We start from the raw sequence: 72089 nt of genomic DNA on the forward strand, positions 1-72089 counted from the left end.
TATCTACTTCCAGTGTGTAATCACTTAATAAACATGTGCTAATTGGCAACAAACCCTGCTCTACTTGTGGGAAAATGCTGAGGTAAAATAAACTAGCCTTGTCACCTTGCTTCCTCCCTCACCCCAGGGAAGAGTTGCTAGTGGCTCCTCCCTGTGACTTAAAATAGATGTCTGATTCAAGAAAAGCTGAAGAGGGGCAGACTACAGGCTGTTTTCTGTAAGCATTTACACGGGTGTTTCAGTAAGACTCGAAGGGAGTGTTTGAGCTGCCCATCAGAGAAAGCTCTTGTTACTGACAGAGAAGTCATTGCAGTACAAATCATTCATTTAACACGTGGTTACAGAGAACTTTCTTTCTCAAGATTCTTCCTGCCTTAACAATTAGAAAACTCTACCAGAAGTAGCCAATCTTGTTTTAAAACACCCCAGAGCCATACGGAAAGATCATAGCCAATCATTATCTGTCAGTTTGGTTTCATGATGTGAATGTAAGTTTTGATTTCTCAGTGCAGAATATCCATCATTTTGGAAGAGTCAAGACTGTGACCCACTATGTATATGCTACTTACTCTGGATAGGAAGGTAATGCTTTTCACTTAAAGAAATCTTAAGTCAAAAATGCAGGATACAAACCCACACATAAGGAAGCAAGAAATCTGACCTCTGAGTGATCGGTAAGTACAGGGCCTTCGGAGATTCTGGTCCATGTGTAGCTGTGAATCACAGACTCTTTATTTCAACTCACTGTAGCTTTTATGGCATCCAGAAGAGCTGTTCCAGGGCTGCTAGCTGCCTTCTCTGGACCCCGGCTAATCAACATCATTAATTAAAGAGAGGGGACAGGGAGAATGGAGAGGCATCAGCTGGAGGAGGGGAGAATAGGGCAACTGAAATCTCTGCGCTTGTACAGTTTGAGGAAATGTTTTATGCCAAAGCATGGTTTATGTCAATCAAGTATATAAAAGTTACTGTGGCTGCAAAAGGCCATAAAGATGCACTTTTAAACTCTTAAAAAATAAGGCACTATAATTACAGCTTATAGAACTGTGTGTCCCATGAGTCTCTTTGCTGTTTTTAAGATACCCATGGTGAATGAGGTAAAGAGAGGAGGGGGAGGGGGAAGAGAAGCCCTTGGAGTCTGTGCAGAAAAATGCTTAAGCTGTTCAAATTCACATAGCATCTTTTTTCTCCGTTCTCTTCCTCCATGTTTTGCACACTTCCTTGCTCATACTCTCTCCCTTTCTGATTTATTAACTTTAATCTCTCTCTCTCTCTCTCTCTCTCTCTCTCTCTCTCTCTCTCTCTCTCTCTCTCAACCTTGGGATTGAGAACTGGAGCCACTACAGTGGATGAAGACCTTATCTCCCCATCCCAGACCACATGACCTCTAAAGTCACCTGAGGAAGTAAAGAAACCCAATGGTATGGATCCTGTCGAGGGCTTTCTGTCCCTCAGGAAACCAGGGCTTTCTGTATATGTACAGGGTGATTGAATAGAGAAGATGGCTTTAATCAGCCTATAAACAAAACCACTGAAGCTGTGGCTGTGATCTCGAAGTCACAAGAGAGATTCACAATTCATTGTCACTTGCAGAGTCTGATTTATAAGAAGTAAAAGTTTAAAACTACACTTAAGTTAAAAAACTGAACAAGCTTTTCTGTGGTCTCTACAGATAAAGATTAACTGGAAGGTTACAAGATAATCATGAAGTTACAAGATAAATCAAGTAGGTTTAATTATAAATTCATCAGTAGCCCCACAAAGAATCAAGTAACATTTCAGGGAGTCATATCTATAAAATATGATTGTTTCTTACTGAATTGGACTTTTAATCTTGGTATGGTCTGTAATTAAGTGATAAAAATTTTTATCAAAAACTTATTTACTTTTATATGTATTGTTGTTTGGCCTGCATGTATGCCTATGAAGGTGCCAGATCACTAAAACTGTAGCTATAAACAGTTGAGAACTGCATGTAATAAGTATACATGCTCCACTATGTTCATAGCAGCCTTATTTATAATAATCAGAAGCTGGAAAGAACCCAGATGTCCCTCAACAGAGGAATAGATACAGAAAATGTGGTACATTTACACAGTGGAGTATTACTCAGCTATTAAAAACAATGAATTCATGAAATTCTTAGGCAAATGGCTGGAACTAGAAAATATCATCCTGAGTGGGGTAACCCAATCACAAAAGAACACACATGGTATTCCATCGCTGATAAGAGAATTTTAGCCCAAAAGCTCAGAATATTCAAGATACAGCTCACAGACCACATGAAGCTCAAGATAAAGGAAGACCAAAGTGTGGATACTTTGATCCTTATTGGAAAGTGGATCAAAATACTCCTTATCTTTTCAATATAGTACTTGAGGTACTAGCTCGGGCAATTAGACAACATAAGTAAGTCAAAGGGATACAAATTGGAAAGGAAGAAGTCAAACTATTATTATTTGCAGATGATATGATAGTCTACCTAAGTGACCCAAAAAACTCCACTAGGGAACTCCTACAACTTCAGCAAAGTGGCAGGTTATAAAATCAACTCAAGCAAATCAGTAGCCTTCCTATACTCAAAGGATAAGCAGGCTGAGAAAGAAATTAGGGAAATGACCTCCTTCACAATAGCCACAAACAGTATAAAGTACCTTGGGGTGACTCTTACCAAACAGGTGAAAGATGTGTATGACAAGAACTTCAAGACTCTGAAAAAGAAATGGAAAAAGACCTCAAAAAATGGAAAAACCTCCCATGCTCATGGATCGACAGGATTAATATAGTTAAAATGGCCATTTTGCCAAAAGCAATATACAGATTCAATGCACTACCCATCAAAATCCCAACTCAATTCTTCACAGAGTTAGAAAGAGCAATCCTCAAATTCATCTGGAATAACAAAAAACCCAGGATAGCTAAAACTATTCTCAACAATAAAAAAAATTCTGGGGGTATCAGTATCCCTGACCTCCTGCAATACTACAGAGGAATAGAGTTAAAAACTGCATGGTATTGGTACAGTGACAGGCAGGCAGATCAATGGAACAGGACTGAAGATCCAGAAATGAACCCACACACCTATGGCCACTTGATCCTCGACAAAGAGGCTGAAAACATCCAATGGAAAAAAGATATCCTTTTCAACAAATGGTGCTGGTTCAACTGGAGGTCAGCATGCAGAAGAATGGGAATTGATCCATCTTTGTCTCCTTGTACTAAGCTCAACTCCAAATGGATCAAGGACCTCCACATAAAGCCAGATACACCAAAGCTAATAGAAAAGAAACTGGGGAAGACCCTTGAGGACATCGGTACAGGGGGAAAGTTCCTGAACAGAACACCAATAGCTTATGCTCTAAGATCAAGAACTGACAAATGGGATCTCATAAATTACAAAGTTTCTGTAAGGCAAAGGACACCATCAAATGGGTAAATTGGCAACCAACAAATTGGGAAAAGATCTCCACCAACCCTACATCAGATAGAGGGCTAATATCCAATATATATAAAGAACTCAAGAAGTTAGACTCCAGAAAACTAAATAACCCTATTAAAAAAATGGAGTACAGAGTTAAAAAAAGAATTTTCACCTGAAGAACTTCGGATGGCAGAGAAGCATCTTAAAAAATGCTCAACTTCATTATTCATTAGGGAAATGCAAATCAAAACAACCTGAGATTTCACCAGTTAGAATGGCTAAGATTAAAAATTCAGGAGATAGCAGATGTTGGCGAGGGTGTGGAGAAAGAGGAACACTCCTCCACTGCTGGTGGAGTTGCAAATTGGTACAACCACTCTGGAAATCAGTCTGTCGGTTCCTCCAAAAACTAGGCACCTCACTTCCAGAAGATCCTGCTATACCACTCCTGGGCATATACCCAGAGGATTCCCCAGCATGTGATAAGGATACATGTTCCACTATGTTCATAGCAGCCCTATTTATAATTGCCAGAAGCTGGAAAGTACCCAGGTATCCCTCAACAGAAGAATGGATGCAGAAAATGTGGTATATCTACACAATGGAGTACTATTCAGCCATTAGAAACAATGAATTCATGAAATTCGTAGGCAAATGGATGGAGCTGGAGAACATCATACTAAGTGAGGTAAGCCAGACTCAAAAGATGAATCATGGTATGCACTAATAAGTGGATATTAACCTAGAAAACTGGAATACCCAAAACATAATCCACACATCAAATGAGGTACAAGAAGAACGGAGGAGTGACCCCTTGTTCTGGAAAGACTCAGTGAAGCAGTATAGGGCAAAACCAGAACAGGGAAGTGGGAAGGGTTGGGTGGCAAAACAGGGGGAGAGAAGGGGGTTGATGGGACTTTCGGGGAGTGGGGGTTTAGAAAAGGGGAAATCATTTGAAATGTAAATAAAAAAATATATCGAATTAAAAAAAAGTTAAAAAAAATAAACAAAATACTCATGGCTCACAGCCAACCAATAGAATGAGAATAGGGTCCCAATGGCACAGCTAGAGAAAGGACCCAAGGAGCTGGAGAGGTTTGCAGCTCCACAGGAGGAACAATAATATGTACCAACCAGTTCCCCAGAGCTCCCAGGAACTAAACCACCAACCAAAGAGTACACATGGAGGGACCCATGTCTCTAGCTACATATGTAGCAGAAATGACCATTTCAGACATCAGTGAGAGGAGAGACCAAGTGTCCCATGAAAGCTCGATTCCCCCAGAATAGGGGAATGGAATTCAGGATACTGGAGGAGAGTGAGCAGGGCGAGGGAAAGTGGGATGGGGGTTTTCGGTGGGGTAGCATGAAAAGGGGTTAACATTTGAAATGTAAACAATACAAATACCTAATAAAAAGTAAAAAAATAAAAAACAGTTGAGAGCTGCCATGTGGGTACTAAGGAATTGAACCTGGGTCCTCTGGAAGATCTGCCAGTGCTCTTAACCAGTGAGCCATCCTCCCAGCCCACATTATAAAAATGCCTAAAGCAACCAAATCTACATTCATGATCTTCCATTCAAGAGTATGTACAGATCCATAATTATATGGAAGATAATTTAAATATGAAACAGGTCAGTTTTCAATTTAGTTTGAATACTTGAGTAATTGTTATAAATTTGTAAATTTAGGTTGCAATCTTACTAGAGTTACATATGGTGGGGATAATGGGAGAAGTTTTCTTCACATTCATACATTTAAATTATAATACATATAAGAGTCATGCCCATGTGTAGGAAAGTTTTGTTTGTAAAGTCAATTTATTAAGCACTCCCTAGAAAATAAGCAGAGTAAGTGTACACGCACCGCCTAATATGCTGAATAATTTCCTTAACCAAGTTTTTAGTGGGAATTAGACTTTTAAAGTCTCTTAAGAGTGACTGACGAACATTTTTATAAATATTTCAAAATAAACATAAAATCATAAGAAAAAGTTATAGATTTGCAATTTAAATGACTCAAATGGTAACGTTAAAGCTAAAGAAAGCTTCACAAAGATGTTTTGAGTTTATACTTTTTTCAGAGCAAAAATTACTCCTTAATAAAACTATTATGAACACTTACTGATTAATACAGAACATTAGTTGTCTTAAAATCAAAGGCAGAGTAGTTTCCTTTTCCTCTTAAAAAGCATGAATATTGGGGCTGGAGAGATGGGTCAGCAGTTAGGAGCATACACTGTTCTTCCGGAGGACCCAAGTTCAATTCCTAGCACACATATAAGCTCACAATCACCCCTAACTCTAATTCCACATGATCCAACACTTTGCCTTTGTGTGCACCTGATTCACACACACACACACACACACACACACACACACACACACAGGCATACACACATAGAGAGATTGAAACAGAGACACAGAGACACAGAGACAGAGAGGCACACACACAGAGGGGTAGGGAGCATGATTTTAAAGAGATGATTTTAAAAGTAGGAGTTTCTGTGACTCTCTGCCATGCATCCTACTTTTCCATCTTAAAGCACCACCTTCCTCTTTCCCAGTGGAGGGCAGGCGGTGACACCACAGTGACACCACATGAAGAAGAAATTGCTGTTGATACCCAGTCTCCTTCCACACTTCTGTTGCTGAAACAAGTTTCCTGTCTCACTGACATAGCAAAGAGTTGTCTGGAGCTGGAGAGAAGAGTAAAGGTAGAGGAAAGAAACTTAACTACAGAGGAAAGAAACTGGATTTGCCTTCTGGCTAAGCGTCCTGGGTCATACCAACCCGAGAAGATGGCTGCTAGATCACCTTCTAGCAGCACAGTCCTCCAGCTCTAGTCCACTGGCCAGGGCTGTCTCTGTGATTAGAAAGTGAGCTACCCTGCGTGTTCAAGAGGAGAAAGTGGTTTGGTGTGGCTGTCTCGCCATCTCTACAAGACTTCGAAATTAATTTGCTGTCTCAAAGTCAATCCATGACACAGATATGTCATTTTCCTAGAAAAGGTGATAGATTTAATAGGAAGAGCAAGCTGCTAAAAAAAAAAAAAAAAAACTGACAAAAGAACAAGACGACAAAATGACTTTCACCCTTCTACCCAAAGGCTGTAAAGTTTTTGAAATGTTTCTTTTTTCCTGTTAACAAAACAAAACATGAACAGGGACAGTACGGGAAGGTGTGTGTGTGTGTGTGTGTGTGTGTGTGTGTCCAGGAGCTTGGCCATGATGTGGTTAATGCACATGGACTTAAAGAATGCCTGGCCGAACTGGATATTTGGGTTTTGACTTCCTAAAAAGTCCTCTTTATTATTCTGTATGTCTTAAACGGATAATTATTACATTGTCTCTGGTCCATTAATCCAATGAATTTAGACTTAATCACAGGCTAGAGAAAGTAAAGAATTTTCCTACATGCTCATATATGTTCAGAAATATTTTTTCTGGTAGATCCTTTGGGATTGACTCAAGTATTTCACTCCAAAAGAGACTATACCTTAGGAGATGAAAACTGAAAAACAGAAAAACAAAGGAAATTATTTAGTTTCACGTACAAAATTACCCAAGAAGTCATTGTTATACAGTTGTTACTAAGAAATAATAGTGTGCAGGTCAAAGAAATGGCTCAGTGGTTATGAGTACCTAGTGCTCTCGAAGATGTGAGTTTGGTTCCCAGCTACCACCATAACTGGCTCACAGTCACCTGCAACTCCAGCTCTAGTGAGATCCTGTCGCTCTGGCCTCCACAAGCGCAGCATTCTCCTGTGGTGGAATGAGTGGGACTGGCTCTCATTGGCTTACATATTTGGATGCTTGGCCTACGGTTGGAGGAACTCTTTTGGAAGGATAAGGAAGTGTGGCCTTGTTGGAGGTGTGTCACTGGGGTCAAGCTTTGAGGTTTCAAAAGTCCATGCCAGTCCCCTATTCTCTCTCTCTCTCTCTCTCTCTTGCATACAGTGTGCACACGTGTATGTGTGTGTGTGTGTGTGTGTGTACCTATTTCCTGTGCAAACACATTGTGCTCAGCTACTGCTCCAGCGCCTTGCCAGCCTGCCAACTGCTGTAGACAATGGTAAATTCACAGATGTGGGAATCTTAATATTTATCACTTTTTGGAATATATATGTTTTCCCAATTTTTCCAGGATACTTGCTAATTCTCAGTCACTAGGTTCAATCAGCATAATTTCATCAATGTAAGGGAGCAGCACGCAGCATGCTTACACCATGGAGATGGAAGGGTCATGACAGAACTCAAGGAGCTGCCCTGGCTGTTACATAAACCTGCAGAGGGTGCAGCTATGTCTACTGGTTGGAAGCAATGGCTCTGACAGGGTTAACAGTCAAGCGAAAACATCTCCTCTCTCAATCATTGGTCTAAACAAAGCATGGCGACACGTGTTGCTCAGACTCATTAGAGATTAGGAACAAGACTTATAATTGGAATGACATCTTGTCAAAGATTTTGGTACCCCACTGTCATGCTCCAAGATCTTTCTGTGTTCTGCATGGACCAAATGGGATAGCCTATTGATAGCAAAATAGGAATTACCAACTCTGCCATCTTTGAAAGCGTCAGTGGTTCACTGATTTCATTGAGGAGGTAATGGCATTTATAATTTTCTATCATTTTGAGTTGGGGAAGCAGTTATAGAGGCTTCTATTAGCATATCCTACTAGAATATCCAGTTGTTTTCTAGGACCTTACATGCATATTTTTCAGGGAGTTAGGGATGTAGGGATGCTTTCAGGCAATGAGAAACACTCTTGGGGAGAGTCTCAGGACTCTATGGACAGACTCAGGCTTCAAATCCATTTGTGATCTAAAGTCCTTGAGAATAAGGCACAGTACAATTGTAAATTCATTCAGTGTTGCGATTTGGTCACCTCTGGTATAAGATTTTAGTTAGAAATCTTAGTCATATGACTAAAGGAATAGAGATTACATTAAATGGCTTCAAAAATTTGTACAAAAAGTATATAGATTATCAAATGACCGGTCTGATGAGTTTTCACAAAATAAGCACACTTTCCTTATGAACAACCCAGGTCAAGAAACAATATACTTTGTGGTAATTTGAATAGGCACGCCCCCCCCCCCCCAGATACATGTGCTTGAATGCTTGGCCACAGGAAGTAGCATTATTAGGAGGTGTGGCCTTGTTGGAGGAAGTATGTCACTATGGAAATAGGCTTTGTGGTTTTATATGCTCAAGTTAATTCTAATGTGGAACATAGTCTTCTTCTGTTGCTCATGGATAACGATGCAGAAGTCTTAGCTCTTTCTCTAGTGCCATACCTGCCTGCATGCTGCCATGTTTCCCACCATGACAAATGGACTAAACCTGTGAAGCTGTAAACCAGGTTCAATGAAATGTTCTCTTTATAAGAGCTGCCATGGCCATGGTGTCTCTTTCTAGCACTAAACCCCAAACTAAGACACATTTTCTCACTAGACACTTTTTTCCTGTTTTAGTCAAGAAAACCCCCAAGGATGAAAACTGCCTGATTTTCAAGTCTAAAACTTAAGTCTGCCTATTGTAGTTATGTATAAAGTATGCTAATTCTAAAATGGCATTTATGTTTCTAGAGCAAGGACTACTCTGATCCATTAGTTTTTTTGAATGTCCTTGCACATATATGCATGAGAAAGATTGGCTCCTATTTTGTCATATTTTATTAGCCTTCTACTATGTTTTAACCAAGTTTACACTGAACTTATACAGCGAGTCTGGAGCTGGAGAAATGGTACAGTGGGTATAGTCTTTGTCTTCTGGATACAACGTGGGTGTTGAGCCCATGGACTCAGGACTGCTATGGTTAACTGTACAAGACCTGCAGAAGACTAGGCCTATCAGTATTTCATCATCAATGGGATAAGGAGCTCAAGACAGTGGTTGCTGGGGGAAAAGAAGCAGATTCCTAGTGGTATAGCCACTGGTAAGTTGCCCTTCTGATAATATTTTTATTAGCAGATCTGATGTAAAAGTAACAAATGTAATAGATTCTCATGGGTACCACTACAAACCACCACAAAGGTATTGATTTTAAGCAAAAGAAATTTATTTTCGTATAGTTTTGGAGACTAAAAAGTCCAAAGGTATGTTAACGGTGGTCATTCTTTCTGTGATCTCCAAGGCCAACCTTCTTTACTTTTCTTGGGCTTTAGGGTTCATTGAAATCATGCACAGTGCCATCTCAAAACCCTCAATTTAACTATTAATCTAGAAATAGTTTCCCTGATCAGATCATTATCACATGTCGTGCCAGATTGGTGTTATCTTTTTAAAAAGGGCAGCAATTAAGACTGTCACATGAAACTAATCCAATTTTAAATGTATACTTTAAAATGTACAGGCTTGCCTTTTTATACTCTGCATTGTATTAAAGAAAGTTATGTGCTTTTTATTTGTAAATATCCTTGTGTGTGCATGCTCATGTGTGTTTGTGTATGTGTATGTGTGTGTGTATAAAACATATGTCAATTTTTGCTATTATGTGTGTGTATGTATGTATATATGTATGTTTGTGTGCATTCTTATCTGTGCTTGAATGTGTAAGATTAATCTTTGGTATCGTCTACAGGAAAGCCATCTGTGTCATTTGAAATGGGGTTTCCTATTAACCTTAAACTCACCTATTAAGCTAAATTGACAGGCCCAGTAAGCTCTTCTGGTTTCTCAGTTCAAAAGACACACACCGAGTCAAGTTGATAGTGCTTCTCAATAAGTATGGCATCCAGTGTGTTCTGCTCCTAGTGCTGAGGCACGTCCACAATTGCTTTCACCAGTGGTCAACCTGTTAAATGCTTCTATTGGTGCCAACAGAGGGTGCTGTAAATCAGAGAAGTGAATGGTATCTGTCTAGAGCAGGTAAAGATAGTGGACTTGCCCGCTCTTTATGCTTTGCACCAGCTTCCGAATAGCTTCTTGTTCCTGCCAATGGCACCCCAAACTCATGTCTTGACAACAACCACAAAAATGCATTCACTCATAGTAGTTAAATGTAGTTTGCAATTTTCCCAACCCTTGAGAGAGCAGAACCTCCTTGGATCCTGTCAGAGTCCCCAGGACAAATCCCTTTCTCAAAAGCTAGAACTACAGTCCCAAGAAAATTGTCTTTGAACGCATCCATGCTAGCAATAGCAGACAGTTCTCAGAAGTTAGGATTTCAGTGCTCTAGACACTTCCCAGGTTTTGTTGTTTACTAAATGTGTTTTTATTCCTCCAAGTCTAGGCCAGGAGGCTGATTGTTCTATCTACTATATATTACTGTGCAGATTTTGCCTTTCTGGGTTTTTAATATTCTCACACTCATTCATATTCTACACACACACACACACACACACACACACACACACACACACACACACACGTCTCTCTTTTCCAACCTTCTATTTTTAGCCTCAAACTTACCTGTTAAGCTAGACTGGAAACTTAGCATGACCACGGGATACCAGATCAAAATGCAAAACCATTTTCAGCTTGGATTCTGGAAACATGATTAAGGTTGATATGGGAATGAAGAAATGACAGACACAGAAAAGCTGGGGTTGGATTGTGTGGTTTCTCTGATGGAGAAGTCACAGCACCCAAGAAGTTCAGGTTGCTTATTACATGCAGTTGAACAGGAAGGTAAAGATTTTGCAAAAAAAAAAAAAATCTTAACAAGGAGGTGGAGTTTCTACATACAGAAACAAATGGAGTCAGAGTTATCATGTACAGCTGTGCAAGGAAGTGTGTTTATCTAGTATCTGTAGAGTAGACCCTGTTGAAGATATTCATGCTGCAAACATATGGGACTGGGAAGAAAAAGCTATGGTAGGCATTTTCTGTATACATTATCAACATCCTCACATAGATCCTGTCTTATTCAGGGTTTCTATTTTTGTGTAAACATAATGACCAAGAAGTAAGTTGGGGAAAAAAGGGCTTATTTAACTTATATTTTTATATTGTCGTTTAGCACTAAAGGATATCAGGACTGAAACTCAAGCAGGTCAGGAAGCAGGAGCTGATGTAGAGGCCATGGAGGGATGTTTCTTATTGGCTTGCTTCTCCTGGCTTGCTCAGCTTGTTTTCTTATAGAACCCATGAATACCAGCTCAGGATGGCACCAGCCATGGTGGGTCCTCCCTCCTTGATCACTAATTGAGAAAATGTCTTATAGCTGGATCTCATGGAGGCATTTCCTCAACTGAAGCTCCTTTCTCTGTGATAACTCTAGCCTGTGACAAGTTGACACATAAAACCAGCCTGTATAATTGATCCCTTGTCAACTTGACACACAAACACATCACTATTAAGCCTTAACCCTCACTTTTTTATTTACCCCTAGGATCTAAATAACTTTAAAAGTCTCATGTCTTTGTAAATTTTACATATTAAAATTTTAATCTCTTACAAATATCTCTTTTTAAAATCTAAAGTCTTTTTACAATTAAAAGTTTCTGGGTAAGACTTAGCATTGAGGTACTTGATATCCCCATTCCCATGTCAAACAATACACATTCACTCAGGACTTTACTCACTACTTACACCCCTCCCCACAAGACTCAAGGAATGTGGTATAAAAGTAAGAATGCAGCAGCTGGAAGATGTGGGGTGCTGTCAATTGCTGTCCTCTAGTCCCATGAATTCACAGCAAGTATGTTACCTGCACAAGCCATGCACAAAATCAAGGCAGTTAAATATTCAAGCATAGATGGGGAGGAGTTTCTAAGACCCACCAAAACCCAAAGGGGTATCAGAAACCGATGTTAGCTTGGGAAGAGAGGAGCACTTTTCTTTGTGAGGTGGCTACTGATAGGCTACCCTTATCCCAGTGGTTAGCTCCTTACCCATATATATATACCCACATATATGTGTGTGTGTGTGTGTGTGTGTGTCTGTGTATGTGTAGGAAGAACTAACTGGACTCTGCAAGTTATGGGTTTTTGTTTGTTTGTTTTAGCACGTGAAAAATAACAAAATGATCAAGATATATTATCTGAAATTTTTGATTAAAAATTTTAAAATGCAAAATAAAGAAAATTTTAATAAAGAGGATATAAAGTTGATAGGAAAAATGTGTTGGGGTGGAGACCAGAGAGAGTCTGAAGTGAAGGGGTGGTGGTAGATATGATGTAGACACATTGTATTCATGTAAGAATATTTTTAACTAGAAATGAGCCTTAGCATTTCACACCAAGTAGTAATGAGTCACATATAAATGTGAGATTTGATAAAATTAAGAAGTTTGCATTAGGAAATATAGGAGAAAGGTTTTTAATTTTTAAAAAATTTTTTAAGAAACATGCCTCCATGGCCTCTACATCAGCTTCTGTTCCTGACCTGCCTGAGTTTCAGTCCTGATTTCCTTTAGTGCTAAACAGCAATGTAAAAATATAAGCTAATAAACCCCAAATTTTTAAAAAATTAAAGATAATATATCTTTAAGCAAATGATCCTGCTATTCTTCATCTAGATATTTTCCTCACAGAAATATAGATGCCTCCACATAAAGTTAGCATCAACTTTATTAAGAATAGACTAAGCAAAACAAACCAAGGTTCTTAAATATTTCAGCCAAGTTGCAACATAAAAGCAGCCAATAAAGAAATGTGATGGAGTCTACTGTGTTTATGGATTAAAGTAATAAGATAAAGATATTGATTTTACTAAAGTTGATCTTTAGAATCAGCAAAATTGCAATAACTCAAAAATAGTGTGAATTTTGTGATCTGAAGTTCAGATGAATGGTCATGTTTCATATTGCATTTTAAAAGGTGGTTTGTAACAATGCTAGTGGTTATTAAGGGATGGATCTTCCTACTGAACAAGAGATCAGAGCTGTGAAAATAGCTGTACCTTGCTACTCAGCTGAATTCATATAAGCTAATTCAACAGTTTCATCAAGAATTATAAATAAACTGCTTGTGTGATAGATCATGTAAATTGGGAAAACAAATTCTGTCCAGGATAAAATTAATTTCAAAAAATATCTGGAGCCTAAGTGGTTTCACTCGCTCACCTTTTAGCTGATTCTATTGGGAGTTTGTGACAAAAAGGATAAAGAGCTTCAGATGTCGTTGATGGAGACCTCTTAACCAAGTATAATTTTATGAAGTCAAAACATATGATCGAACTTTATGAATATTATGATAATTATTGAAATACATTGCAACGTTCCTTATTTCATCACAATTCACATTAACTGTATTAATAATATCATGCAGCCCCACCACTCCTACAACATCTAGATTCAGAAAATGAAAGACCTCCCCTACATTCATAGATTCCTTTCTCTTCCTTTTTCTCAGGAATTCTTTCTCATGCCTTTCCTTGAGTCTTTTCCTCCCCTTGTTTTGACCCCTCTAACAGCATCTTCTCTCTAAAGCTTTATTCTTTTTCTGCTACTCATGTCCTTTCTTCCTTATCAGTCGAGCTTCCTCAAGGGGGAGGTGGGGAGATCATCTTGCCTTCTTACTTCTTAAACAGTCCTCAATATTTCTTGGTACCTTGTTACTACTTGCTACTTCTGATTGTCCTAGATAATGGAGTGCATTTACTTCTTACTTGATATCTCATCACTCTTCAACATCAGTTTCATCTCTCCTTCACCTTTGAAATCCTTTCTCCCCTCTGTGTTCCTTCTCGCACTTTGATTTCCATTTCATGTTTCTTTCTTTACCCATCATAGAAATGAGTGGATTCATTAGAATTCAGTTTCCTTCTTTGGTCTACAGCTCAACACATCCATTCTCTTGTAATTTCCTTTTATCTATCTATCAGTTTCCCAAACTGTGTCTCTCACATAGATCTTGACTGATAAATGTAATTCCTTACTGAAGATGTCCCACCTAACTATCCCAGCAGTCACCAGTGGAAGTTGTCCTAAACAACTTCTCTTCTTATTACCTCAGCCAGTTTCCTGCAACTTTCCTATTATTCAGCATCCACTCAATTTCCTGTGTCTGAAATTCAAAGAATTTTCCTTTTTTTTTATTACATATTTTCTTTACATTTCGAATGTTATCCCCTTTCCTCATTTCCCCTCTGAAAACCCCCTATCCCATCTCCCTCCCCCTGCTCACTAACCCATCCATTTCTGCTTCCCTCTCCTGGCATTCCCCTACACTGGGGCAATGAACCTTCACGGGATTAGGGACAAGGCCATCCTCTGCTACATATGTGGTTGGAGCCATGGGTCCCTCCATGTGTACTCTTTGGTTGGTGGTTTAGTCCCTGGGAGCTCTTGGGCTGCTGGTTGGTTCATATTGTTGTTCCTTATATAGGGCTGCAGGCTCCTTCAGCTCCTTGGGTCCCTCCTCTGGGTCCTTCATTGGGAACCCTGTTTTATGCTCCTAAGGATAACCAATCATGCATCCTGTCCTTCACAACTGACTTTTAAAGTCGATCTTTCATAGTTACTGTCTTAGTGTTGCCATGAACTTTGTTATAAATCCCCAAATTCTTATCTCCAGTTTTTCTCTCTTTAGTTTATAGTTGTTTGTTTATCTGCTTATTTGGTTTTGGTTTTGGTTTGGTTGTTTGGGGTTTTTGATTGCTTTCTGGTTTTGTTTTGCTTTGCAGTTTGGTCCTCCAGATGAATTGCATTATTATTGTAAATCTGATGCTTCTTTGCCCTGAGCTCATCATATCCATGGGAGGCTCCTCGTTGTCCTGTCCCCTGAATCAATCTACAGGAATGAACTGCCTTTTCCAAAGCAGAGCTTGCTATGTTTCTCTGTGTGTGTGTGTCTTTCTGTCTCTGTGTCTGTCTCTCTCTGTCTCTGTCTCTCTGTGTGTGTCTCTCTCTTTCTCCCTCTCCCTCTCCTTCTCGCTCTCCTTCTCCCTCTCCCTCTCCCTCTCTCACATGTCACTTCTCCTTCCTATGATTTCTCAATCGGAAAGAGTCCTCTCCAAAGCTCTCCAAAGTTGAAAACTGCTTCTAGGGACCCACCCCCATCCCCAACCTAGCTCCAGACAGCCGATCAGGATTTGCTTTGTTTTTCTCTTTTACCACCTCTATACTCCTGGTATTAATTATTTCTATCATTTCTTAGATATTAGGCTACACATTCCTTGAGGACAAGTGTGATATGTATTTTCTAGTATTTTCTGAAGCACCTAACACATACTGGGACTCAAAAACGATGTACTCAGTTGACTTCATCTTATGTAAAAACTCTAGCAAGTACATGGTGCTTTGCAAATGAATAGTAGATTAAATTGGCTAATAAATTCCATAAACAGCAACTGCTGGCTTCTGAGCAAAGCAAATGGAGGTTCAGTCCTTGCCCTCCTGGAGCCTAGTACCCAGGATCTGACAGGGTCCCCGGCACCTTCCTGAGATGGTGGCTTCCCTGCTCTCCAGGTCGTCCTGCTTTCTCTCCTGCCTGCTCCTTCTGGTTTGTTTGAATTCTGCACTAATCTAAATTCCTCACGAACACCTTCCATCACCTGCTCGATGATCCATGACCCGTTCTTTCGACTGAATTGCATTTTAAAGGTCCCGGGCTTGACTTCAGTGGTCCTCATGCTGACTGCCGCGAAATGACCTCTGTCCCATGTGACTATCCTTCATGTTTTCCCTCAAAAATACAATGTACCTACAGTGTTAACGCAAATAAGCCCCATGCCATGTTATCGAATATGGTAAATTCAAGCTCAGTAGACCAGAAATGTCCTGTGTCTTGTTATCTTATGCGGTCATGTGCACCACAGTGGAATATTTCTTTCCTCAAAGGTGGGAACTGAGTCAGAGGCCATCTGTGTGGCCCTGGCTCACCAGTCCTGAGCGGCCAATAATTAATTTAGGCTGAATGTAATTACTCCCTTGTTAACAGTGGTTTTTCTGCACTTTCCTCAGCTGGCTCTGGAGACACACCGTTGAGTGTGATGTATGACTTCTTGCCCAGAATGAAACCTGAGCCAGGGAAAGACAGGGAGAAGCTGCCCAAGAGCCTCTTTAATGAATGTGAGGGCTCAGTCTGCTGCTTACTGAAGTAACGCTGTGAGATGTTCTTAGAGCTGCACCTCACCTTTCAGGGAAACCTCCAGTGGGGGTTTGACTTTGAATCCCTATTACCTTGGTTCGCATTCACAATATGTTCACTGTACAGTTATGTTCACTGTACAATCATTATTGTACACTGTACAAGTCACACCGTATTCACCCTACATTCACAATTCACACTGGGTTCACTGTGCACGCACAATTTGCAATGATAGAACTAAGGAAAAGGGGATCAGTGATAACCAAAGAAATATAAAAGCCCAAGAGAAGGTCTGAGTGAACATATTCTTGTCTTTATCAGAAATTTTAAAATCAAACCAACTGAAAATGTAACATAAAATTTTCCTTTAAAGTACAAAATTTCATGGTCAGAGAAGTCAATACATTTTCTCCCAAAGAAGGATGGAAGTAGACTGTGCCGGGACTGACTACCTTTCTCCTGTAGTAGTCATTATGTCTACAGAAATCCCTACAGGTATTTAAGTGACTAAGCACTGTTAATACCCAATTTCCCCTTATAAGGAGCTTTAAGAAACATAAATTTTCATTATGTATCTTGAATTTATGAGAACATCTCATCCTAACATAAGAGCTAGATTTTCTCTCCACAACTGTACAATTTATGACTGTAGAATTATCGTGAAGAAAGTTATCTTCTATCTATGATGAAGCTGTTTGACATGCATTTGGAAGCTCAGGACTTTCAATGTCAACACTCTCAGGTCATGACCTCAGATGCCCCAGCAATGGGATATAATGAGTTTATTGACTCACTGGAGTAAGGGAGACCACCCTGGTATAGTGGACACCTCAGCAGAGATGCTGGAAGTCACCAGGACTTACACTTGCATTTGGCTAGGTGGTCTGGGAGAGAAATTGTAAGAGAACAGCTACTCTCAGTAGGATGCACAGAGCCAGGCACTTAGAGCAATAACTATCTTAAGAAGCTATATGCAATATGTGGGAAGCATTGTGAAGGCAAGACACAGGAAGCGTCCAGACAGCACAGCTGGAGAGTGAGATCATTTCTATGATTTAGAAAGTCCACATCAAGACAAAACTTGTTTGTTTAGGTCCAGTTCAGACATACAGTGCCTTGCATGTCACTGGCATTGCTATAGGTGTTTGTGTTTAGCAGGAGTAAGGTCAGATGTAGACAATGGAAGGTCAATACAGAACTCAGAATCTCCCTTTTCTTCTTAATTTGAAAGCCAGAAATTACTGACATAAAAATGAAAGGATAGAGTTGTGGTTTATTAGGTAGAATTTCAAATTGACTTTTTATATTTTACAAAGGAAAATATGTAAAACTTAGTTTAAAAGATCCATTTTGAATCCTGTCTTGAAAAAGAAAAAAAAGAAGATCCATTTTGTCAAGAAGTTTGGTGAAAAGGTTATTATTTAGATGAACTGCCTCAGTGTGGCTTACAAAGTTTTGTAGGTGCAGCTCCTCCATATCTCTCAAATATCATGATACTTAGCTTTCTAACTTTTGTGTATTTAGCTTACTTTAATTAAGTTGAATGAAATGCCACTTCGTAAAGTTACACACAGTAAATTGTCAGCAGTTTCTTATGTCATTCAACTTAGGAGTAATGGAATGAGAAGAGCTGAGCTCTTTTCCTTCCGCAAGATACCCCCCCCCCAAGAATACACATCTTCTGTTTCTTCTTTCTACCACATCGTCTCCCACTCATCTTTAAGATCTTAGCCAAATGTAGTGTTCTCAGAAAAACGTTTGAGTTCTACTCACCAAGAACAAATCCTCCTGGTGGTGTGCATTATACCATATCCTCTCATTTGTGGGTGCATGTCTGTGTGTATGCCTGTATGTATGTGTGTCTGTATGTCTGTATGTATATGTTCACTTGTCTCTGTCAAGAAACCAAGGGCTATTTTCTGCTTTACATATTGCTTCAACTCTAGAATTCAATTCAGTCGTAATACACAGAACAGGGTCTTAAGTAAGTGCTTAGTTCATTCACTCAGACCCGATGCAAAAATAATATGAAGATAGCTTACAGACCTCCAACCTAGTTCCATATGAGTTCATCAAGGGATTCAAGGAGTTGCTTCTATAGCTATGATCTTTTTGTACAGGGCTCTCCTGACCAACTTAATTAATATGCATTATGAGAAATTAATCAAAAACTAAATATGTTCTCTGTTACAGGGTGCTTTGTTACTGATGAAACTCTACAGGGACTCTCATCTCTTTTTTGACAGACAGGCAATTGAGTTCTTGTAATTGAATGTAATTTCTTACAAGTTAAGAAATTTGTAGAATACTGTAGTAGGTATTTTAGCTCAGTTCTTTTACTGCCCAACCTGGGTTTTTGCCATTACCAGTGATGTCTTATATCTCTTCCGTCCTCAGTCCTGCTCTACAGCACAGAGGATGCAGCAACATTGTACCAATGCTGGCAGCACCGCCATCTGCTTTTAGTTCAACCTAGGTTCTTCCATATTGCAAAATAATAGAATCAAAGGTCTCTCAAGTATGGCACCATTTATAGCCATTCTAGTGGGTGTTACATTGTTCATATGATCCTTTCTATTTGTCATTTTGTCATTATTGGTTGACTTTTCATACTCATGGGTTTCACATGTATGGATTAGACCAATTGTGAATTAAAAAAATGAAAAACTAATAATGTACCAAACATGTGTATCTTTCATCATGTCACTATTCCCTGCACAGCAAAGTGCATCAACTGTTTTACATAGAATTTGCATTGAATTTAGGCATTGTAAGTAGTCTAGAGGTATTAAAAGTGTATAGGGAAATGCATAAGCTTATATATTATGTAAATACTTAACTATTTTCCATAAGACTTTGAGCATTCACAGATCTAAAGAAATTTGTAGAACTAATGACATACAGATACTGAAGATTGCCTATTATTATTATTATTATTATTTATTATTATTATTATTATTTTGCAGTATTAACACTGAAGATATATGCTTCTTAGGAAACTAATGCTGATTTTCACTGATCTGTTAATTATGTGACAGTGTACATCACCAATGACCACAGAAGTAAATAGGCAGCATTCCACCACCTATGTCAGAGCATCGTAAGTATTCTGACCATGTAGAATTTGGATAGCATGTTTCCTGAAACTCTCACTATATTCACTCATAGATACATTCCTTACAAGTAAAACACTCTTTCTAACACAGCCGTCAAAATAAGCAGTCTCTTCCCCATTTGACTTACCTGCCAGCACCAGGCACAAAAGCCTCAGTCATAATGAAGAGGTTTTAGGTCTTCAGAAAGCTGAATCGAGAAAGCAACTATGAAATCTCTGAAGCTGACAATGGATGGGTCTCTAATTCATGGGATCTGGCTTAAGAAGAAAGCCACTCAGAAGGACAAATCTGTTGCTCAGTGAATCATGAAAACACTAGAGGGAAAGTACAAGATGTCCCTTCAGTCTATCACATGTCTCCTCCCTTTGAACCACATGATCCAGGAGCTGTGGCTCTTGGCCGTCAAGTCCTCAGGCAAGACTCATCACTGGCTGTTCCGCTCTTCTCTTGAAATTCATATATTTTTAAACTCTAGATTTTTTTGTATGCTCTACCTAGAAGAAATGAGAAGTACCATCCAATGGGCCTGAAGTAATTGCTCAGGAAGAAAATTTAAAATAGCCTCACATGTTTCTAGAATGGTACATGGATTAAAAACTGGGAAGGAAATACTGGAAGCTAAATGAGACTTGATATCACACTGTAAAAATTTGTTTTCACATGGATGTTGTCTAAACCCACAGCTTGATTCTGGCCTTCATGTGATTCTAACTGCTTGGGCTTTCTTCTGTTGTACGCATGCAACTTGTTAAAGTTAATATATCTCAGCACAGAATTAGTTTAATTTCATAAAGGGGCTGTATTTATGGACTGCACAGGCAGCTCGAAGTCTGAATTACTGAAAAAGCCTCCCATCAATTTCATAATCATCTCCATTTAGTATCATGATTATTCATCTTCGCATTTCTTATTCATCATATAAAAAGTAAACTGTTTAAAATTTTGGTGGCTACAGCAATTTAAACAACTAACAACTAACTAGCCAACCTGATCTCACAGTGTTATGGTCCAACATTTTCCGCTGTAGATTCTATCCTCTGCCTACAACCATCTATTTATTGTCTTAATTAATTTGTTCAATATAACTAAGCACTTTTGATGGTTCAAGCACTCTAGGCATTAAGAATTATAGATCTGAACAACATTGATGATATTTATAATCTTAAAGAGTTTATATTGTAAATGGGAGAAACATAGTAAACAAGAAAATATTTTTGTAAGTTTATTTTTATTATATATTATAGAGGATAAGGAGTTAAACGGCATAAAGTGGTTATGAATCCATTCTATTGAACAGAGAATTACATTTCATAACTCATGCAAAAAGTAATGTTGCAATTACATACTCATTTCTAACTCCCTAAATATGTTTACACACACATAAAAAATAAATATTTAAGAGATAGGTGGTAATGGCGTTAAATATTACCTTCAGGTAGTAAAAGCCAGGGAGCTTTTTTATATAGGAGAGTCAGAAAAGTCCCTATTGAAGTGATCTTGAGAAGCAAACAAATTTAAGTGAGATGGCCAGCCATGAGTTGACAAGAGAGACACTTTCCAGGCCCATGGAATGCTACAAACCAGGACCTTGCCCCTGAACATGCTTCGTATAGCCAAGGAGAGCAAGGAAGCCAATGTAAATGGCAGGGGTGAGGAAATAAGGAGGGAAAGGGTGGGTAAGCCAAGGCATCATGGGTGAAGGAGTGGAGCTCGAGTTGGACGTCCTGATAAGGTCTTGGCAAGGCAAGGGTCTAAGCTGCTCTGATGCTGAGTGAGGAATGAGATTTGCTGATGCTTTTTGTTTTGTTTTGCTTTGTTTGTTTGTTTGTTTGGGCTAGGCAGTCTTGGTCTGGGTATTCTCAATATGATGCAGGGAGAAATGAGATAGGTTCATTCTGACCAGCCAAGAAGACCCACCCTCGGGTCTCCCATTTAAGTTCTATAAGAACAACAGGAAAGGATCTATGTTGAGTGGGCTGATTAAGTCTTTAAACAACAACACACAGGGCTTGTTTGTTTGAGTAAGGACAGTGACTTAAATGATTCCTTAAAAACATCAACATTTAGCTTAAACCTATCTAGGCTTATACAGTTTTTTCAATAAAGTTTCTTCTTCTTTTTTTTTCAATCTAATGTTGATGCACTATGGAATTCACACTGTCTTGCAAGTGCTTCACTTCCCTAAAGTTGCAAATGAAGCAAACAGAAAAAAAAAACAGAAATAAAAGCAAAGTTTTCCAGGTGGTTGTCATGTCATGTGAGAAAAATATAAAAAATGTATAATTCCTTACCAATATACCTGCAAAATTAGATGTTAGACAATATTTTCAAAATCTTAAGGCTTCTATAGTTAAAGGGGAATAATTTATTCAATTGTATGACTTTCGCCTCTAGCCAGAATTACAAACTGATTCTAAAGACTATAAAAACAAATATCTTCTATTTAAATTGTTAGCTTGTTTATGGTTTTTCTTAATTTTGTTCATCAGTTTTATTAGAATCTGCTGTTTATTTTCAAAAAATCAGATTTCTTTTAGGGAATGAAAGATTAAATAAAATAGTCAAATTCACAAAGCTCTTTAATTAGTGAAAAGTGCAAACTCGGTTATCTTTTAATTTCCTAGCCTTCCTTACTCTTGTCCACGAGGGCTGCAGACCCTGGCTAAGTCACATTGCTTATGGATAATGTTTTATTTGGGTTTCTTCTTCTTTTTTTTTTTTAATTTAAATAACTCTTTGTTTTAAAAGAACATGTCATCAGTCAAAATAATGCTATCACTTCTGAAAATATTTTCCCTTTCTGACACGCACCGAGGTGCCATAAAGCAGTGTTGACAACTCCATCCTTAGCATTCCACAAATCTTATGGAGATATATCATCAGAAAACCACACGGTCTATATCCGGGCTCTGACAAACCTGAAACATGGCCTGCCAGCCACAGATAAGGCTTTGAAATGTTAGTCATTGAAAAGGCGATAACAGAAACAAGAGCCAAATCGTGTACACCTTCACCTCTGGACGCCTGTGGTTTTGAGCCAAGGCACTTCGGTAAAAAAGATATTGCCATTTGGCTACTTGGCCAAGTCAGTGGATATACAGTGTAATCCAACATGAAAACTCGTGACGGACATGCTTTCAAACATGCTGCAGGGGCAGCAGGCGGAGGGGCTGGAGCTGCGATGCTGAAATGCAGAAACCCGGCATCTCTCGCACATCGGAAGCAGCGTGAGACATCCTCTGCTGATCAAAGCCTCGTGCCATCGTGTGGCTGCCATCAGGGGCACAAATGGAAACTGTGAAGCATGCCGGAACAAGTGGAAACAGCTTTGACATCTTCATCCCCGCCATTGTTAATTCCTAAGTGTTTTGGAATTTCAGGCTGTTCTCGATTTTATATGGAAAAATCTCAAGATAGGAAAGGATAAAATCCTATTATGTCTGGACCTAAATGCGAGATATTAAACCAAAACCAAAGCAGTTGTTTTTCTTAAAGATTCTGTTAAATAAAATAACCAGAGTGACCACAAATACCACCTTTAAGTAGAATTTATAATCATTTACCTCTTAATGGTTCCTCCCTCAGCCATCCATGTTTAAACAGAGTGGGGTTTATGGTCATCATCTGTGATTACATTCTCATGTATTTGCAGTATTTCTACTATAATGATTTATTTAAAAGGGCTTCGCCATGATAGCTCTCCAACTTTGTTCCTTCCTGTATATCACTGTTCAGGGTCAAAAGCTGGGGAAAGGGCTGGTCCCTAAGGCCCAACATATTTCACCAGTGGAGACTCTGGCTTTTCACTTCTCTTTCTCTCCTCATCACTTTATGCTTAAAGAAGAACAGATGTGGAAACGTTTAGAAAAAAAAGACTAATTGAATTTCACATAACACAATTTAGCATTGTTTGAGGAAGTACCTAAATCAACAGCACGTTTTCCAGAATCCCAGCCTCGCCTAATTAGAACACCAAACGTGTGACTAATTGGCCACACTTCCACCAAAGGCTCCGAGGCACATGATGTGCCCCTGTCCCTCTGCCCCAGCTGAGGCCAGCAGTTTGGTTGTGAGGTAAGGTGGTTGCTTTGAAAGAGTGGGGTGAGCACACGGGGAGAAAAAGTCCTCTGAGAAAGCGGAAAAAGCAAACATGGGGGAAATGGAGTAGGTCTGGGAAGTGTGTGCTGTGGCTACAGCCGGAGAATTAGCTGGGGATTATCAGGACATAAGTTAGGAGATACATGGAGAAGTCTCCACTAGACCTGACCTTTAGCACACTGGCAGATAAGCTTTGAGAAATGCACCAGGAGGCTGTCTTGGTCTGTGTGTTTTTCCTAATGGTAAGGAGGAGAATATGTGGGAACGAACAGGCCTAATGAGATTAAAGGTCAAGAACAGGGCAAGACTGGCTTCTCTCACAACCTCCTGAGCATTTTGTTTGAGGCATTTGTCATTCCTGCCTCTTCCTCCTTCTCAGGTCTAACATCCATGGAGCTAGAGGTGACTTAAGAAGTCTCATCTTCTATAGATGAGGGTCCTGGGACCTAGAGAACTCCATTACTTTGCTCACATCTCTTTGGTCACTGATTTGGGACTAGAAATCTCATCCTTGACACCCCACCTCTGATAGCATTTATACATTTTCTGCCATGCTTGAGCTGATGTTAAAGTAGTAATAATATGTGTGAGGGACCAAAATTCCCCAAATATTGGTCTCTGCTGGATAACAGTTCCTTAAAGAGAAAAGGAACCTACTAGAATAAATTTGTTAGTAACTTTTATACAATATCTTTATTTGTTGGTGTAGATTCTGGCTTCTCGTCTGTATTCACTAAAGAACTCCACTTATCAGGACAAAGAACTAAAATTTTGACTCCTCATTTTAATTATATATGGTCATTTTTTCCTTGTTTTATTTCTTCATTTTTTGGGGGGTTTATGCTAAGAAATGATAGTGTATTAGCTCTTCTTTAATGGGAATATTTCTGTAAAAGCCACTAATGCTATAGATTCAAATCAAATATAAAGGGTATTCTGTAGAAATATTAATGAACATAGATATCAAATGCTTTTTCCATTTAAAGGGGAAAAATCTGGTTTTAAAACATAAAAAATATTTAGAAAAAGAAATGTTTCATGGAAATTCAGGGATCATTCCCTTGGGAGAACGTTCAAACCTTTCTACCACTAACAATGGTATCTTCAAATGTCTTTCTTCAACATTGGTTGATAATGTTCAAGAGATATTGATATTATACCTTCACTAGAAAATATGACTATTAAAGAAAAATATATTTTGATACTTAATATTTAAGATGATCATTGCTCCTGTGTTTATCCATGAAGATATATATGTATATGTATACATACATATATATGTATATATATGCAAGAGGAAAGCATTTATATTTGCTTTCCTCATTTTCTCCAACTTCCGCATGCCAATATAAACTAAATTATAGAAATCCCTTTTTATGTTTCAATTAAAAATTTTAGAAAATTGTAAGTGAAGTTAATTTTAAACAATAAGATCAAAGGTCGATGAAGTCTTTCACACATTAATAGTCTTTAGCAGTAATCATAATTCCTATGCTGTTAGTTTAGATTGGACAGAAATGCACTGTTCTAGGAACACTGTTTTTTTTTTTTTTTCTTAATAAGAGTATTGGGAGGTGATCATGACTCCCACAGTTGCCATGAGCCAATCAGATACACACACAAGAGAAATCTGTTAGAGCTTTTTAAAAGTAAAACAGGGTCCAGAGTGGAGCAGTTCAGTCAGTGTGGAACACGGAGAGACAGACAGGGTAGGGAATGTACTGGGCGTGAAGAATCGGCCTTGGGAAAGCCCCCTCACCTCCGTTTGCTTGGACTTGCTAGCACACAGAAACAAATGGACTGTGGCATGACTGTGTCAGCACAGTGGGCCCGGCCATTTCTCTTCTCTCTGGTCGCCACAGCCAAATGGGATGACGGGTGGTCGGATCTGTCAGAAAGATAGATAGCCACTGGGAAAGTGGGCTGTCTGTCTTCCAGGCTACAGGGAAATCCTGGCTTTGTGTGTGGAGGCCTGTTCAGTGGCACCTTATGTAAGATGGTGACAGTACTTGCTTTGGAAAATTAGCTCATTAGGATGGATTTACAACCCCTAAAACTTAGGGTAGTATTTGAGAGTCTTGAATAGAGAGACATGTAACAGTGGGCATATTCATATGGATTCCGCCTCCAAGAATCAGAATTTTCCTTCAATTCCAGTGAAGTGGGTTGGCTTTTAAATGTTTGTAGGCAATAAAGAGGCAAATCCCCTCACTCTTGTCATTTTTAATTTAGAAGCACTAGAGAAAAGAAAAAGTACAAATGTGAAAGATTTTAAGTAAAATGAATCAAATACAGTTTTGTATTCAAATTTTATCAAGATATCTACTTTCTAACTGGATGGTTTTATATTTTTCTTTTATTTTACTCTTTTAGACTATCATGGTGATTTCCACTATTATCCATCATTTTCTTAAGGGTTTGTAAGTATATCTAAAGAGTTTCATTGAATAAAAGTAAAGGTTTCTAAAGCTCAGGCTTGGCACGTCTTCTTTTGAAAAGTCAGACTTTCTTAAAAAGAAATCCCAAATTTATGGGGGGAAAACTAAATGATGTGTACTTTGAGCCACAACTTGGTATCACAAATTATCTCACATGATGATCCTATTTCATGATGTTTTTTAACAGATTTCATAACGAAATAAACAAACAGCATGTGCAGTTGATAAAAGTCTGGATGCAGAAGTAGTGAACTATAGCAATTATTTTGTCCTCTCTTTACAAATATTTTAAAAGGATGCTGGGTTCTAATTCTGGGTCTCTAGTAACCCTTACCCAGCGCTGAGTGAATCATTCAAAATCTCTACATCTTGCTGCTGTGTCTGTAAAATGAGAGCATTAGACGAGATAGTGATGCTTCTTAAATTAAATTGTGTGTTAAGATTGTGTAGAGAGATTGAAAATACTGATGATTCAAATTAATCCAAACAAAACCCCCAGTTAAAAATTCCACCATGTTGACAGACTATTCTCTCTCTCTCTCTCTCTCTCTCTCTCTCTCTCTCTCTGTCTGTCTGTCTGTCTCTCTCCTCTGTGTCTTACACACACACACACACACACACACACACACCACAGTTCTACTGTGCAGGAATGTCAAGGAATGTTAAGATCCTCTATAATGGCCCTTAACACACTAATCTTACCTAAAACCATTTATGGAAAATTTAATAACTTTTTACCGATAAACAATGTTTGACATGGTTTTTATCCTTTGTATTGGGCAAATAATCCAAAGTTACAAAAAAAGAAAGACATCTTCTGGCAAGCCCTCTCAACAAATCCACTCTGACGTATATCTTCTACTCAAATACCATGCTGTGGCCTTGCACACTGTGAATGACTTGACTTATTTGTACAATAAGTTCAAACGATAGTAATGGTCAAAACATACAGATATCATAAAACACTTTTCATTAAAGTGTACACTCACAAGCCACCAAATGGAAACAGTGAGATCACCAAGTTGTTCCTTCCTGCTAAGCAAGCAACACGTGGCTTCTTCTTTTATTTTCCACTTCCTGCCACTATCTCCTCACCGTTACCAATTCAGGTTTGAGACATTTCCTGTCACTCTTAAAAGAATGCCCATGTTTGCTTCATAAAGGGAAGACAACACTCAGCATCACAGTAGTAGAAATACACATCACCCTTGTTTCTCCTAGTCACAAAGTGTGTACACACACACACACACATACAACAATACATTCCGTTTTATATCAAAGTGAATTATTTTTAATTAAAGCTTGGTTTCTTCTGAACTACAGTGAATGGACCAGACCAAGTACTGCCACATTATTTTTCTCCTCATTATCACCTCGTTAAGGTCCCAGAACATGCCTCAGAGGCAGGGGGCTGAGACATGCAGCTTAACAAGGTGATAATGGGGAGAAAATGTCTCCAGCCTATTTGGGGCACAGCCCATGCCAGGTAGGATGATGGCAGATCAGTTTGTGCTGAAGCAGAATTCACTTGAGTCACCAAAACACTATTCTTACCATGGATTAAGCTGTTCCAGTGTAGACCATATTTTATGTTTCCATTGCAATGATGAGCCTAGAGTTTTTGGAAGGAGATGAGTCTCAACATTTGAATTCAAACAGAAAGTGACTTTCCATTTTGCTACCTCCCTAAAGTATCTTAGAGAAAGTTAACTAGTTTTTCTTCATCTAGTTTCTCCTTTTTGATTTGTGGAATGTATGTATGATGCCTGGAGCTTACCTAGTCATCTTATGATATGAAGTTGTGAGATGGAGCTGAAAGGAATATGGACTTTTGTTCCCATGTAGGTTCCACAGCTGTGAGGGCTGCCTTCTTGGTGTTCTTAGACATAAGACTTTAGATGTACACATTGTTAGTGCCAATGATCTATATTGGTGATAATGCTGATTGTGAGCTTAATGTAATAGTACCACAGGTGTTAAAAAGGATTAACTATGCTTTCTCCAATGCATCTAACCCAAATTTTACTTCTTCTTTGCATACTCAGTTCTCGGCCATCACCCAAGCTAGAACACTTGCAAGCACTGATGTGTTCAAAACAGCTCACCTGGTCTGAATTTGTTGTATACATAGCCATTATTAGAAATTTAATTGTTATTGCTAATTGATAACCTGATGAAGTTATGCTAAAAATATGGTAACTACTTAAAACTGAGTTGCCAATAACTACTCTTCCCTGGTTGTACAAGGATGGGACAATTAAGTAAACGGCTGCTTCTGAACATTTCTTCCCAGCATTATTCCCAGTGTGAATAGCTTAAACTCAGCCATGGTGGGAACATTTCTACAGAACTCAGTAAGCACTACACATTGAGGCTTGCTATTCGGGTTGTTAATCTTCTGTCTAAGCATCAGAATGTTATGGGGCAAATCTCAACAATGTTAGTCATATTTAAGGGTGCATCATGCCTTTTTCTGAAACTGGAATAGATTCATTCATGAATACTAATCATGTGTGGGTGGGATATAATTTAACAGTAGGCTACTGTATTTAGTAGAAGTAATTTTACTGAGTAGAGTTAATAGACAATATAGTTTCATCTGTCAAACTACCTTTGAATTGTAGCCACAGATTGGTCCCCATTACAAATGTTGAGCACAAATCAATAAAATAATTCTGGAAGAACCAATTGGTTCTGAAATTTACAACAAGGACCATTTTGTATTTATTGTTGTTTGTAAATAACATGTTATACACACTTTGCATCAGCAAATTTATAATAAGTTAATCCATGTCTGTGTACCTTTGGGAACTTGTTCCTATGGCTTCTCTGCTCTTGTCAGTCAGCAGCTGTCAGTATCCCAAATGATAATGCCTCAGCTGACCCACGTGGTTCAGGCTGCAGCACAGTACTTCAGTCATTCCGAATTTGTAATGGTTAACTTGACTGTTCCAAGGATACGTAGAGGATTAGAAACAAGTCACGTCTAGATGTGAAAGTGAAGGCATTACCGTGTAAGAAGGCACTCCGCATGTGTGAGTGGATGGGAAATATCCTCAGTGAGAACTGGAGTTCTCACTGAACAAATAAGTATTGAGACCAGTTTGGGTTTTCTCTAGTAGAATATTATTCTCCTGCTCTTTCATATGAGCCATTCCCCAAACTGCCCCTTTCATTATCTATCTATTCATCAAAAGACCTTCCTATTATGCATGTATATTTATAAGTAGATATACATGTATGTCTACACACATCTTTCTATTAATTTGACCACTTTGCTATTATAGCTATCTATCTATCTATCTATCTATCTATCTATCTATTAATCTATTTATCTACTATCTATCAATTGTCTATCAGCTACCTACCTATCCTTCCTCTATCTACCTATCTATCTATGGCTTGTGACTCTGGAGAACACTTGCTATTCTATTACTTTATTCTAATATCAAGTGGAGAATTCTTCAAAATTGCTAGCGGGTGAGCAGAACAGAATCTACCAATCATCTAGGCCAACAGCATGTGCAGCAGAAACTGATTCCAGAAGAAAAGATAGCAGCTCCTTCCTTGTGGTTCAGGGGTATCAAGCAGTTGATGAATTTATGGCATGCACACAGACTGCACACCCAGAAGGTCTTTTAAGTAGGTATTTTCACTCAAGGTCAATAGAATACCTTAAAATTAGCCAATCTTAAAAGATTTATTTTGAACATGTAACATTAAAAAATTGATAGAAGTTACAATATGGGGGTGGGAGGGGCAGACACATGAACGATTACGTTACTCTGTGCTGCTGCCAATCTGTCTTTCCTGCATTTTAAACTACACTTTCCCCATAGAAACAGAGCCAGCTTCATGTCTTCAGGTCTGTCCTGCCACCTTTGCCCACACAATTCCATTCCTACCTAGATGCTTACACTGCATGTTTGGAACAAGACCAAAAGGCAGCTTGCTCAGATCAGGAGTGCGTCTGACTGGGAACCAGCTGCCTGCCTTTCAAATGGGAAATCTTTGAACTCTGAGTTTAAACTTTATTGGAAAAACTTTTAGCAGTGCAATGGTTTTCTTTTTCATAGGGTCGACAAGTCTTACACCAAAACGGTTTGGCACAGCACTGTTAGGAGATGTTTAGGAAACCAGGCCCAGGAAAGTAAGTGGCCTCACAGGAAAGCCTTGCTTCCCTGTCTAATCTCTTGTCACAGCTCATTAGTTCTCTGAGAATTAGAGAAAGGTGTTTTTCACTTATCCTAACATAGTAGGATAAGAACGTTGCTGGTGGTGCATGGAAGCAGGGCCTTTACAGCACAACGGTGCAGGAATCCATAGGCACCATCCTAAAGGTGAGGCTCAGTGAGCAGAGCACTGCGGGTATTTGTGGAAGATTGTGGTTCCACTATATTTGCTTGGGTTTAACCTTGCCTGTTATCTATGGCTTCAAGCAACTTCAAGATTCACTTGAACCTGTTAGGGTCCCTATGGTCCCAGAAACTTTTTCTGAAGTGGTTTCATTATCATTTAGTGTGTGTGTGTGTGTGTGTGTGTGTGTTGTTGTTGTTGTTGTTGTTGTGGGAGAGCAGGAGTTGCCTCCTTGAAAGTTTGTGGTCCAAGAATTTTTTTCTGAAGTGTTTTCATTATCATTTAGTGTGTGTGTGTGTGTGTGTGTGTGTGTGTGTGTGTGTGTGTGTGTGTGTGTATGTTGTTGTTGTGGGAGAGCAAGAGTTGCCTCCTTGAAAGTTTGTGGTCCAAGAAATTTTTTTCTGAAGTGTTTTCATTATCATTTAGTGTTTGTGTGTGTGTGTGTGTGTGTGTGTGTGTGTGTTGGGGGAGAGCAGGAGTTACCTCCTTAAAAGTTTGTGCCCGAAACAGGAATCACAGACTGTTAGTGAGCTGCCAAATGGGTGCTGGGAATCAAACCATGGTTCTCTGGAAGAACCACCAGTTCTCTTGCTCTCAGCCGTATCTCCATAACCTGTATGAAGTGTTCTAAGAATGGAGTGCAAGGATACACAACAGGTATCTGACTCATTCACTGTCTGGAGCCAGGGGAATCCAGCTAATGGAAAACCTGCAGGGATTTTCCAAGGCATTGCATTTGATGACAAGGGGCAGCCTTTGCTTTCAACGACTTTGTTACAAGTAGTTTCAGCTTCTGTGGATCTGACCTCTCACAATGCATACAGTTGACCTTGTGGTAAGGCACACCATGGAATGGGAAATACAAAAAAGTTCTAGTTGATACAGATGACATTATTCCTTAGATTGGCCGAAAACATACTCCTACACTAGATTCAACTACTTCACAAAAGATCCCAAAGCAGCAAATGGAAATAACCCAAGCATGCTACATGATTTCTCATGTGGCCAGTGGGTCAGCATCCCAAGGGTCCAAGTATGGGTATTACCCTTCTTCCTTGTCCCAGGAATAGGATCCTGTGAAGATGCTGATAGGGCATAGAAGGCACTGGATTAATGGAGAAATTCACCTTCTTGAGTTTATGAAACTTTCCTCAGTGCTTATAAAGGAATATTTTTAGAGAAGAAGGACATGGTAGTAGAGGCAGGCAGTCAGCTCTCTTGGATATCATGGTGGGCTGTTACTTTGAGATCCTGAAGAAATCAAGATCTCTGGCAAATTACTGTTAACCTCATCTTAAATCTTGGCTCAGATCTTTGTGGCCTATCAGTGGTGACATGAGCTCAGAGTCACATAGTGATCCTAATGACTGTCCTAGTTAAGGTTTCTATTGCTGTGATGAAACACCATGACCAAAAGCAAGTTGGGGAGAAAAGTGTTTATTTGGCACAAATGTTCACACTGTAGTTCATAATGGAAGGACATCAGGACAGAAAATCAAACAGGGCAGGGACCTGAAGGCAGGAGCTGATGCAGAAGAGATGGAGGGGTGCTTGTTCACCTTGTTCCTCACAGCTTGTTCAGTCTGCCTTCTTACAGAACCCAGAACCGCCAGAACCCAGGTGGCATGGCACCACCCACAGTGGGATGGGACTTCTCCCATCAATCACTTATTAGGAAAAAGTCCTATAGGCTTGCCTACAGCCCGATTTTATAGAAGCATTTACTTAATCGAGGTTCCCTCCACTCAAGTATAAGTCATCTTGTGTTGAGTTGACATGAAATTATCCAGCACGATGGCCTACAAGTGATTTTTTATGCTGGAACAGTGATTCAGAAGAAACTCATTGAGTTACTAGGCAACATCAGAATTAGCATTAAATGGCCCCATGTTTATCCAAGAATGTCTAGAAAATGGATAAACTGCAAATTTTAGCCAAATTAAATAAAGTAGAGGTATCTCTGGGATGTGAAAAGCAGTTGTGCTGGCTAGTTCTTACATCAGCTTGATGCAACTTAGAATTATTTGGGAAGAGGGAACCTCACTTGTGAAAATGTCCCCATCAGATTAGCCTGTGAGCAAACCTGTGTTGTGTTTTCTTGGTGAATGATTGATGGGGGTGGGAAGAAGCTCATGTGAGTGCTTGTGGTCCTGGATGCTATAAGAAATCAGGCTGATGGAAAGGATGTGGAGAAAGAGGAACACTCCTCCATTGCTGCTGGGATTGCAAGCTGGTAAAAGCACTCTGGAAATCAGTTTGGCGGTTTCTCAGAAAATTGGACACAATACTACCTGAGGACCCAGCTATACCACTCCTGGGCATATACCCAGAAGATGCTCCAATATGTAATAAGAACACATGTTCCACTATGTTCATAGCAGCCTTATTTATAATAGCCAAAAGCTGGAAAGAACCCAGATGTCCCTCAACAGAGGAATGGATACAGAAAATGTGGTACATTTACAAAATGGAGTACTACTCAGCTATCAAAAACAATGAATTCATGAAATTCTTAGGCAAATGGATGGAGCTAGAAAATATCATCCTGGGTGAGGTAGCCCAATCATAAAAGAACACACATGGTATGCACTCACTAATAAGTGGATATTAGTCCAAAAACTCAGAATACCCAAGATACAATTCACAGACCACATGAAGCTCAAGAAGAAGGAAAGCCAAAGTGTGGATACTTTGGTCCTTCTTAGAAGGGGAATCAAAATACCCGTGGCTCACAGCCAACCAATGGACTGAGCATAGGGTAACCTAATGGAGGAGGTAGAGAAAGGACCCAAGTTGCTGAAGAGGTTTGTAGCCCCACAGGAGGAAAATAATATGTACCAGCCAGCACCCCAGAGCTCCCAGGCACTAAACCACCAACCAAAGAGGGACATGGAGAGACCCATGGCTCCAGCTACATATGTAGCAGAGGATGGCCTTTTCAGACATCAATGAGAGGAGAGGCCATTGGTCCTGTGAAGGCTCAATGCCCCAGTGTAGGGGGATGCCAGGTCAGAAAAGTGGGAGGGGGATTGGTTTGGAGGGGGATTGGTTTGCAGGGGAAGGGGGAATGGGATAGGGGGATTTCAGAGGGGTAATGAGGAAAGGGGATAACATTTGAGATGTAAATAAAGAAAATATCTAATAAAACAGAAAAGCAAGGAAATCACGTGAGAATTGAGTGCAAGGATACACTAGTGAGCAACAGTCTGCTTCAGTTCCTGCATCCAGGCTCTATAGTGTTCACGTGTAGGAAGAAATGAAGCCTTTCTTCTGTGGCTTTGGTCATGGCGTATATCACAACAATAGAAAGCCTAACTAACACGGATGTCTTCTTTCATCTAGATTTCCATAATGGAAGCCAGATTGGACATATCAAAGTGTCTTACTAATCCCTGTGCATATATCACCTCTGGTCTTGGAGATCTTTAGAATAGGAGTAAATTACTCCTTCCTTCTTTCACAACCTCTACAACTTCCTTAGCTCAGAAAGACTACTGATTCTTAGAGAACAAAAAAGACCAGTTAGAGAATGTTTGAGAAACATAAATGAGGCCAAGGTGACCACAGACAGCCACTGTCTAGTGCTAAGACAGTGGCCCCTCCTACTTCTAATCCTCATCTAGCATTCTCACTGTTCTAACTTGAAGACACTAGTTGGTTCTGGCCAAGATAAATAAAATCAGTCCTGCTGTGTAAGCTGGGGAGGAGGATTGGTCTCACCTGGAGTTGCCACATCTCATACTCTCTACATTCAGTCTCAGTGGTGGGCTCTGCACTTTAGCTCCCTAATTATAACATACCTGTGGGTGAGGTGGACTACACTTTCCCTTTCCCAAGGAAGAATGGTGGTTCATTTCCCATTTCCTGCAATACTTGCTTTATCACAAGTGTTGGGCTTACAAATAAACACACACATCACACCTGCCTCCAGATGTTTGTCTTAATTTTTCAATTGTTTTCCTTTCTTCTCTGTATACTTTGTTTTAGTACTAATAGTTCATATGACCCTCTAAAACTCAGATATTTTTCCCCAAACCATATTTATCACAGGATCAATGAGGTTCTTGGGCCAAAAAGTTCTATGAAACAAAACCCATTTAACAAAGTTCTTTATCAGATGGGAGGTACAGTTTGTGTGTGTGTGTGTGTGTGTGTGTGTGTGTGTCTGTGTGTTAGGCAGCTGGGAGGACAACTGTCCATGTGCTCACAGATGCTCTCTTGTGAGGAGTCACTGTGCTATTCTCTGAAAAACATATTCAGACACTCTGTCCACTTTTGTATGGATTGGCTTTTGTTGAGTTGTAAAAATTCTTTACATATCCTAGATATTCACACCTTCTAAAAATACATGAAAATGGTTTCTTCTACTAAAACATATTGCTTTCTCTATAATATTACTATAATATTAAAAACTCAAACTTCTAATTTTAATTACCTACAGTATATAATATTTTGTTCTTTGTTACTTCTTCATGTGGTACCATATTTAAACCCACTACTGTCCCAAACCTGATGATTCTCTTCTATGTCAACCTCGAAGACTTTAGTATTTTTAGGTGTTATATCCATTGTTCATTTCATTTTTTTTATTATGTTTAGTATGAGAAAGAGGCCCAATTTTCTTCTTTAAAGAAATGACATTTTTAATAATTACTTGAGAGTTTTACATATGCACATGATGTATTTTGATCATGTTCACTTCCCATGCCAGCCAGACATAGTGCACACTCTCAGGCCGAGTATGCTGTCTCCCATCCTCCCCTGATTCAATTTGTTCTGCTGATATGCTCACAACTCTAGGGCCACTCACAAGAGCATAGTAGGCCTACTAGGGACCACACCCTTAAAAAGAGGGACACCTCTTCCTACGTAGACAGTTGTCAACTGGCAGTATCTCCCTAGCTGGTGTTGGGGACTCTTCATGCTAGAATGTTGACTGGCTTTGTCTTGTAAGGGTTTCCTGCAGGCAACCGTAGATGATGTCTTGCATGTAGACTTCCCATTTTCTTAACACTGTTTGATAATATTCTCTGCTAGATTGTTTTGAAACTTTCTTAGAAAAATTAAATGACTGTAAATGTAACATTTGTCTTTTATTCCAAATTATCTTCCATTATTCTATCTACTCTGATGTTTTCACCTTCTTTTGATTGCTACAGCATGGTAATACCTTTAGAAAGTCAGAACTCCAATCTGATGTTTTTCAAGATTTTCTTGATCGCTCTAAGCCTCTTGCATTTCTCTAGGACTTTTAAAACCAGCTCATCAATTGATATAAAAATCCACACAAGATTTTGATATTAGTAGTGGGAATCTATAATAAATTTGTGAACTTGGGGTGTCTTATCTATTTATTTAGGCCTTCAATTTTCTTCAACATTAAAAAAAGTAGTTTTCACTGTATAATTCTGACATTTTTTGTTGACTACTGATTTTTATATGAGTGTAACTGGAATTATTTTCTAAAGTTGACTTTTGTGTTGTTCACTGTAGTATGTAGAAGTCAAGTATAAAACAATATAAAACACAATTGTTTTATATTGACATTGCATCTAAAGGAGTCCTAACCTACTATCAGATTCCTTAATGGGTCCTTTAAGATAATATTCTGTATAAAGTATATTTTACTTCTTTTCCAACATAAAAGAATTTTAATTATTTTTCATTATTGTTATTATTATTATTATTATTATTATTATTATTCGATATATTCTTTACTTACATTTCAAATAATTTCCCCTTTCCTGGATTCCCCCTCCCCAAAAGTCCCATAAACCCTCTTCCTTCCTCCTATTCCCCAATCTACCCCTTCCTGCTTCCCTGTCCTGGCATTCTCTTACCCTGCTACACTGAGCCTCTCTAGGACCAGGGGCCTCTCCTGCATTCTTCTTGGGCTTTATTTGATATGTGAATTGTGTCTTGGGTATTCCAAGTTTCTAGACTAATATCCACTTATCAGTGAGTGCATACCATGAGTGTTCTTTTGTGATTGCATTACCTCACTTAGAATGATATTCTCCAGTTCCATCCATTTGTCTAAGAATTTTATGAATTCATTGTTTTTAATGGCTGAATATAATTCTTTTTCATAACAATTTTTTTTCCGCTAGCACTTCTGGTGCAAAGCAGTGAAAATAGACATTCCTGCATTTTGCTTCAACATGTGAGAAGTAATCTTATACCTATAACCTTGATGTAAATGGTATTCTATTATTTTATTTTTATTACAGTAATTCTAATATTTCATTATATAACTTCTATCCATTTGATTGATGTGCTTCTTCACCGAATAGTGTTGTTGTTTTTGACAAAAGTGTTGGATTTTATCAAATGCTTTTTCTTATCTATCGAGATAATTTAGGTCTTGGTGTATAGTGCTCATTTTCTGCCTACCTATCGACATTCTGTCTAGCTGTTCTAGCCGTTGTTAAGAATGTGTATTAGAATCTGTTTCTCTCTGCACCAGTTTTAGTTGTTTCCCATGTGTTTCTGGGCCTTTTGGCATAAACACATCTCTGCATACATGTATATAATGTTATATCTTCCCAATGAGTTGACTTTTTATAATTGTAAAATATTTCTGCATGGCTAACAGATTATTCTCATATCACCATAGTAGCCACTCTAACTCCCTTGCATTTCTAATTGAGTGTTTTCTCACACTTCTGCAATTAACTTGTTTCTATATTTGAGTCTAAAGTATATTTGAACACATACTTGAATAGCTAAATTTTTTTCTTTAGTTCAATCTGTTCTTCCTTTTTACTAATTATGTTGTCTATTTGCTGCTTATATAGGATTGGATTCAAATTTTTTGCATGATTCATTTTTTTTAAATTTCTGTTCTCATTTATTGCTTTCATTTATGTCAGCATATGTTTTCTAGTATAATATTTTATTTATTTTTAAACTGCTTCTTAATCTCTTTAAAAAAAATTTTTTTTTGGTTTTCCAAGACAAGTTTCTCTGTATAGCCCTGGCTGTCCTGGAACTCACTCTGTAGACCAGGATGGCCCTAGAAATCAGAAATCTGCCTGCCTCTGCCTCCCAAGTGCTACAGATTAAAGGCATGCGCCACCACTGCCCAGCCTCTTTTAGATTTATGCTACCTTAATTTCAGAAATACACAAACTTTTCTCCCACTATTATATCTAGTGTTTCACATGTGTTAAATACTCAACAGTACACTGGTGTAAATCTTACTTTATACATTACAACATTCTCTTCAAAACCCAAGAGAACAAAACAGACAAAGGTTTGAGACTTCAAAGATGCTCTTGTTTCTTTCTGGTCATCTGAGTTACCAGTTGATACCATCTCCTTTCTTCCAATGTGGCCTTGTTCTTACCTGTTTCCTTTTCAGATCTGTACATAGTCCAACATACTACATATCTTTAGTACTTATTTGTACTGGAGAATACCAGAACAGGGAAACAAGAAGGGGTCGATATATATATAGTTATTTTTGCTGCACAACAATTTCTCATCTGAATGTGAAGTATGGTCTGGTATCTCTGGGTTGCAGTCTGAAAAATTTGGGTAGACATTTCTTACCCAAATATTCCACTGACAATGAATTGTTTGAAGCTTTTAAAGGAAATCTTGAAATATTTTTACATCACATTCTTCTTGAAAAGATAATATGTGTGGTGCAAGATTCTTATGATATTGCTTATCTTTTGGCACTCAGATGACATCATTCCATTCCTTTCTGGCTGAATTTTTTTTTGTCAAGAAGTCAGATGTGGTACTGGAGAGTTGGCTCCGGGGTTAAGAGCACTGACTACTCTTCCATAGGTCCTGAGTTCAATTCCCAGCAGCCACATGGTGGCTCACAACCATCAGTCTTGAGATCTGATGCCCCCTTCTGAGGTCTGAGGACAACTACAGTGTACTCTTATAAGTAAAATAAATAAATAAATCTTCAAAAGAAAAAGAAGTCAGATCTTCAGTGGGCCTCATTGTGATATTCTTTGGTTATTCAATTCCATCACATGAAATGTATATGCAATATTGCATAATAGTTTGTGGAAATTTTCAGTATTCTGTACAGAACTTCTGTCCCCATTAAATAACCCTATATTTACTTTTACAAGCCCCTGATAACTACCCTTTTAGTTTTTCTCCATAAAATTGCTTATTATAGGTTCATATTTAATAAACAAAATGATTTATTTTAGTTTTAATTATATATCTCTGTCTCCCTTTCTCCCTCCCTTCCTTCCCTCCCCCCTCTCTCTCTCTGTGTGTGTGTGTGTGTGTGTGTGTGTGTGTGTGTAAAGGTGAGGACAGGTGCTCTCAGAGGCCAGTAGACAGCATCAGATCCCCTGGAGCTGAAGTTACAGGCAGTTGTGGATGTTATGATCTGGTCCACAACAAGAACAATACAAGTTCTTACAAACTGAGACTTCCCTCTCTTCCGCCCTGTTCCAGGTCCTGTAATCTACTGTTGCTCTCAACTTGCATATTTATATGAATAGTCTTTTTGTATCACTTTAGATTTTAATATTGCTACAATTTTTATATTGCTAAGATATAACCATATAGAGTTAAGAAAATGTACTTTGTAAGTTGTACTTGGTAATTTCCCATCCTTTTCTGGTTTTTGAAACAATGCATATTGTGTTAAGGTTGGGGTTCAGATCACCCATTCTTCTACGTTCTCTAAATACAGAGTATGCTGTTTTGATTCAGGTATTTTCAAGTATCCTTTTTCCTCTGTTCCAAGATTTTTTTGTTATGGGTTTCTCCTTCTCCTTCTCCTTCTCCTTCTCCTTCTCCTTCTCCTTCTCCTTCTCCTTCTCCTTCTCCTTCTCCTCCTCCTCCTCCTCCTCCTCCTCCTCCTCCTCCTCCTCCTCCTCCTCATCCTCATCCTCCTTCCTCCTCCTCCTCCTCCTCCTTCATGTGCATTTTTTCCTATTATTGGTAAATCAATTTCGTCCCTGCAGGCATGACATTCTTGTCATTCAAATTCAGGAAGTCTTCCGCCATTATTTCTTTAAATATTTCTCATGTATCATTTTCTCTTCCCTCTTTATGATTCTCCCAGCACCTGTACATTTACTTGTCTTGTGTCGCTGACATTTCCCCTGAGGTTCTGCTCACTTCTCTTCACTCATTCGCCTCGTGATTAAGTTTGTCTCAGCTCTAGCAGCTCATCTTCCATTTTGGTGACTCTTCCACCAGCTCAAGTTGACTGCATTTTTTCTTTGTGACTGTAGCACTTCCACATTATTCCTCTGTAAGTTTTGTATTTTCCTTTTTATCTTATGAAATATCCTCAGACCTTTGAAATTACAGATGGTGAAATTTTGACTTTCAACTTTTCTAACTATGTAAACTATATGCTTCTTTTTAAACAAAGACACTATAGTTTCTTTGAAGTTCTTGTCTTCTACATCCACTACATCACTTTGAATAATAGTGTCTCTTGCCTGTTCCTGAGTGTGTCTCATTCTTTCATAGTTATTCACTTTTCTCATATTCATGTTGTCAGTGTTATAGACCTGATGTTCAGATATTCTTTTATGTCAGCGCTGAATGTTAGGTCTCTCTCTAAGCCAGAGTTTTCTAGAGTAATAGAATTTACAGAATGAATCTCTCTCTCTCTCTCTCTCTCTCTCTCTCTCTCTCTCTCTCTCTCTCTCTCTCTCTCTCTCTCTCCTCTCTTTCTCCAAATACATGGACTAATTGTATATTTTATCCTTGACTAATTGTATTTTTTTTTTACTCTTTACTACTATGTATATACATGGTTTTGAGGTGTTTTTGTTTATAGAGTTTTTCCATGTTTATTTCCTACTTATTTCCTTATCTCATATATTTATATTAATATAAATTTATATAAATATATTTTTATGTGAAATAAGGAATATATATATATATATACATATCATATCATATATAAGATTTATTGAATTGACTCACATGCTAGGGTCCACTTAATCCAACAGTGGCAGCTATGAATGAAAAGTCAAAGAATCTAGTAGTTGCTTAGTTCACAGAGCTGGATGTCTCATCTGGCCTTTAATAAATCCTGAAGACAGAAGTTGATACCAGGAATGGCATATTACTGTGATAGTCCTTACCATACCTTTATTTGGAAAAATGTAGATTTTTGGGGACTTTGAATTTGAAAAGCAGTGGAGTACTTTAAGTGAGAATTAATGGGCCATCCTAGAATTAATAAGGAAGACATTGGTAATGATAGTGATTTGAATTCTAAAGGCCTAGATCAAGAGATTTCAGAGGAGAAAAATTTTAGCATGTTGCCAAGAGATCATTCTTCCAATATTTTGGAAGAATGTGGCTGCTTTTTGCCCTTGTCTGAAGACTCTGCCTGGGGCTAAGATAAAAAGATTAAGATTAATTGCATTGGCTGAGAAAGAAATTAGGGAAATGACCCCCTTCACAATAGCCACAAACAGTATAAAGTATCTTGGGGTGACTCTTACCAAACATGTGAAAGATCTGTATGACAAGAACTTCAAGACTCTGAAGAAGGAAATGGAACAAGACCTCAAAAAATGGGAAAACCTCCCATGCTCATGGATCGGTAGAATCAATATAGTTAAAATGGCCATTTTGCCAAAAGCAATATAGAGATTCAATGCAATACCCATCAAAATCCCAACTCAATTCTTCACAGAGTTAGAAAGAGCAATTATCAAATTCATCTGGAACAACAAAAAACCCAGGATAGCTAAAACTATTCTCAGCAACAAAAGAAAGTCTGGGGGAATCAGTATCCCTGACCTCAAGCAATACTACAGAGCAATAGTGTTAAAAACTGCATGGCATTGGTACAGTGACAGGCAGGAGGATCAATGGAACAGGATTGAAGATCCAGAAATGAACCCACACACCTCTGGCCACTTGATCCTCGACAAAGAGGCTGAAAACATCCAATGGAAAAAAGATAGCCTTTTCAACAAATGGTGCTAGTTCAACTGGAGGTCAGCATGCAGAAGAATGTGAATTGATCCATCCTTGTCTCCTTGTACTAAGCTCAAATCCAAATGGATCAAGGACATCCACATAAACCCAGACACTCTGAACCTAATAGAAAAGAAACTGGGGAAAACCCTTGAGGACATCAGTACAGGGAGAAAGTTTATGAACAGAACACCAATAGCGTATGCTCTAAGATTAAGAATTGACAAATGGGACCTCATAAAATTACAAAGTTTCTGTAAGGCAAAGGACACCATCAAGAAGACAAATCAGCAACCAACAAATTGGGAAAAGATCTTCACCAATCCTACATCAGATAGAGGGCTAATATCCAATATATATAAAGAACTCAAGAAGTTAGACTCCAGAAAACCAAGCAACCCTATTAAAAAATGGGGTACAGAGTTAAACAAAGAATTCTCACCTGAAGAACTTCAGATGGCGGAGAAGCATCTTAAAAAATGCTCAACTTCATTAGTCATTAGGGAAATGCAAATCAAAACAACCCTGAGATTTCACCTTACACCAGTCAGAATGGCTAAGATTAAAAATTCAGGAGACAGCAGGTGTTGGAGAGGGTGTGGAGAAAGAGGAACACTCCTCCACTGCTGGTGAGGTTGCAAATTGGTACAACCACTCTGGAAATCAGTCTGGCGGTTCCTCCGAAAACTGGGCACCTCACTTCCAGAAGATCCTGCTATACCACTCCTGGGCATATACCCAGAGGATTCCCCACCATGTAATAAGGATACATGCTCTACTATGTTCATAGCAGCCCTATTTATAATTGCCAGATGCTGGAAAGAACCCAGGTATCCCTCAACAGAAGAGTGGATGCAAAAAATGTGGTATATCTACACAATGGAGTACTATTCAGCCATTAGAAACAATGAATTCATGAAATTCTTAGGCAAATGGATGAAGCTAGAGAACATCATACTAAGTGAGGTAACCCAGACTCAAAAGGTGAATCATGGTATGCACTCACTAATAAGTGGATATTAACCTAGAAAACTGGAATACCCAAAACATAATCCACACATCAAATGATGTGCAAGAAGAAAGGAGGAGTGGCCCCTTGTTCTGGAAAGACTCAGTGAAGCAGTATTCAGCAAAACCAGAACGGGGAAGTGGGAAGGGGTGGGTGGGAGGACAGGGGAAGGGAAAGGGGTTTATGGGACTTTCGAGGAGTCGGGGGCTAGAAAAGGGGAAATCATTTGAAATGTAAATAAAAAATTATATCGAATAAAAAAAGATTAATTGCATTGACAATCAAAGTCTCACATTAACCAAGGTATTACTCTATTTTGTGGTTCATTCTTATGAAGAGTGTTTTGACCAACCATAGCAAGCTTAGAAAGGAAAAATATAAAATATTTGGTTCAATTATTAAAGGGGAACCAGGAAGTAGAATGGAGTGACTTCCTGTGATCAAGGATATTAAATGAAATTAAGGAAGTGGTGACCTAGGGACAAGATTCCACCCAGCTAAATTTATTGTTTATATGTTTGCAGTTGAACAAGGAATAGTTTTATCATGTTAGGTGTTATCATTAACTGGTTATTGTTTCCATTTGGACTTTAATCTAAAATGATCTATAATCCAGAAATAAAGAACACAACTCTGATCCAGATCTTGAGGCTGAAGACACATAATTTTGATCCAGATTTTGAGGTATACTGGCCATGAAGAGCTTAGGTCCCAGCATGATCAAATTAAGTCCAAATAAGCTAAGACATCTGTGTTTAGAGACACTCTCCAGTTGAGGTTCAGTGAAGAAGAGGAAGCACTACTGAGAATAAGAGTCTTCCATTTTATACCAAACTTAGAGAACTTTCTGAACATGGTGAACCTTACCAACAGGCCCCTTCAACATCAACCCTGGGGATGTATACCAGCTTCTGAATTCCCTAGGGTAACTATCATAATTTGAATCTTGGTTCCTAGTGGTTCTCTGTGTCACAGTAAACACCATTTGGCCAGTATGTGTTTTTTCTCCTTTCAAAACCTCTCTGACTTCCTCTACTATGGAGATGAGTTTGTGTGAAGCTTGGGGAATGTTTTCAAATGTATGCAAAACCTTGTTCCAATTAGCACTTTTTGAATGCCATCTAAGGCATGCACCAGCCTTCTAAACCTCCATAGTGTCTTCATAATGTCTTTCTCTGGTCCTCTCCATTAAAATCACAGCTGCTCTGTGGTTTGGTTTTTATCATAGAACTACTATCCTCCCCTTAACCTCTTGGCACCAAATCCCTATTGTTTTTGATAGTACCCTGAAATATGAATCTTTCCATGCTGTTTCAACTAGATTCTATTCCTTTGGACAGAATGCAAAGGTATTTGTCATTTTGCCTTTGTCTTCTCTTCTGCAAACTTCTGTATCACTGCATTGAAACAAGGTTACTAACAGGATCAACTTGTCTCAGCATAATGGTCTCATTGTACATAGGGACACTGGGTAGGTGGGTAGCCCCTTACTTGTCCTCCCTTTGCAAAGTGTTTCTCACCCATTTCTAGCAGAGCCTGGAGTAACTCATGCCCCCAGTACTTTGAGCTCAGTGTACATTGTGCTCAAAGTAAGTGTGCACTGGGTAGGGGAAAGGAAACTTCATATTCCTAGGTAGAATATGAACTGGAAATTTTAGAACATACTCATAAGAAATGTAAGCAGGGTTCTCTTCTCAGATTGAAAGCCAGATGAAGCCATAATGTGAGGTTAAGGAGGGAAGCCTTATAGTTTGTGAAACATCTGTCTAGAGTATTTGGGGTCCAGTTTTAGTAACAAAGATCTGTGGAGGAGCCCAGGGTAGATGCTTGAAGTGGAGGAGTCTGCAGCCTGGAAAGCCAGCCCAGCTCATGACAACCTGCCCCCTGACTGGTTAAGGATATACGGGTGGTGGGGATAATGTCTTTGGCATGAATTACCATTGAGAGCCAGACATCTGTGCTGCAGCCTGAGGCTAAATCAATGTCCACACGCCATGCTGCTGCTGGGGGCCATATTGGCATGGGCTGCCTGCACTGCTACCTGAAACCACAGAGACATCTGGGTTCTTGTTGTCCTTGAGGACCATGTCTGTCTGTGGTCCTACTGATTGATGTCCATGATGTATGCTACTACCGAAGGCCATACTGGGGACTGGGATGATGTCTCTATGGTACACATTTTCACTGAAGGCCACACAGATGTTTCCAGTCTGGGCTGCAACCTAAACCTACTCGATGCCTTTGGGCTGTGCTGCCAATGAAAGCCATGTGGATATGGGTGGCCTCCACTGCCACCGGGTCTGTGCCTGTGGTTGCTGCTGTTGCCAGAAAATGTGTGGAGGCCCCTGTTCCATGCTCCTGCTGACTGTGAAGAGCACAGAGGCTACTTTTGCCATGATAGTGATGACTACAGACACAACTGAGAGGGAGAAACATGGAAGGCTTCTGTTACAATCCTTAATCCCCAGACCCTACAACCCAAGAGTAATAGCCTAGAAAGGAAACCATGGTTGAGAACTCTTAAAAAGCGTGGTAGGAATGCTAACACAGCTTTCCACAACTGATGGCTTTTGGCATGGTGGGGGAGGGGTGGAGGAAGGGGAGGACTCAGTTCTGGTTAAAGGGTAGGCTACTCACTATGATCCAATGAGTACATAGATAACACAAACTGGACTTGGTATTTTTTGTTTCTTTCTTTCTTTTTCATTTCTTACTTTTTTTTTTTTTTTGCAGGGGGTGAGGGTGAGGATCACAGAGGTGGCAGACATGAAAGAACCAAGAAGGGTTGTGAACTTCCCAGAGAAACAGTAAAAATGCTATGTGGAAAAATAAAAACATTCATTAGAAATTATTCATTTTCCTTATTGATAATAAAGTCAAATTTAATGCAAAAATAAATCTGTGTAGGAGAAAAATGAAGATGGCTCAAATGCCACACACTCACCTTCTTCTTACTGAGAGTTAATAGATTTTCTTGAGTGACAGTTTCCCGTTTGCTATATGCCCGTGGAAAATTTTTCACAGTCTTCAAAATACTTATAATATATTTACAAGTTCAGTTATTTCACTGGAAAGAGGATCCCCTGAGCTCCTCATGATGACATTGCTGAAGTCATGTCCAGATCAAGATTTAAAATCATTAAATTTGGAGGTAGAAATATTTACCACACTCTGTCCTAGACAAAGTCAAATAGAATCCAGTTCCACTGCTAATTGAGTGATTCGGGGCAAGTTTTGTAAAGTAACCCAACTTCTGTTTCTCTGTTCGCATAATAAAATAATTCTTACTGTCCATGCTGTGAGGAACAATTGATGTGATATTTGCAAGAAGCTCATTCAAAACTACAACTTTTGATTGATGCCAGTAAGTAAGCATGAGACTGAGGAAAGCTTAGGCTCACGTGGGAAATGCTAAGTTATAGTGTACATTGGCAATTTTACAGATTAATATTGAGAGTAGTATAGAAAATATGTTCAGGTATCCACAGTATCTTCATTAATTTGTAGTAATAAAGCACTTGATATTTAAGGAGGAAGTCAAACACATCTGTTTTCAGGCAGAATAATCTTAAGTAGAAGTAATTTAAGAGATAAAGGTAGGTCAAATGCTTTAAAGGAAAAGGCAAAGAACCTGGATTAATACACATCTGTCTTAGTCAGGGTTGCTATTCCTGCACAAACCTCATGACCAAGAAGCAAGTTGGGGAGGAAAGAGTTTATTGAGCTTACACTTCCACGTTGCAGTTCATCACTAAAGGAAGTCAGGACTGGAACTCAAGCAGGTCAGGAAGCAGGAGCTGATGCAGAGCCCATGGAGGGATGTTTCTTACTGGCTTGCTTCTCCTGGCTTGCTCAGCCTGCTCTCTTATAGAACCCAAGAGCACCATCCCAAAGGTGGTACCACTCACAAGGGGCCCTCCCCCCTGGTCACTAATTGAGAAAATGCCTCACAGTTGAATCTCATGGAGGCACTTCCCCAACTGAAACTCCTTTCTCTGTATAACTCCAGCCTGTGTCAAGTTGACACACAAAACCAGCTAGTACAACATCTATGAACGGAATTCTCTTAAGGTCTCTCCAAAGGTGTGGCTGATTGATTGCTGCCTGTTTCTCCAACTCTTACTACCCAAGCTATCGGTACCCCAGAGCTACTCTCCATATCAAATGTTCTATACATAATTTGATTGCTTGATGGGTTATGGTCTGCGTATGTATCCAATATTGATAAAATGTGTAGATAGCATAAAGGACATTTACCTTGGAACTTTGGTGTAGTGATCTCTCTCTCTCTTTCTCTCTCTCTCTCTCTCTTTCTCTCTCCCTCTCCCTCCCCCCCTCTCTCTTTCTCGCTCTCCCTCTCTCTCCTCTCTCTCTCTCTCTCTCTCTCTCTCTCTCTCTCTCTCTCTCTCTCTCTCTCTCTCTCTCTCTCTCTCTCTCTCTCTCTCTCATGTATTTGTTACCACAACATTCAACATTTAAGTTCTCAGCTACTGCTCCATGCCTGCTGCCAGGCTTCCCACCATCATGGTCATAGACTCACCCTTGGGAACAGTAAATAAGCCCTCAATTAAATGCTTTCTTTTATAAGTTGCCTTGGCCATGGTGCCTCTTAAAAGCAATATAACAGTAAATCAGACACCTGGATAGGTGGGTATTTCTTGGATGAATAAATCCATAGTAGTTGAGTACAAAATTGACTATGCAGTTTGAATAAGTCATCATTAATCACAAATGAGAAGAAATGTCAAAAATGGGGGAAGGGTAAAGCCATAAAAAAGGGAGCTACAGACAGGGAAGGACATGGGATAGAGCAAAGAGGAGCAACAATGAAGTTAAGGTTTGAACAAATGCAGCCACACCGCTTTTAATGCAAAGTGATTTCCTGCCACAGTGAGGATATACGACCGTTGGAGGCACTAACAGCAGGAATTATTCCATTTTCCGTTTATCTACATATCATAGAAGATAATGATTTAGCAGTGTACCAGGCCAGAATACAGTCTAATTCAAGAGTAGTTTTACAATAATTTCATTGGCACATTGATTGTGCAAAGGCACTTAGTTATGATGTTCTGCACATCATATAATGTCCATTGATCATGATCACCCCTTTATTTCTTTCTTATTCTCCTCCCCTCCTCCCCTTCCTATCCACATTACAAATAATTCTTCTTTTAATTTCATGTATTTTACTCTTCAAAATGCTGCAAATGAGGCAAAACATGTACTATTTGTCTCTGTGGGACTTTCAAAAAATGCTAATATTAAGAGAATTTTGTTTTCAAAATCTATACAATTTCGATTGACTTAAAATTTTCTGACAGGAGTAATGGTAAGACAAGCTTTTGTGGATTAAACTTTAGACCCAATGGCTGCATCTCTATTACATCATGAATGCATGAAGAGAACTCATTTGGACCAAACAGTAAACTTCAACAATGACTTATGTAAAGAAAAAGTGAGTCAGAGGGGACTATTAAAGGGTAAAGCTGCTTATATAGGATGAGCTTGGCCATCAGTGGAGGCCTGGGAAAGTATGTAATTAAAATAAGTATCAAACCCTGCATCTCAATGGACTTCATTAGTGTTCATAATGGCCACAGCCAATGAAATAGATGGAAAGTTATTAACTTCTCTATATTTGACAAGAAGACAGAGGAGGATAGGGTTAAGGGACAGGAGGAGATGGAGGAAGAAGGGAAAGAGGAGGAGAAAGAGGGGGGAAGGGGAATGAGGAAGAGGAAGAGGAGGAAGAAGAAGAGGAGGAGGAGGAAGAGGAGGAGGAGGAAGAGGAGGAGGAGGAGGAGGCTGTGATAGCTAACAAGGCAAAATTTGGTACCTGTTGAAGATAAGGTGTTATACAAAGATATTTCCAGTGAATATATCTAAATTCCTGCCTTATAATAAAGATATTTCAGTTCCAGGATTTTCACATCATAGTTCAGGTTGGTGAGTACATTCCTTTAGTCTGTTATTCATTGCTAATATAATTCAAATGTGGTCACTGGGCGGATATTCTATATCTACTGTTTAAATCTGTCAAGGTTTATTTAACAGGCCAGAATAAAGTCTTCCTTGGTGAGTGACCCCAAGTGAGTCTGGCAAGAATATGTGATGCTGGATAAGCAGCCTAGGGATGTCAGTTACATCCAGTTGATTGATAGTGCTATGGAGATCGACTGACTTCATTGATCTTTCTTCCTGCTGGATCAGTCTATCTCCAATATCCATTTCTATCTCTAATAGTGAGTTGGTCTGTTTCTGCTTGTGGTTCTATCAGTATTTGTCTCCTATATTTTGATGCTCATTGAACTTGTGTGAGCCAACATTGATAAGCAATAGTGTACCGGATAAGAGGAAATAGGACAGGATATTACTGTACTCCAGCTTACTCATCCAGAAGTTTGAGTATTAAAATCATAATACAGAGGCTCCTATTGTGATGTTGACTCTTACCAAAATACTTTCTCAGAGTAAGCTACTAAACAGTTTCCTGGAGAAAAGATTATGTGTGTGTTTATGTGTGTGTATGTGTGTGTGCATGTGTGTATACATGTATATACATATATGTATACATACATACACATATGTGAATAATATATTCTATATAATATATAAATATATAAGTTAATATATATTATATAAATATATAATTTATAATATATGCTTATGTGTGTGTGTGTGTGTGTGTGTGTGTGTGTGTGTGTGTGTGTGTGTGTGATTTTCCTAGAAAGCCCACAAAAGCCGAGCTGCTTTACTAGGGAAACTCTAATTTGGTAGATAATGAAAATGATTAAAATTTGATCAAGAGACAAAGTATTTCTCTCAAAAGTCATTGCAAATGTTTGTGTGTAAAGAATCAGCTCCAATATGACTCTTCATAGTTCTGTCCCTGCCTAGCTCACTGGCTCATTCCTCATTGCTGATCATGTGTTTTCTCGTCTCCATGGAGACATGCTCCAGGGTGATGAGTACAATGTCCTTTCTGTCTGGAACATAAACATGACACTGCTTTCATAAATGAGTGTTCTTCTTTATTATGACATCTTCTAGCAATTTATCTCTCATCTATGTATATAAATAACAGCTGGCTCTTTTATGCTGTGGTAGTTGTCTTTATAATACTATAATTATATGTGTCAATTATTCATCTCTCCTATAAAGATTGGGACCTCTTGAATGTGCTACCTACTTTATGTTTCTCCATAATGATAAATAGGCTCTTATTTATTTGCTGTAGAAAGGGATGGTTAGATGGATGCCTGGATAGCATTTTATTTTATTTTTTTTTCATTTTTTTATTGATATGTTTATTTACATTTCAAATGATTTCCCCTTTTCTGGACCCCCCACTCCCCGAAAGTCCCATCAGTCCCCTTCCCTCCCCGTTTTCCCACCCAACCCTTCCCACTTCCCTGTTCTGATTTTGTTCTATACTGCTTCACTGAGTCTTTCCAGAACAAGGGGCCACTCCTCCGTTCTTCTTGTACCTCATTTGATGTGTGGATTATGTTTTGGGTATTCCAGTTTTCTAGGTTAATATCTACTTATTAGTGAGTGCATACCATGATTCATCTTTTGAGACTGGGTTACCTCACTTAGTATGATGTTCTCCAGCTCCATCCATTTGCCTAAGAATTTCATGAATTCATTGTTTCTAATGGCTGAATAGTACTCCATTGTGTAGATATACCACATTTTTTGCATCCACTCTTCTGTTGAGGGATACCTGGGTTCTTTCCAACTTCTGGCAATTATAAATAGGGCTGCTATGAACATAGTGGAACATGTATCCTTACTACATGCTGGGGAATCTTTTGGGTATATGCCCAGGAGTGGTATAGCAGGATCTTCTGGAAGTGAGGTGCCCAGTTTTCGGAGGAACCGCCAGACTGATTTCCAGAGTGGTTGTACCAATTTGCAACCCCACCAGCAGTAGAGGAGTGTTCCTCTTTCTCCACACTGGATAGCATTTTAAATGAAATGAAAAGAATTGGTGAATAATACTATAAGAATCAACCAGTGCATTATTATTCTGTTGTAAATTAATACACTATATATTGTACTAAACATCAAGGAAAGTTTTTTAAAAAGCAGAAAAAAAATGGCCATCTTCTTCATGAAATTTCCAACCTAGGTTATTTAATGAGACAAGACTAATAAAAATAGTAAGTGACACAAATAAATAGGATAAAGATGCACAATCCCAATCCAGCTCCTGCAGATAGATTTGCAGGCTGCATGGATTTTGAAAATGGACAGCTCTTTCCACACAGCAACTGAAAGTTAGGAAGATTGTTCTGTTTTGTTTTGTTTTGTTTGTTTTTCCTTGTAGAGTGTCCCAGTTGATACAAGATAGGAAGAGTGTATTAGATATAAACTAAATGGTCTAAACATGGGTTCAGGTAAGGAAGTAGCTCTATGCTGGAACTGGCCTGATGCTTCTGGAACACTGGCTGACTCCGATCTCTTGGTGGAAAGACTGATTTCAGGGGTGACTAAAGGGACCTTAATGGCTTTCTGGGTCACTTGGCATGCTGGTTAGTTTTTTGTCAACTTGAAACAGATTAGAGTCATTTGGGAAGAGGAAACCTCAACCGAGAAAACAAATGCCTTCATCCAATTGGCCTGTAAGCAAGTCTGTGGAGCATTTCCTTGATTAATGATGGGTGTGCGGGAGTCCAGTCCCATGGTGGGCTGTGCAATCCTGAGAAGGTGTTCCTACGTTGTATAAGAAAGCAGGATGAGCAAGACAAGGACAGCATGCCAGGAAACAGCACTCTCCCATGGTCTCGGCTTCAGTTTCTGCTTCCAGGATTATACCTTGCTTGAGTTCCTGCCCTGGCTTCTCTTGATGGACGGATATCAGTGTTTATAAGCCAAATAACCCCCCTCTCCCCAGGTTCCTTTTGGTCATGATCTTAATCACGCAATAGAATCCCAACTAAGTCACATGATTTACTCATGGACTGAATTTAGCTGCAAATTGTCTGATGGGTTATGCTGGAAAGAAATTGGCAGGTCTCTGGAAGACTCCTAATTCCAAATTCAACCACCCTAGAACATCAAAACAGTAGAACTGTGGTAGAAAGTGCGTGGTGATGACATCAGTCATTTGTGTATTTATACACAAGTGTTCAGCCACACTTGGCATGGCTTTTGATGAAAAACTATTTTTTTCCAGACCTACTAATTTCTGACAGCTATTCATTTTTTATCCTGGGATGGACTAATAGATTAGATAATGAGGATTCATGGTACAAGGAAGTAGTGATTTTTTTTTAGTGAAAAAAATTCTACATTTTTTATGGAATAGAAAAAGTATTGACTGAATAGCTTCCGAGAACCAGGAATATTTGGATTCAAAATGTACTGGATGTGCTCATATTCCCTTTTCCAGATTAAAACAAACAAACAAACCTAAGACTTCATGAAAGAAGTGGCATTGTGACATTATGTTGGAATTTTTACTTTGGACCACCATACTGCACACTTCAGCCTCTTTCCTCTAAACCCTCTCCGCACCGCTGCTTACAGGGAAAACACACCTTGCTTTAAAATGTAGCAACTGTGTACTTCTCGAGATGAAAAACTAATTGTGCCATTCATATCTACTAGAAAGAAAATTGTGTAAAAGCTCTGTCTACAGAATCTAAAATGCATGCCTGAAACGCCACAACCAAACAAGGGAGCAAAATGCTCTGTTCTTCCACCTAGTGGAAGGTCAGCGCAAAGCACTATGGGAACCACGGCTCCCAGCTGCCGCAGTGATACGAAGCCAAGAAGGTTCTAGCTACCTTTAAATCTCTTCCTCCCTTACCTGCTGTCATACTTTGGTTCATAGCAGATCCCTCTTCATACAATGCTCCTAAGGGAGTCTGTGTTAAAGTATATGCAGATCATTAGGTTTGCTACATTGAACTCTGGAGTTGTCCATATGAAGACCAAGTATTGGAAATGTAGGTAAAATCTGTGTGTACTTCCGAATGTGTGGCCACAGTGTAGGACCAAATATATTCACATTTAAATTCATACAACACAAATGATTTTTGAAAGAAAAAAATATATATACTTAATGGCTGAAGAAGTTGTGAACAACCTAGACTCATGTAATAAACCTAGACTCACGTAATAAATAAATAAATAATAAATAAATAAAAATAAATAATAACTAAATAAATAAGTGTAATAAAGATTGGGACATCTCCATGGTCGGACCTATCAATTATCTATAATATAGATAAAGAGGCACATACCCTGCCAATCCTATGAATGTTTCTGTGTAAATGAAATTAAGTCCAGATATATAGGAACGATCAAACACCAGCTTAGTGACAACATGTCAATTAGAGTAGTGTGAATTAGCATAGTACAGCAGCAACTTGTCCATCCTTAAGCCTTAGCAATGACAGACGCAATTGCTGGTGAAGTTCTTCCTCTTGTGCCCCATGTTCAATTACACTCTGTGGAGGAGTTCTGCTCTCTGTAGGCTCTCAGAGGTGAACATGATCAAGGGTGCCTTATAAAGATTACTCAAGATAAAGTAACTTTATCTTGTACAATTGATCCCTCTTGCCTGTACAGCTCCCAGCAGGAGCAAAAAAAGCGGGGGAGGGGGGTGTTCTTACTTTTGACTTCTTACCTTTGACTTTGGCCCAAATCGTCATTCTAACTTCTCCCCTTTGCCTGTGCTCTGGAGCTGTGTCTTCTCTGGCACCTTCTGTGCAGCTAAATGGGGGTCTCCTATGAGGTCCACCCTGGGCTGCCACAGGTCGCACGTTCTTTCTTCACCGACCTGGGATGATGCTACATCATTTACTCCTGATACTAGCATCTCTTTTGTTTTCTTTAAGTGTATTTCTAAGTGAAAATTAGTCAATCCCTCTGGTTGCTGGGATGAAGTGTTCTGACTTCATGCATTGGGGTTTTGCAAGAGCATACGGATACTTAGTCATTGGTAATACATCTTGACATTTCAACAGGCTGCAGTGGGTTCTCCTCTGTTCTCCTCTCTCCTCCCCCAGCCAAGTTGCTCTGGAATTGATTTATGGGGCTGGCTTGCTTTTTACTTCTTTTCTTCCTCATTACTCATATTTAATGTTACCCACACTTGACCCCATGACTCTAATTCCTTAAACTGAATAATGTACACGCATTGACTTTGTTCTTCCTGACACGCCTTATCACGTTTTATCTTTGCCATCCTTCTTCCAACCTTTTAAAGGTCCAGGGCTCCCTTATCTATTTACATTCTTCATTATTTAGTATTAATGCTCTTCTTTCAACCGTTATTCTCTCAGCTGTTATTTTTCCCAGTTTCCTGATTTCAGTCTTTTTGTCACCGGGCCAGATCTCTCACTACCACATTTTAAAGGTCAACTGTAGTTTCACACAAGAAACTAATTCAGATATTATAAAGCATAACACTGTAACTAGAAGTGAGCCATGATGCCGTTGATTCTTGCTGGACGCAGTGCCATTTGGGAGCACCTTCTGTGAGGTGTTGCTGAGTAGCTAGAGTTAGCCAAAGCAGGATGATGACTGGGAAGGTAAGACTAAGACATAGATTTTGTTGTTTGGTAATTCTTAGAGCAAAGAAAAAGTACCGAATGACTTAAATCCCCGGGGCTTGCTCCAGGAATGCTCCATGGAAAGTGTGTGTTGTTCATTGGGAATATTTTTCACAAAATCATAAATTGGTAAGTATGCACCAATGCCCATCCGATGAGTCAGGTTCAGATGATAATCCTGTGAAATGTCAAAGTAATAGTGTATAGAGAGATAAAAAGCATTGCACAGGAAATGCTACATATTCCCATTTCACTGTCTTCCTTCTGGAGGCAGATAGGGCCAGTTAGTTTCATGTGATTCTGCTGGCTGGGCAAGGAGAGATGAGTGTAGCCCAACTGCACAGCATAGAGGGAGTTGAATTAAAATAAATTGCTGTGCTGGTGCTAGATTTTAAACAGTAAAATAGCTTTTAAAAAGTGATCTTAAACTTTTATATTAAAGAATCAGATAGTAAATTGGGTCCATGATCTTGTGAAATAATTCATTATTATTCTCATATACCATTGTTATATTTTCTGTTACCTTTATTATTATCATGAAAGATTTAGTATGAATGGCTTAGAGATATTTGTCTCTCTTCCTAGCTTACAATTGTTTGCAAATTACACTATGTGAACTAAATTTGTAGTATTCCTACTGGCTAAGAAACAGTTCTCTCTCTCTCTCTCTCTCTCTCTCTGTGTGTGTGTGTGTGTGTGTGTGTGTGTGTGTGTGTGTAACTGGTTTTACTCAGCCATAGGAAGAATGGCATTGTGTTAATTCGTTAGAAATAGATCCAACTAGAGATTATCATATTAAGCAAATGAGTCAGATACAGAAAGGCAAATGTTTCATTTTCAATCATTTGTAAGACCTAGAATTCTCTTCAGATGCAGTATACACACAATCACATTTTTTCATCTATCTATGGAGCAACACCTAGGCAGATTTGCATGCCATGGATATCATGAATATCATGAATGCTTCAATAAGCATGGAACAGAATGTGTTCATGGTTCATGGTGTGGTGCTATGGAGTCCTCTGGGTATATACCCAGAAGTGGTATAGCTGGGACAGATATTAGTTTTATTTTTAGTTCTTTTGAGAAACTTCCATACTGACTTCCAAAATGGCTAATCCAATTTATATTCCTACCAACAGTATTCCCTTTGCTCCACATCCAAATCAATTGTTCTTTGTTGTCTTAATGATAGCTATCTTATTAGAGCAAGATGATATTTTAATGTAGATGATGTCCTTTCTATATGATGACCAAGAATTTTGAATATTTTTTCTATATTAATTTCAATTATTTCAGTTATTGATTGGGTTGTTTGTTTTTTTGATTTCTTGGTTTTTGAATTTATTATTATTATTATTATTATTATTATTTTATTATTTGGTTTCTCTGTGTAGCCCTGGCTACATTTATGTACAGAAATATATATATTTCTGTACATAAATTTCAATTTTATTTAATTCCATTTGGCAATTCTCACAATACTATTTTGAACATTTGAAAAAGTTTTTCTTTTGGAAAAAAACCTTTTTTATTGAAAATAGATGCTTCTCTCATACAATACATCCTGACCACAGTTTCCTCTCCCTCTATTCCTCCTAGCTCCCCCAACACCCACACTCTTCCCCAAATCCACTTCCCCTCCCTTTAGAAAAGAGCGGGCTTCCAAGAGACAATAACCAAACACTTTCAGTCAGTCTCTGTGAGCCCATAGGCAGCCTGCTCGGCTGATTCAGCAGGCTGTGTTCTGGTGTCCTTCATCCCCTCTGACTCTTATAATCTTTCCTTTGCTTCTTTCACAGGATTCTCTCAGCTCCAAAGAGAGAAACACGATGAAAACCTACAATTTAGACTCTGTCTCCCTACAATGTCTGGGTCTCTACATCCTCTCCCATATGCTGCCAGAGGAAGCCTTCTGATGATAGCTTACTAGGGCACCATTCTGTTAGTACAGCAGAATATCATTAAGAGTCATTTCATTGTTTGTTTGTTTGTTTGCCGTTCATGTTTAATGTTATGTGCTGGCTAGTTTTTGTTTATGACACAAGCTAGAATCTTTTGGGAAGTGGGAAACTGAGAAAGTTTCTCTACTAAATTAGTCCATGGACATGTCTGTGGGGCTTTGTCTTCATTAATGAATCATGTGGGAGGTTCAGCTCACTGTGGGTAGTGCCACCCTTGGATAGGTGGTCCTGAGTTTTATTTTAAAAAACAAAAACAAAAATAAAAACTAAAGTTGAGCGAGTCGTGGATAGTGATCCAGTCAGAGGCCTTCTTCATGGTCTTCATTCCCTGCTTCCAGGTCTCTACCTTGAGCTCCTGCTGTGATTTCCCATACTCATGGGTTATAAGCTGTCATATGAGATAAACCCTTTCCAAGGTGTTTTCTGTTATGGTCTCGATTGTAGCAATAGATATCAAAACAGAATTCTTCATTTGTGGTCTTTTGCTGCCATGTTATCAGAACTGGCCAAAGCAAGGCTAGCCTTTGAAGCTGTGAATATATTGTTATTCGTGGCTGGGGCTCTCCATATGGAAAAGAATGAGTAAGGAATAAGGTAGGATGCTGTGAGGAATAGACTTCAGCTTCAATGCCTGAAATACTATAGGAGTTCCTGTCTTTCCTTGGGTGCCTTCTTCCATGAAGCACATAATTAGGTGCAAATTTTCTTCAAGATGCTTCAGGAACCTAGGAATTTCTATGTGTTATATTGAAAACTCCCAGGATTTTTACTCTTGTCCACAAGATTTTTTTTTCATATATGGCGGGGGGGGGGTGTTAAAACAGGGTCTCACTGTGTAGTCTTAGCCAGTTTAGAACTTAACTTTGTAGACCTTGAACTAATAGAGATCCCCATCTCTGCCTCTTAAGTGCTGGAAACAAAAGCTAGAAAGACGAGAGAGAGAATGGATGACTGGACAATGGTGATTTTTTTGTCAATGGCTGTACCTGTGATGGTATAATTATCATTGATATGAATGCTCACAGAAACACGTGAGTTTGTATGCACATTCTCATGTACTCTGAGATTATTTTCAGATTCTTTAGTAACAATTAATAAAAGGAGTTAATAGGCAGTAGTCTTTCCTCCAAAGGGCAAACCAAACATGAGATAAAATTTGAAGTAGTCTGTTTAAAGTAATCAAGGGATCATAAGAAAAGTTCTTGGCATTTTGAATCTTATTAATAATAAGTCAGATTATTTTTAAAAAATATTCTAATACATAGAAATTCTAGTTTGAGAATTTAACATATATTTTCCTGTCCATCCTCTACAGGATCCCAGCTTGTTAAATTTGAGCTGGTGAAATACCCTTTCAATCTTCTCTTATGGAAGTTTATTTCTTGTTGAAATTAAGGTTATACATTTTACTAATTTTAATAAACGAAGCAAACAAAGCCATCCAAATGTCAAGGCCCATTGTTGTTGATTAGATCCTACTGTAAACTCTGTGTGTGTCACATCTGCTTTCTCAGGCATACTAGATGAGGGGACCCATTAAGTCCATGCTTTAAGGTTGTTTGCCTAAGTGTGTTTTCTACTGCCAGCTCCAAGTCGCAACACTGTCCCATTGTGAGAAGATTAAGCCACCTCTTCAGGCATTTGAGACAAACAATTATAATGGAGTCAGAGCAATATCAATGTGATCTGTGCCACACATGGTCTTCGGGGTCTCCAGTACTCATAGTGGTCCACCTTCAGTGTCTTCGAGATCATGGAATTTTAAAAAGATGTCAAAAAGAGACAGGTGCTTTTCTCTGTGTTTGTTTACTCTCCAAACTCATACCACTCCTCTATGAGAAGCTGACATCTGTGAGACAGTGCTTTCTTTTTGAGCACTTGCATAAAGCAGGCTTTCTTTTTATCCTTTCCTTATGCCCAGTGCAGAAGCATCATGTAGTCTGTTTTCTTACTAGAAAATGACTAGAAAAACACAGCCCTCCATCCCTCTGCAGTGACAGATAAGAAGTCCTGGGACACCATTAATAATTAATGGGCAGACAAGATGAAACTCCAGTTGCTCAGACTGCTGTCTCCACATAATCTGTATTTTATACAAAAACAGAAAGAACTCAATGGAATTTTAACTGTGACCGGATAAAAACTGCCAACAAAGTGTGATAAGGAGAGTCTAATGTGCATATTAATCATGTTTATAGCTCCTCATTTGTGGATATATTAGCCTAAACTCCCCTTAAAAATACATTTTTGATCACCAGTAGACTCATTTAATGCACCCAAACCCCAAATAGGGGCCAATTAAGGTTCCTAATTTTCATTAATCAAAAATAATTAATCTGTTTCATAATTCAAGGAACAAATGGGTTAAGAATTTTAGCACACGGCAATCTAGAGAAGTTTGACGCCTGATGTAAACATGCCATTGTGCGTTTATAGCTTGGGCTAGCATTTGGCACTTTTATTATCCAGATTGTTTTTCTAGATGTAATGAACATATAATATGACTCAGAGCAAGACACAATTTACTCTTGAGCAGTGTAGACTTCAAGCATGATGCATTTTTATTTTCTCTGGATCAGTTAGAACAAAAATGATTACAAAGCTGGGGTGGGGAATGGAGTGTTTCTAGAGATATCTGTATTTTTGTGGTGGAAAGCCTAAGAAAATAAGACTCAGTTTATTCTAGAAGAAAAAGCTATTAAATGCCAAAATCAGGGTTGTTGAACAAAGCCAAAATAGAGAATCTAAAACCTAAATGTTTTTTGGTTGCACGTGTTCAATGATCCTTGTAATCCATACACGTTTATAAGCTAAATTTGTCACAAAAATCAAAATCAACTGAGATATCACTGGTGAGAATGTTGAAAAAATGAAACGGTACATATAACATATAAATCTAGTTAAATGTTTACTGCTTGATGTAGCTTGCTACAGGTTTGCATAACTGTAGACCCTTAAAGCCTTTCTATAAATCTTCTTTTTCTAGCTTTATACCAAAATAAATTCAAAAAAGCCTTAAGAAGTGGAGGTATAAAGAAGTCTAGAGAAAAGGACACAAACGTGTTAAAAATGGAAGACCAAAGTTACAAGAATGACAAGCAGAAAAAGCATAAATTCCATTTGTTAGTAGATATATGACTTTTGAGGGTCTATACTAACTAAAAGAATCATCATCTGCAGGAAAGATGAACAGGGCTACCTGAGTTTAAGTCACTCCATCACCACTATTGAGAAGGGAAGTCACAATTATTCTTACCCAGCAGCTAATTCCTATTACCATGAGACTTATTTTTTTTAAAAAAAGATAACACATTTACTAGTAAATATAGCAAAATGGTATAAAGCCAATATATTGTTGGAACCTTAGCTGCCAGGTCATCTCAAGCTTGCATGTGTTATGTCATTAATAAGACCCAGAGACACATGACCTAGGTAGGCAAACTCTTCACCTTCCAGGAATTTGTTTATTTACTTGCAGCGTGGGGATTATAATGCCTGGTCTGCTGGCACACAAGAATCTAGTGGAGTTTTATTTTTAATGAGAAAAGGTGTGAAAGGGGGTCTGTGGAACTATAAAATCCACACAGATGTGAGGTGTAATTATTAAGCTGTAGGGTTTCTCACCTTTCTATAAGGATTCCTAACAACCCAGGATTAAAGCTGGAACTGTGGCCTCCAACCTCACATTCATCTCCTCTAGAAATCCTCCATTAACCTGTGACCAACATTTCCTAATACAAGATTCAAAGACGACTTGCTTGATGGAAAATTAGTGAGGGTTATTACAAAGAAGAGTTCTATTAGGGGAACAGTTTGGGAAATAGATTTCCCTCTCCTATGGGACTTTGCAATAAGTGACTCTTTAAAAACCTTTGAAGTATAAAGTGGGGAATTCATAAAAGAAAGGCAGAGTTTTCCCAAACTCCCTTGCTGCTAGAAATGAAAGAGACTCATTTGGAGGAGATAGGAGATGGCTCAGTCAGAACTTAATGTTGTCTAAGCATTAGGTCCTGAATTTGGATCCTTGACAGCCATGTAAAAGCCAGAATTGGTGAGCTTTGGATTCAGTGAGAAATATTGACTCCAAACCCAAGGTGGAAAAGAATGAGCAAGATGCCAAATGCTTCTACATGAACGTGCACCCTGATGTGAACATGGTTACACATATACAGTGCATGCAGAAAAGGAGGGAGGCAGGGATCCGGATAGGAGGGAGGGAGAGAAAGATGGAGAAAGGTGAGGAGGAGACATAGAGGGAGAGAGAAGGAGAAAGGGAGAGCAAAGGAGAAAGGTGAGGGACAGACATAGAAGGAGAGAGAAGAAGACGGATGAAAGAAAGAAAGAAAGAAAGAAAGAAAGAAAGAAAGAAAGAAAGAAAGAAAGAAAGAAAGAAAGAAAGAAAGAAAGAAAGAAAGAAAGAAAGGAAGGAAGGAAGGAAGGAAGGAAGGAAGGAAGGAAGGAAGGAAGGAAGGAAGGAAGGAAGGAAGGAAGAAAGAAAGAAAGAAAGAAAGAAAGAAAGAAAGAAAGAAAGAAAGAAAGAAAGAAAGAAAGAAAGAAAGAAAGCAGAGGGGGAGGAAGGGAAGGAGAAAGAGAGATATGGAGGAAAGGTGGGAGGGAGGAAGGGAGAGAGGGAGGAAAATAGAGAGGGAGGGAGGAAGAGAGAAGAGAAGGGGGCAGAGGAAGGGAAAGAGGAAGGGAGAGACAGAAAGGGACCAAAGACAGGAAGACAGACACTTGGAAAACAAATAACTGTACTTTTTGACCTACACACATTGAACAAGCATGGCCCACTAGTTTCTATTTCTCTAGGGCTCACACTTTTGAGACCAGAAATCTTCAGAAATGTGGACTTTGAGATTCTATTTCAAGTAGCAATTCCAGAGCTTGCTTTGTACCTGAAGCTGTCACAGGCATATGACTTAAATAGGCTGCCTACAGCTTTGAATCTCATAATCTCAGACCATGGTAAAAAAAAAAGGTTTCTACTAGAGAAGAGAAGAGAACGGTGGTGGTCCTGTACCTTTAATGGCTCATTACTGCATAAGATGTGGTTCATATGTGACAGCTCTGTGCTTTTAGACTTGGAAAAGGCAAATTCATATTTGTAAAGCTCTGAGTGGATCAGCTCCTTCAAACACAGGTCTATTCACTTCAGCTGATGTCCACTTCACTTTAGCTATCTGTAAAGATTATTGTACGATGTGTGCACTGGTCTTCTGGTGTAATGCTCAGCTTTTAATTAAAAGAAAAAGAAAAGCAAAAAGACCACAGAGGCATCCTCCAATGAGTCAAAGGGCAAGCAAGTCTCTAGATGAGTTCTTTCTTTTATTTTTCACAGATTTTTTTTATTATTTATTTTTTAAATATTTTTATTTTCTATATTCTTTGTTTACATTCCAAATAATTTCCCCTTTCCTGGATCCCCCCTCCCCATATGTCCCATAAACCTTCTTCTCTCCATCCCTTCTCCAATCACCTCCCTCCTTTTTCTCTGTCCTTATATTCCCTTCCCTTGCTAGATCAATCCTTTCCAGGATCAGGACCCTCTCCATACTTCTTCATGGGAGTCATTTGTTATACGATTTGTGCCTTGGGTATTCAGAGATTCTGGGCTAATTAATATCCACTTATCAGAGATTGCATTCCATGTGTATTCTTTTGTGATTGACTTACCTCACTTAGGATGATATTTTCCAGATCAAACCATTTGCCTAAAAATTTTGTGAATTCATTGCTTCTAATTGCTGAGTAGTATTTCATTGTGTAAATATACTACATTTTCTGTATCCATTCCTCCTTTGAGGGGCATCTGGGTTCTTTCCAGCTTCTGGCTATTATAAATAAGGCTGCTATGAACATAATGGAGCATGTGTCTTTATTGCATGCTGGGGAATCCTTTGGGTATATGCCTAGGAGAGGTATAGCAGGGTCCTCTGGAAGTCTCATGTCCAGTTTTCTGAGGAACCTCCAGACTGATTTCCACAGTGGTTGTACCATCTTACAGCCCCACCAGCAGTGGAGGAGTGTTTCTCTTTCTCCACATCTCACCAACACCTGCTGTCTCCTGAGTTTTTGACCTTAGCCATTCTGACTGGTGTAAGGTGAAATCTCAGGGTTGTTTTGATCTGCATTTCCCTAATGACTAATGAAGTTGAGCACTTCTTAAGGTGCCTAGATGAGTTCTTTCAAAATCAGAATTGATATGCCCCGAAAGGAGAAGTGAAGCATCCACCTTGCTAGTTACAAATGAAATTTGGAGAAAATGAACACCTATGCTGGACTGTAAGTATATTAAAATGCGGGGACTGTAAGTATATTAAAACACGGTAAGTAATACTCTCTAAAAGTAGCTAGTGTGCCTACATGGCATTGCTAAACAGAGCAAGCTGTGGATAAGAATGACTTGATGTAATGTGGAAAGTAGGTATTAGCTATTTCCTTTATAATACCCATGGATACTATCACTTATGTTTGAATGAACAGAGATGCCCCAGGTAAGTGTACATGCTGGGAAGATGTTGTTTCAACAAACTCCCCAGATAAAAGCAACCAAAGAGAGAAGGGGTTTGTTTTAGTTCACAGTTCAAAAACTACAGTCTACCATGGCAGGGCAGGGAGTGCAGCAGGAGTCTCCAGAAACTATTACATTGTCAGGAAAAGAGAAAAATAAAGAGTTCCTTCTCTTCCTTTACACAGTTTTGGAGCTCAGGCATAGAATGGGCAGATTTTCCTATCGCAACATGATCAAGAGATCCTCTCATAGGCTCATCGGCAAGGCCAGGGGCCGGTCTCCAACTGATTCTGATTCTATTAATTTGGCATTTAACACTAACCATCCCTTTAAGGACCACTGTGCAGCTATAAGACCAAGTGCAGAAAAAAATGTCTTTAATTTAGTGGACTATAATTCAGCGGATTCAGGTTTTTTTTTTAAGCAGTATTGTTCCAGCAAAATCAACCCAATAGGTGAGTGTCTCACAGTGTTTTTGCACCAGAGAGGAGAGCATGGACTCTGAGATCAGTTTGTTTGTGTCTGAATCTTATATCTCCCTCAGACTTAACAACTCTTGAAGCTTCAGGGATTTTTTCCCAATTAAATGAGATAGTAAAAGCTCCACGTGCTGTGTGGATCAGGTGAGGAATGGCCAGTGCCTACACAGACTAAGACTGTATAGTGCTAGCCGTTGCCTTCTTAGCCTTGAGCCTTGAGCCGTGTCTTATGACCCATCTCATTCCGTTCCTAGGCCAGAAAAGAGCTGCTTATGAAGAGACATGGTTTGGGGAAGCTGAAAGAACAGACGTGCTGAATAGATCTGAAGACTTTACTGTTGAGTCTCTAAGAGTCACAGAGAGCTTCTTAGCTCTATGGATTCTGCCCCTCCTGCCACACCATGTTTTCTGTGTATTCTTTGTTTGTTTGTTTGTTTGTTTGTTGTTTTTTGTTTTTTGGATTTGGTTTTTTTTTGAGACAGGGTTTTTCTGTATAGTCCTGGCTGTCCTGGAACTCACTCTGTAGAGACCAGGCTGGCCTCGAACTCAGAAATCCGCCTGCCTCTGCCTCCCGGAGTGCTGGGATTACAGACATGCGCCACCACCGCCCGACTCTGTGTATTCTTTAAGTACCCATTTCAAATGTTCTTTTGGAAAGGATATAGCTGCTCTTCATCAAGAACTTGAGCACATACCACAAAACAACACTATGTATTTATTTACTTATTTATTTATTTATGGAACTGTTATACTATTGCCTGACTTTATTAACCGTATCTTTGGGCCCACTCAAATAGAAAGACATTGATGTATGTATTTTACCAGCAGAAAGTCAAGTTGTTACTGTGAAGAATGTGGTGTGTGCTGATGGATATGACTTATGTGCCGGTGTGTGGTGCAGATGTTGCTGGACAGTGTGCCAGGAGGAGCTGGACTCAATAGCTGCACTTTTAACCCAACGATAAGTGAGAAGGTGAAAACTCGGGGGAAGAATGAGAACTACAAATATGTAGCCTATCACTTCTCCTCTACTGATGACGGAAGGGTTTATCTTGAAGTCTCTGTGAAAGTAAAGTGTGTTGCCCGGGTCTACAAATTAGGATTTGCAAAAGCATAATTTGTACCTTCTGCTTAATGAATGTGCTTGTGATGGGGCTAGAGATTCAGGGCAGGAGGATGGGAGTGGAAGACCTGACACTGACTGTCTTAGTCAGGTGTAGGAGCGGTCTCCTGGAGCTGCCCACTCTCTTATGAACCTGATCTTCACCCTGTAGGACCAGAGTATGATTTTCTTCCCTTTTGTCCAAAATTAAATACAGCCTGGTTTTGTAAATTTCTAGATATGTCTTTTGTGGGTCATAAAAATCAATTTAATGTCTAGGAATCAGATAAAAACAAAACAGAATGTGACATGGTGAAAAGTATATCATGGAGGTTGGGTTGAGGGGATTTTATTTTAATTACATGTGTGTTTCTGATTTTGTATTTCAAATTTAAAAAAAATTCAAAAGCTACTGGCTAGTAAAGAGCATTCCTGTGTCCATTTACAGCTCAGGCTGCCTAACAGTAAGGAGAAATATGATTTCTCCATCCCCAGGTTGCTGGTCATCCCTACATCCTTTCTGTGCACTCTATTGAACTGCCAATCCAGTAGATAATGCAGATGAGAGCTAATGTTTACAAAGCTCTTATCTGTTGTTCTGTGTTGGGGCCTGAGGATTTTATATGTATTTGAATCCTTCGAGCAGCATGTGAATTAGATACTCTTACAGTATCCTTGTTTGGGGTTTCATTTTCTGGATGGTTACCCATGGTCAAACATAGTCTGAAAGTGTTAACCAGAAACAATCCACTGAAAATACAATACAATACAACACAATACAAAACAATACAAGTGAACACTGTATAAGGTTTAAATTATATACCATTCTGAGTAATAACATCAAAACAGGCCATCCTGTCCTAACTGTTCTGAGACAAGAGTTGTCACTTTGACTAGGGTGCACACATTCCACTTATCATCTACCTGTTTGTTCTTAGTTATCCTCATGGTTATCAGATCAGCTATCTGTGTTTCACAGGACTAGTGTTTGAGTCACCCATACAAAGTGGTCTAATGCTAAACCACAATGCTTAGCTTCTTCCGTTCTTTTCACCTCCACTCAACATAGAGCCCATTGGACACCATTTAACAAGAATGTGTACAGTAAGTTTCCATAACTTTCATCACAGAATGTTGTGATAATCATTCTATTTTATCATTTTTGTTGTTATTGTTGTTGCTAATCTCATACTATACCTAATTTATAAAGTAAATGTTTCAATATATGTATCTACAGGTAAAATAGTATATTGTTTTAGTAACAGCTTCAAGCATCCAATAGGTGATCCTGAATTTCATGCCTAAGAGATAAGGGGACACGTGTATAAAATTATTTTACTTTTAAGGACAAGGAAACTAAATCCTGGAGTGTTAAAGTAAAACTAACTATGCAATATCACTCAGCTACCAAAAGGAAGAAGCAGAATTTGAAACCTGTTAGCTTAGTTCAGGTGTCCTCATCTGACAGTTATTAATTCTGTTAGTATGTTAAGGATGCTATAAGAAAAATGCCACAAACCAGGTGACTGATAAACATAAGAAATGTATCCATACAGTTTTAAAGGGTAGGAAGTCCACAATCAAAGAGGCCACAGGTTTGGTGTCTGGCAAAGGCACTTCTTCATGTACAGAATGAGTTCTCTGTGCACTCTTGAGGCAGAAACAGCAACTGAGCTTCCCTGGGACTCTTGCATGAGAACACTAACACTGAAGTTTTTATGATCTAATGCCTCCAGGACATTCTACCTCTTATAAACTTGGTAATGCACACAATGACTATACCAGAGTCTAAAGCCCAAAGGACTAACTCGTCTCTTGATTTCCAAAATCATTTCCCCTGTGCTGCCAGTCAAAGGATGTCAAAATATCTTCCTGCTTCAACACCCTTAGTGATCTCAGTATGACACACTTACTAGGCTGAACCATCTGGACCTGCTGATATCTGCTAACATTTGAACTATATTGCTAGGGTTTTCATACAGATCACCCTAGTAGACCTTTCTCTATGCAGGTATGTAGTAAAGGATAAATAAGATATTTTCTCCAAGCTTAACAAATTTATAATCTAAGAACCAGGAGAAATGATCCTTTAGAATCATTTCTATTTCATGTTTCAGTTCTGCCTGATTGGATTTCACAGGATCAGGTTTGCCAGAAACTTGAATGATGAGATGACAGAGGATTAGAACTGGCAAGGATTTTTATCAGCTATCTAATTCAAGTTAGAATTCATAGAAAAAAATGAGCCCTCCTGCAAGGGAGTACTTACAGATCTGAGACTAGAATTCAAATCACATCACTGTTTTTGTTTTTGTTTTGTTTTGTTTTTATTTTCAGTATTAAGGAGTTTTGATCTCATCAGAGTAATTGCCCAGAGAAAGATTTAAAATCCTAGAGTGTGTGACTCTTAGACTCTGCCCACATTGGCTGCTAAAATGTTCAGAACCAAACTTAAATCCTAGTATTAGTGGTTACAAGCCAACCTTCTAAACTGCATATTCTCTTTCATATGTGGAACCTAGCCACTGATGTATGTGTACATATAAGCAAACAGACGTTTTGGTTCAGTAGAGCCTAAAGAAAAGAGAACAAAAACAACTAATATAAGCAGGTAAAGAAGGAGAAGATGCAGGTAATGGACAGGAGTTATTAATGAGAATATAAAGATAATTGTTTTTTAGTACTAATTCAGTCATGAATTTTTTGTGGTGGTGCATAAAACAATTCTGTCATGGATCTTTTTGGGGGGAGGGGCTGGATAAAATATACATTCAGTACCGAAAGTGTAAAATATTATGTGAAACTCAAAAGCTTCCACCACAAATACCAATTCTAAGTGTATATAAGCATTTCAAGTGATAGGAATGTTTTTGTTCCTTCATAGTCTTTCTTGTCTCTCACTAAAATGGAAAGAGCAGTGATATTTCAAGGAGCATGCTACCAATCTTACTGCCTAGTCTGTCATCAGGAGATTGTAGAAGGAAGGCAAGATGGGTTCCTGGAAATTTTCTTGGACAGCTATTTCTCAGAGACCCAGAGCTATGTAGCTTTCTGAGTGATAACTCCCTAATTAGTCAGAGATGTGGTATTCTCTCTCCACATGTTGTTCTCAGCTCACACTTATCTGAACAAACCTGCTGCATGACATCTCTTGCTTTAAGAAAACACAGTAAACCATCCCCAAGCTGCTCCACAGTATCTCAGATAAGTGCTGAAGGACACGTCTTCAAGTTCATAAAAGGTACAGAGAAGAAACATCTTGTTATTTTGAATGTTGTTGCTAGCAATTTATAGCATTGTGAAGATCACAATACTATAAATTGTGGCTTTTTATCTTTTTTTTTAGGGTTTTGTTAAGAATATATATTTTTTATTATTCTATATAACTTTTATTTACATTTCAAATGATTTCCCCTTTTCTAGCCCCCCACTCCCCGAAAGTTCTGTAAGCCCCTTTCTCTCCCCCTGTCCTCCCACCCACCCCTTCCCACTTCCCCGTTCTGGTTTTGCCGAATACTGCTTCACTGAGTCTTTCCAGAACAAGGGGCCACTCCTCCTTTCTTCTTGTACCTCATTTGATGTGTGGATTATGTTTTGGGTATTCCAGTTTTCTAGGTTAATATCCACTTATTAGTGAGTGCATACCATGATTCACCTTTTGAGTCTGGGTTACCTCACTTAGTATGATGTTGTCTAGCTCCATCCATTTGCCTAAGATTTTCATGAATTCATTGTTTCTAATAGCTGAATAGTACTCCATTGTGTAGATATACCACATTTTTTGCATCCACTCTTCTGTTGAGGGATACCTGGGTTCTTTCCAGCATCTGGCAATTATAAATAGGGCTGCTATGAACATAGTAGAGCATGTATCATTATTACATGGTGGAGAATCCTCTAGGTATATGCCCAGGAGTGGTATAGCAGGATCTTCTGGAAGTGAGGTGCCCAGTTTTCGGAGGAACCGCCAGACTGATTTCCAGAGTAGTTGTACCAGTTTGCAACCCCACCAACAGTGGAGGAGTGTTCCTCTTTCTACACACCCTCTCCAAAACCTGCTGTCTCCTGACGAAATCTCAGGGTTGTTTTGATTTGCATTTCCCTAATGACTAATGAAGTTGAGAATTTTTTAAGATGCTTCTCCCGCATCCGAAGTTCTTCAGGTGAGAATTCTTTGTTTAACTCTGTACTCCATTTTTAATAGGGTTGTTTGGTTTTCTGGAGTCTAACTTCTTGAGTTCTTTATATATATTGGATATTAGCCCTCTATCTGATGTAAGATTGGTGAAGATCTTTTCCCAATTTGTTGGTTGCCGATTTGTCCTTTTGATGGTGTCCTTTGCCTTACAGAAACTTTGTAATTTTATGAGGTCCCATTTGTCAATTCTTGATCTTAGAGCATATGCTATTGGTGTTCTGTTCAGAAACTTTCTCCCTATACCGATGTCCTCAAGGGTCTTCCCCAGTTTCTTTTCTATTAGCTTCAGAGTGTCTGGCTTTATGTGTAGGTCCTTGATCCATTTGGAGTTCAGCTTAGTACAAGGAGACAAGGATGGATCAATTCGCATTCTTCTGCATGCTGACCTCCAGTTGAACCAGCACCATTTGTTGAAAAGGCTATCTTTTTTTCCATTGGATGTTTTCAGCCCCTTTGTCGAGGATCAAGTGGCCATAGGTGTGTGGGTTCAGATCAGCCTGGGCAGCGGCACCACAAATCCAGGTCCTGCAAGAAGCTAGAGGGGATTCCGGGCGGCAAGCTGGGAGAAGTCGGTATGCTCCGGTGAATCCAGCGGGCCTCAGCGGGAGCCTTCGGGTGCCTGCTTCGGGATCTGAACAGCCTGGGCAGCAGCACCCTGTCTACAAGCAGTGCAGGAGGTAAGCTGTGCACCAGAGGCCAACTGGGAAGGGGCAGCTTGCACTGGTGAGTCCAGCACTGACAAGACAAACTAACACCAGTGAGAACTAGATGGCAAAAGGCAAATGCAGGAACGCCACTAACAGAAATCAAGGCAATATGGCAACATCTGAACCCAATTCTCCTCTACCAACATGTCCTGGATACCACATCACACCAGTAAAACAAGATTTGGATTTAAAATCACTGGTCATGATGCTGGTACAGGAACACATGAAGGACATACTTAAAGAAATTCAGGAGAAAATGGATCAAAAGTTAGAAGCCCTTGCAAGGGAAACACAAAAATCATTGAAAGAAATCCAGGAGAATACAAAAGCCAACAATGAGGAAACACAAAAAACACTTAAAGAAATACAGGAGAACTTTGGTCAACAGGCTGAGGTCATGAAAGAGGAAACACAAAAATCTCTTAAAGAATTACAGGAAAGCACAAACAAGCAAGTGAAGGAGCTAAGCAAAACCATCCAGGATCTAAAATCAGACGTAGAAACAACTAAGAAAACTCAAAGGGAGACAACTTTGGAGATAGAAAGCCTTGGGAAGAAATCAGTGGACATAGATGCAAATATCAACAACAGAATACAAGAGATAGAAGAAAGAATCTCAGATGCTGAAGATACCATAGAAACCATGGACTCAACAGTTAAAGAAAATGCAAAAAGCAAAAAGCTTGTAACCCAAAATATCCAGGAAATCCAGGACACAATGAGAAGACCAAACCTAAGGATTATAGGCATAGATGAGAGTGAAGATTTACAACTTAAAGGGCCAGCAAATATCTTCAATAAAATTATGGAAGAAAACTTCCCTAACCTAAAGAGAGAGATGCCCATGAATATACAAGAAGCCTACAGAACTCCAAACAGACTGGACCAGAACAGAAATACTTCCTGTTACATAATAATCAAAACACCAAATGTACTAAACAAAAAAAGAATATTAAAGACAGTAAGAGAAAAAGGCCAAGTAACATATAAAGGAAAACCTATCAGAATCACAGCAGACTTTTCACCTGAGACTATGAAGGCTAGAAGATCCTGGGCTGATCTCATGCTGACTCTAAGAGAACACAAATGCCAGCCAAAACTACTATATCCAGCAAAACTCTCAATCACCGTAGATGGAGAAACTAAGATATTCCATGACAAAACCAAGTTTACCCAATATCTATCCACAAGCCCAGCCCTACAAAGGATAATAGGAGGAAAACACCAATACAAGGAAGGAAACTTCACCCTGGAAAAAGCAAGATAGTAACCTTTCATCAAACCCAAAAGAAGTTAACCAATCAAATTTAAAAAATAACGTCAAAAATGACAGGAAGTAACAATCACTATTCCTTAATATCTCTTAACATCAATGGACTCAATGCCCCAATAAAAAGACATAGACTAACTGACTGGATAAGTAAACAGGACCCTACATTTTGCTGCTTACAGGAAACACACCTAAGGGTCAAAGACAAACACTACCTTAGAGTAAAAGGCTGGAAGACAATTTTACAAGCAAATGGTCTCAGGAAACAAGCTGGAGTAGCCATTTTAATATCAGATAAAATTGACTTTCAACCCAAAGTCATCAAAAGAGACTCTGAGGGACACTTCTTGCTGGTCAAAGGAAAAATACAATAAGAAGAACTCTCAATCCTGAACATCTATGCTCCAAATGCAAGGGCACCCTCATTCGTAAAAGAAACTTTATTAAAGCTCAAAGCACACATTGCACCTAACACAATAATTGTGGGGGACTTCAACACTGCACTTTCCTCAGTGGACCAATCAGGAAAACAGAAACTAAACAGGGAAACTAATTGAAGCTTTGGACCAATTAGATTTAACAGATATATATATAGAACATTCTACCCTAAAGCAAAAGAATATACCTTTTTCTCAGCACCTCATGGTACCTTCTCCAAGATCGACCATATAATTGGTCACAAGACAGACCTCAACAAATATAAGAAGATGGAACTAATCCCATGCCTCCTATCAGATCACTATGGAGTAAAAGTGGTCTTCAATAGCAACAGAAACAACAGAAAACCCACATACACGTGGAAATTGAACAATACTCTACTCAATGATACCTTGGTCAAGGAAGAAATAAAGAAAGAAATTAAAGACTTTTTAGAACACAATGAAAGTGAAGACACAACATACCCAAATCTATGGGACACAATGAAAGCAGTGCTAAGAGGAAAACTCATAGCCCTGAGTGCCTCCAAAAAGAAAATGGAGAGAGCATACATTACCAGCTTCATTAAACACCTGAAAGCCCTGGAACAAAAAGAAGCTATTTCACCCAGGAGGATTAGAAGGCAGGAAATCATCAAACTCAGGGCTGAAATCAATCAAGTAGAAACAAAGAGAACCATACAAAGAACCAACAAACCAGGAGCTGGTTCTTTGAGAATATCAACAAGATAGATAAACCCTTAGCCAGACTGACCAAAGGGCACAGAGAAAGTATCCAAATTAACAAACTTAGAAATGAAAAGGGAGATATAACAACGGAAACTGAGGAAATCCAAAAAATCATCAGATCCTACTACAAGAGCCTGTACTCAACACAACTGGAGAATCTGGAGGAAATGGACAATTTCCTTGACAGATACCTAATACCAAAATTAAATCAGGACCACATAGATCATCTAAACAGTCCCATAATGCCTAAAGAAATAGAAGGAGTCATAGAAAGTCTTCCAACCAAAAAAAAAGCACAGGACCAGATGGTTTCAGTGCAGAATTCTATCAGACCTTCAAAGAAGAGTTAACACCAATACTCCTCAAACTATTCCACAAAATAGAAACAGAAGGAACACTACCTAATTCCTTCTAGGAAGCCACAATTACGCTGATACCAAAGCCACACAAAGATCCAACAAAGAAAGAGAACTTCAGACCAATTTCCCTTATGAACATCAATGCAAAAATACTCAATAAAATTCTTGCCAACCGAATCCAAGAACACATCAAAAGGATCATCCACCATGATCAAGTAGGCTTTATCCCAGGAATGCAGGGTTGGTTCAATATACGGAAATCCATCAATGCAATCCACTACATAAACAAACTCAAAGAAAAAAACCACATGGTCATTTCATTGGATGCTGAAAAAGCATTTGACAAAATTCAGCATCCTTTCATGCTTAAAGTCTTAGAAAGAACAGGAATTCAAGGCCCATACGTAAACA

Source organism: Apodemus sylvaticus, chromosome 7, assembly GCF_947179515.1.
Source record: "Apodemus sylvaticus chromosome 7, mApoSyl1.1, whole genome shotgun sequence".
NCBI classification, from domain to species: Eukaryota; Metazoa; Chordata; class Mammalia; order Rodentia; family Muridae; genus Apodemus; species Apodemus sylvaticus.